Source organism: Camellia sinensis, chromosome 3 (genome assembly GCF_055761805.1).
Source record: "Camellia sinensis isolate YWXY chromosome 3, ASM5576180v1, whole genome shotgun sequence".
Classification (NCBI taxonomy): domain Eukaryota; kingdom Viridiplantae; phylum Streptophyta; class Magnoliopsida; order Ericales; family Theaceae; genus Camellia; species Camellia sinensis.
In genome coordinates this window covers 119,713,794-119,785,882 of record NC_138963.1, presented here as the reverse complement: position 1 = coordinate 119,785,882, position 72,089 = coordinate 119,713,794, and the positions used below count along the sequence as shown (strand labels likewise).

Genomic DNA, 72,089 nt, shown 5'->3' with positions numbered 1-72,089 from the left:
TGTCCTTAATTTTCAGGGAAACTGGGAAAGTCACTTGCCCTTAGCTGAATTCGCCTACAACAACAGCTACCATTCGAGTATTGGTATGGCGCCTTTTGAGGCATTGTATGGCAGAAAATGTAGATCTCCAATTTGCTGGGCAGAAGTTGGAGATGGGCCTTTGCTTGGGCCCGAGATTGTGTATGAAACAACTAAAAAAGTGAAACTGATACAGCAAAGATTGAAAACTGCACAAAGTAGACATAAAAGTTATGCAGATGTCAGAAGACGGGACAGAGAGTATGAAGTGGGTGATCACGTTTTTGTGAAAGTGACACCAATGAAAGGCCAGACTCGTTTTGGAGTCAAAGGCAAGTTAGCACCGAGATACGTCGGACCATATGAGATCATTGAGAAAATCAATCCGATGGCGTATCAAGTTGCGCTTCCTCCTGAAATGGAGCATATGCATAACGTCTTCCACATTTCCATGTTGAGAGACTACCTCCGGGATCCCTTCCATGTGATTGAGCCTACTCGGATAGTGTTGAGTGATGACTACACTTACGAGGAACGGCCTATACAGATTGTAAACCGACGGATCAAGAAACTGAGGAACAAAGAGATCCCGCTAGTAAAAGTTGACTGGCAGAACCACGGTGGCGTGTATGCCACTTGGGAAAGGGAAGATGACATGGCCAAAAGATATCCTGAACTGTTTCCACTGAATCCTGTTTTCTTCCAGAATGAAGGTAACTCGAGTTTAGAGGACTAAACTCTTTATAAGGAGGGGAGACTGTAACAACCCCCATACTGTTTACTGATTAATGACTGCTTGATTACCGATAATCACCGATTACTGTTAAACGAAACGGATAATGACTGATAACTGACTGATAATTGAACTAATTAAAAGTACTGAACTGACTGACTGAAATTGGAAACCGAATTGATTGAGTATACGTTAGTTAAATTGCATTTTATCTATTGACAGTATGATTATCTGTTCATGTTCATATGCTTAAACTGCTAATTGAAGGCCTTATCGGCGGCCGAATCCGAAACCGATTAGTGTTCTATGACCCTCATAATTTATGTGATTTTATAGTACAATTATCTGAAAATTGATTAGGTATGATTAAATTAGATTAAATAAGCTAATTAAAGAGTTGGACTTAATTACCGAATTGCCACCCTTAGTGGTCCACTCAAATGCACACACTTGAGCCTTGTATACACTTCAATCAGAGCATTTCATCAGCTCATTTCTTGAGCTTAACCGACCAAGAGAGGGAAAGGGAGAGGAATTGAGTTCTACCTTGTGAATTGCTTGGAAATTGAAGGAATTGGAACATAGGTTGCAAATTTAGCTTCCTCACCTTGTAACTAAAGCTCTAGGTAAGGAATTCAACCCCTCTTTGTTGTGTTTAAGCTCATTCATGTAAGATTCTTGAGCCTCTAGTGCTTCAAGTCTAGAATTGGTTCATTGTTGTTGATTTGGAACTCATTTCATGCATGCATGTTTGTAATGTAGATGTTTGAGTTGTTTTCATGGCAAAAGGTTACATGCATGTCCATCTTTTGGTCATACTCCATGAATTCATCATGTTCTTGAAGAAATGAGCCCATTTGAACAAGCTTTGAAGATTGAATTTGGTTTGAATCCATGCATGTTTGCATGTTTTTCATATTTTTGAAAATGGGTTTGAATGTGGTTTTAATTGACTCACCTTTGGGGCTTGAATTCATAAATTGAGCTTTGAAACTTGTTATACATTGAATTTAGTTATGTTTTCCAGAATTTGGGCCCAAGAGGTCGAGTTTGGAGTGGTAGGATGCTTGGTTTGAGCTTGGGAGGCAAATCTGGAAATTCCAGATTTGGCTTCCTCGCTCGAGCGAAGGGTTCCCCGCTCGAGCGAGCACCTTTGTCCAGGGCTCCGCTCGAGCGACCATCGAGCGACCATCGCGCGTAAAATCTCAGCATCCAGTATTTTTACTGTTTTGCAGACCGCTCGAGCGAAGGATTCCTCGCTCGAGCGAAGCCTTTGATTTTGGACTTACGCTCGAGCGAGGCTCCTATTTTCAGCAAAGTTTGCGAAATGTTTTCTAAGTGTATTTTTTTTGCATCCTCATCCCATCCTAGGCATTCTTAGGCCTAGTTTAAGACATTTAGATGAGGATATCGTTGTAGAACACACCAAGGCAAATTAGGGATTAAATTATGATATTCCCCAACTGTGTAGCTTAGTGTGTGTTCAATCTGTGAACTGTGTAGGGTTGGCAACTGGGGAGACACGCTCTAGAATACTGTAGCCCATAACTCTGTGAGTAACAATTGTGTAAAGATACGTTCAACTGATATCTTTTGAATACTGAACTGAACTGTTTACTGAACTGGTATTACTGAATGAATGTATGTCCTTTATTTCTGAACTGTACTGTGGCATCCTTAGTACCTACTGTTTACTGTTACTGTTACTGTTACAGAGATCTCTGTCGGTTCCCTCGTGGAACCACTACTGTTTACTGACTGATGGCCATCATTACTGTTCGGTCTTTTAAGACCTACTGTCACTGTTATGCTAATGGTACCACATATGACTGTTTACTGTACTGAACAACTGAAATACTGATTGAATTGAACTGTTTTCATTACTGTAAGGACATTCATTCTAAACCCCTTTACGCATTATGTTATTCACTGGGCTTTAGCTCACTGCTCATATATATATATGTAGGTGTACAGGCACCAGACCGGAGCTAGGAGCGCGGGTTAGACTCCAGTTTTGTCAAGCCAGCCTATGTGCCTCACTGCGAGGTTCCGAGTTGCCATGCTATGGCTTTGGGGTGTTTTGTTTGTTTTCCCCCGTCTGTCTCCATACTGTTTGGACTACTGTACTGTCATAAAGGGCTTAGGTCTCTGTACCGTGTGACTGTAAATTTTGTATAGACCGTACTGTTTTGTACAGACGGAATGTTTTCTGTGCTGTTATGTAGGGTTGAGTCCCTAGTTTGAATGGATGTAAATATTGTACATACTGTTCTGTACTGTTTGTGTATGTATGAGTGCATGAGAAATCTTTTTGGCATACAGACTGTCACAGCTCATTGGACATTGTTTAATTACTGTATTGGCTTCCACCAGGCCCTGTACTCTGTTTTACTGTATTACTGTTAAGCAGGCCTTCGGTAATCTCGGATTACTGGCCGGTTACGGTGCTAAACCCATAGGGCCAGGTTTGGGTCGTGACAGAGTGGTATCAGAGCGATATTTACCACGAGTTATACCGCACACACGTGTTCAAATGAGCTATAGGGTGTCCTAGAAAAGTGATTAGGGCATTTCATGAACTTGAAAAGTGTGTGGTTACGTTATGACTGAATATCTGCTAAGGTGTTAAACTGTTAAACAAATGACTGCTTATGTTTAAAATTGTTATAACTGCTTATAGTGAAATGGACAATGCAAATGAACCTGAGTCCTCATCTACTGAGGCAAGAATGGAAAGAATGATGGAACTGATAACTGCTAGACTTGAACAACAACAGAACCAACCACCCCCACCTCCTCCTCCTCCTCCGGTACAACCGGAGCCTAATGTGAATGTGAATGATGGGGATATTATTGCTCTCACCCATAAATTCAGCAAGATGAAACCGCCATCCTTTCAGGGAGGATTGGAACCGCTAAAGGCTGAAGCTTGGGTGCTTGAGACCGAAAAACTATTTGAAGTGTTTCCGTGCTCAGAAGCGAACAAAGTATTGTTAGCTACCTTCACCCTACAAGAAGAGGCTAGAAGGTGGTGGATGTTGATCCGTGACACAAATACTGTTATGACTTGGGCTCAGTTCAAGGAGTCCTTCTTTGAAAAGTACTTCCCACAATGTGTCAGGGATAGGAAAGTAACTGAGTTTGAACAACTGAAACAGGGCACCACGTCGGTTGCCGAATATGAAACGAAATTTACTGAACTTGCCCGTTATGCACCGCATATGGTGGATACTGAGTATAAGAAGGCCAGGAAATTTGAAGGCGGCCTTAATGTTGCAATTCTTGACCGAATAAATGTGTTGAAACTACCGACTTTTGTGGGTGTTCTCGACCGAGCATTGATGGCCGAGTCGAACATTGCGGCAGTGAAACAATCTGAAACACCAACAACTGAATGGCATGGTAAAAGGCAGGGTTTCAAATTCAAGAAAGGCAAGCATAACCCAGCCAACAAGAAACAGAATACGGGGTCGACAACTAGCCCCAGTCAAGGGAGTGGATTCATTCCACCCTGTCCTGAGTGTGGCAAGAAGCACAAGGGGGTCTGCTACAGAATATCTGGAGCCTGTTACAGGTGTGGCAAGGTGGGCCACATGGTTAAAGACTGCCCCTCTGCTCCACAAGCCAGTAGTAAAGCTGCACCAAGCGCAGCAGCATCAACTATAGCACCAAAGCCTAACCCTAAAGCTACCGGAAAAGAGCCTATGAGGCAAGGCCGAGTGTTCGCACTAGTACCGGGAGATGTGCAGAATACCGAGACCGTTGTGTCAGGTATTCTCTCTATCTGTACTCAAAATGCATATGTACTGATTGATTCGGGGTCTACACATTCTTATGTATCGCATGCTTTCTCACGGAAATTGAATAGACCCTTAGAACCCATGAACTATCTGCTAGCCGTATCATCACCCGTAGGAGGATCTATGACCTGTGCATATATGTATCCCGCATGTGAAATTATGGTTGGGGATATGCATCTGTTTATTGATTTACTGCCATTGAACATTGATCATTTTGACGTAATATTGGGGATGGATTGGTTACAAAAATATCATGCCACTATTGACTGTGTGACCAAGCAAGTTGTTTTTCGTCCACCTGGTCTGCCTGAATTTGTGTTTAATGGGAGTGGAGTAGTACCTCCTCCGTATTTGATTTCGTCAGTGAAAGCTGTTAAATTAATTAGAAAGGGGTGTAAAGGATATCTGTGTTCTGTACTGACTGTGTCTACTGATGATAGTGTTAAAACTGATGTGAATTGTATTCCTATAGTCAGAGAATTTCCAGATATTTTTCCAGATAATCTTCCAGGAGATTTGACTGACAGGGAGATTGAATTTATTGTTGATGTGATTCCCGGAACACAACCAGTTTCTAAAGCCCCTTACCGAATGGCTCCAACTGAACTGAAAGAACTGAAAGTGCAACTGCAAGAACTATTAGACAAAAAGTTCATCAGACCCAGTACCTCACCACGGGGTGCACCAGTTTTGTTTGTAAAGAAGAAAGATGGCTCGTTGAGGTTGTGTATAGACTACCGTGAACTGAACAAGGTAACTGTGAAAAATAAATACCCTTTGCCACGTATTGATGACTTATTTGATCAGTTACAGGGTGCACAAGTGTTTTCCAAGATTGATCTCAGATCAGGATACCATCAACTGAAGGTTAAACCGGAAGACATTGATAAAACTGCTTTTAGAACAAGGTATGGACACTACGAATTTTTGGTTATGCCTTTTGGAGTCACGAATGCCCCTGCTGCCTTTATGGACCTTATGAACAGAATTTTTAAACCATACCTTGATGACTTTATTGTTGTATTTATTGATGACATATTGATTTACTCCAAGAGTATAGAAGAACATGAACATCATCTGAGACTTGCCCTGCAAACCTTAAGAGAACAGAAACTGTATGCTAAACTGTCTAAATGTGAATTTTGGCTTAACCATGTTATGTTTTTGGGGCATGTTGTTAGCAAAAATGGAATTTCTGTTGATCCGCAAAAAATTGAAGCTGTAGTGAACTGGCCTAGACCAACAAATGTGACTGAAGTCCGAAGCTTTTTAGGATTGGCTGGATATTACAGAAGATTTGTCAAAGATTTCTCCAAAATTGCCCTACCATTGACTCAGTTAACTCAGAAGGGGACATCATTTGACTGGACTGACCAAAGAGAATCTGCTTTCCAGGAGCTGAAAACTCGATTAGTGACTGCACCAGTTCTTACCTTACCTTCAGGCACAGATGGCTATACTGTATTTAGTGATGCTTCTCATAAGGGTTTGGGATGTGTTTTAATGCAGAATGGGAAGGTTATTGCTTATGCTTCCCGACAACTGAGACCACATGAAAAGAACTACCCGACCCATGATCTGGAACTTGCTGCAGTAGTATTTGCACTGAAAATCTGGCGTCACTATCTGTACGGGGTGACATGTGAAGTATACACCGACCACAAGAGTTTAAAGTATTTCTTCACACAGAAAGAACTGAATATGAGACAGCGGAGATGGCTGGAACTGATTAAAGACTATGACCTACAGATATTGTACCATCCGGGAAAAGCCAATACCGTTGCCGATGCATTGAGCCAGAAATCGATTGGAAACTTAGCCTGTTTGCTTACAGGACAGAAAGAGTTGCTTTGTGACCTTGAAAAATCTGAAATCGAAATTGTTTTACGAGAACAAGGTGGAATCTTAGCTGCTATTTCTGCTCAACCGGCGCTGATTAAGGAGATTAAAGAGAAACAGCAACTGGATGACTTCTTGAAAAAGATCATCGAAGAAAGAGAATCTAAACCGAGACCGGGATTCAAATTTGAGAAGAATGTACTGAAATTTCGAGAAAGACTGTGTGTACCAAATGATACTGAACTAAAAAGAAGAGTTCTGCAAGAAGGCCACAATTCGAAATTGTCTATCCACCCGGGGAATACGAAAATGTACCAAGATCTGAAACAGAATTTCTGGTGGCCGGGAATGAAGAAAGAAATTGCTGACTTTGTATCCAAATGTCTTCATTGCCAACAGGTCAAAGCTGAACATCAACGACCTGCCGGGCTATTGCAACCCCTACCCATACCAGAGTGGAAATGGGAGCATATCACGATGGATTTTATCGTTGGATTGCCTCGCTCCAGAAAAGGTATGGATTCAATTTGGGTTATTGTTGATAGACTAACCAAATCTGCTCACTTCTTACCTGTCAAGACAATCTATAATGCGGACAAATTGGCCGTTATCTATATTGATGAGATTGTAAGACTGCATGGAGTGCCTGTGTCTATTGTTTCTGACAGGGATTCGAAGTTTACATCGAGGTTTTAGCAAAGCCTACAAACTGCACTGGGTACTGAACTGAGACTGAGTAGTGCCTATCATCCTCAGACAGATGGCCAATCAGAAAGGACCATCCAAACTCTGGAGGATTTATTGAGAATGTGTGTCCTTAATTTTCAGGGAAACTGGGAAAGTCACTTGCCCTTAGCTGAATTCGCCTACAACAACAGCTACCATTCGAGTATTGGTATGGCGCCTTTTGAGGCATTGTATGGCAGAAAATGTAGATCTCCAATTTGCTGGGCAGAAGTTGGAGATGGGCCTTTGCTTGGGCCCGAGATTGTGTATGAAACAACTAAAAAAGTGAAACTGATACAGCAAAGATTGAAAACTGCACAAAGTAGACATAAAAGTTATGCAGATGTCAGAAGACGGGACAGAGAGTATGAAGTGGGTGATCACGTTTTTGTGAAAGTGACACCAATGAAAGGCCAGACTCGTTTTGGAGTCAAAGGCAAGTTAGCACCGAGATACGTCGGACCATATGAGATCATTGAGAAAATCAATCCGATGGCGTATCAAGTTGCGCTTCCTCCTGAAATGGAGCATATGCATAACGTCTTCCACATTTCCATGTTGAGAGACTACCTCCGGGATCCCTTCCATGTGATTGAGCCTACTCGGATAGTGTTGAGTGATGACTACACTTACGAGGAACGGCCTATACAGATTGTAAACCGACGGATCAAGAAACTGAGGAACAAAGAGATCCCGCTAGTAAAAGTTGACTGGCAGAACCACGGTGGCGTGTATGCCACTTGGGAAAGGGAAGATGACATGGCCAAAAGATATCCTGAACTGTTTCCACTGAATCCTGTTTTCTTCCAGAATGAAGGTAACTCGAGTTTAGAGGACTAAACTCTTTATAAGGAGGGGAGACTGTAACAACCCCCATACTGTTTACTGATTAATGACTGCTTGATTACCGATAATCACCGATTACTGTTAAACGAAACGGATAATGACTGATAACTGACTGATAATTGAACTAATTAAAAGTACTGAACTGACTGACTGAAATTGGAAACCGAATTGATTGAGTATACGTTAGTTAAATTGCATTTTATCTATTGACAGTATGATTATCTGTTCATGTTCATATGCTTAAACTGCTAATTGAAGGCCTTATCGGCGGCCGAATCCGAAACCGATTAGTGTTCTATGACCCTCATAATTTATGTGATTTTATAGTACAATTATCTGAAAATTGATTAGGTATGATTAAATTAGATTAAATAAGCTAATTAAAGAGTTGGACTTAATTACCGAATTGCCACCCTTAGTGGTCCACTCAAATGCACACACTTGAGCCTTGTATACACTTCAATCAGAGCATTTCATCAGCTCATTTCTTGAGCTTAACCGACCAAGAGAGGGAAAGGGAGAGGAATTGAGTTCTACCTTGTGAATTGCTTGGAAATTGAAGGAATTGGAACATAGGTTGCAAATTTAGCTTCCTCACCTTGTAACTAAAGCTCTAGGTAAGGAATTCAACCCCTCTTTGTTGTGTTTAAGCTCATTCATGTAAGATTCTTGAGCCTCTAGTGCTTCAAGTCTAGAATTGGTTCATTGTTGTTGATTTGGAACTCATTTCATGCATGCATGTTTGTAATGTAGATGTTTGAGTTGTTTTCATGGCAAAAGGTTACATGCATGTCCATCTTTTGGTCATACTCCATGAATTCATCATGTTCTTGAAGAAATGAGCCCATTTGAACAAGCTTTGAAGATTGAATTTGGTTTGAATCCATGCATGTTTGCATGTTTTTCATATTTTTGAAAATGGGTTTGAATGTGGTTTTAATTGACTCACCTTTGGGGCTTGAATTCATAAATTGAGCTTTGAAACTTGTTATACATTGAATTTAGTTATGTTTTCCAGAATTTGGGCCCAAGAGGTCGAGTTTGGAGTGGTAGGATGCTTGGTTTGAGCTTGGGAGGCAAATCTGGAAATTCCAGATTTGGCTTCCTCGCTCGAGCGAAGGGTTCCCCGCTCGAGCGAGCACCTTTGTCCAGGGCTCCGCTCGAGCGACCATCGAGCGACCATCGCGCGTAAAATCTCAGCATCCAGTATTTTTACTGTTTTGCAGACCGCTCGAGCGAAGGATTCCTCGCTCGAGCGAAGCCTTTGATTTTGGACTTACGCTCGAGCGAGGCTCCTATTTTCAGCAAAGTTTGCGAAATGTTTTCTAAGTGTATTTTTTTTGCATCCTCATCCCATCCTAGGCATTCTTAGGCCTAGTTTAAGACATTTAGATGAGGATATCGTTGTAGAACACACCAAGGCAAATTAGGGATTAAATTATGATATTCCCCAACTGTGTAGCTTAGTGTGTGTTCAATCTGTGAACTGTGTAGGGTTGGCAACTGGGGAGACACGCTCTAGAATACTGTAGCCCATAACTCTGTGAGTAACAATTGTGTAAAGATATGTTCAACTGATATCTTTTGAATACTGAACTGAACTGTTTACTGAACTGGTATTACTGAATGAATGTATGTCCTTTATTTCTGAACTGTACTGTGGCATCCTTAGTACCTACTGTTTACTGTTACTGTTACTGTTACAGAGATCTCTGTCGGTTCCCTCGTGGAACCACTACTGTTTACTGACTGATGGCCATCATTACTGTTCGGTCTTTTAAGACCTACTGTCACTGTTATGCTAATGGTACCACATATGACTGTTTACTGTACTGAACAACTGAAATACTGATTGAATTGAACTGTTTTCATTACTGTAAGGACATTCATTCTAAACCCCTTTACGCATTATGCTATTCACTGGGCTTTAGCTCACTGCTCATATATATATATGTAGGTGTACAGGCACCAGACCGGAGCTAGGAGCGCGGGTTAGACTCCAGTTTTGTCAAGCCAGCCTATGTGCCTCACTGCGAGGTTCCGAGTTGCCATGCTATGGCTTTGGGGTGTTTTGTTTGTTTTCCCCCGTCTGTCTCCATACTGTTTGGACTACTGTACTGTCATAAAGGGCTTAGGTCTCTGTACCGTGTGACTGTAAATTTTGTATAGACCGTACTGTTTTGTACAGACGGAATGTTTTCTGTGCTGTTATGTAGGGTTGAGTCCCTAGTTTGAATGGATGTAAATATTGTACATACTGTTCTGTACTGTTTGTGTATGTATGAGTGCATGAGAAATCTTTTTGGCATACAGACTGTCACAGCTCATTGGACATTGTTTAATTACTGTATTGGCTTCCACCAGGCCCTGTACTCTGTTTTACTGTATTACTGTTAAGCAGGCCTTCGGTAATCTCGGATTACTGGCCGGTTACGGTGCTAAACCCATAGGGCCAGGTTTGGGTCGTGACAGAGTGGTATCAGAGCGATATTTACCACGAGTTATACCGCACACACGTGTTCAAATGAGCTATAGGGTGTCCTAGAAAAGTGATTAGGGCATTTCATGAACTTGAAAAGTGTGTGGTTACGTTATGACTGAATATCTGCTAAGGTGTTAAACTGTTAAACAAATGACTGCTTATGTTTAAAATTGTTATAACTGCTTATAGTGAAATGGACAATGCAAATGAACCTGAGTCCTCATCTACTGAGGCAAGAATGGAAAGAATGATGGAACTGATAACTGCTAGACTTGAACAACAACAGAACCAACCACCCCCACCTCCTCCTCCTCCTCCGGTACAACCGGAGCCTAATGTGAATGTGAATGATGGGGATATTATTGCTCTCACCCATAAATTCAGCAAGATGAAACCGCCATCCTTTCAGGGAGGATTGGAACCGCTAAAGGCTGAAGCTTGGGTGCTTGAGACCGAAAAACTATTTGAAGTGTTTCCGTGCTCAGAAGCGAACAAAGTATTGTTAGCTACCTTCACCCTACAAGAAGAGGCTAGAAGGTGGTGGATGTTGATCCGTGACACAAATACTGTTATGACTTGGGCTCAGTTCAAGGAGTCCTTCTTTGAAAAGTACTTCCCACAATGTGTCAGGGATAGGAAAGTAACTGAGTTTGAACAACTGAAACAGGGCACCACGTCGGTTGCCGAATATGAAACGAAATTTACTGAACTTGCCCGTTATGCACCGCATATGGTGGATAATGAGTATAAGAAGGCCAGGAAATTTGAAGGCGGCCTTAATGTTGCAATTCTTGACCGAATAAATGTGTTGAAACTACCGACTTTTGTGGGTGTTCTCGACCGAGCATTGATGGCCGAGTCGAACATTGCGGCAGTGAAACAATCTGAAACACCAACAACTGAATGGCATGGTAAAAGGCAGGGTTTCAAATTCAAGAAAGGCAAGCATAACCCAGCCAACAAGAAACAGAATACGGGGTCGACAACTAGCCCCAGTCAAGGGAGTGGATTCATTCCACCCTGTCCTGAGTGTGGCAAGAAGCACAAGGGGGTCTGCTACAGAATATCTGGAGCCTGTTACAGGTGTGGCAAGGTGGGCCACATGGTTAAAGACTGCCCCTCTGCTCCACAAGCCAGTAGTAAAGCTGCACCAAGCGCAGCAGCATCAACTATAGCACCAAAGCCTAACCCTAAAGCTACCGGAAAAGAGCCTATGAGGCAAGGCCGAGTGTTCGCACTAGTACCGGGAGATGTGCAGAATACCGAGACCGTTGTGTCAGGTATTCTCTCTATCTGTACTCAAAATGCATATGTACTGATTGATTCGGGGTCTACACATTCTTATGTATCGCATGCTTTCTCACGGAAATTGAATAGACCCTTAGAACCCATGAACTATCTGCTAGCCGTATCATCACCCGTAGGAGGATCTATGACCTGTGCATATATGTATCCCGCATGTGAAATTATGGTTGGGGATATGCATCTGTTTATTGATTTACTGCCATTGAACATTGATCATTTTGACGTAATATTGGGGATGGATTGGTTACAAAAATATCATGCCACTATTGACTGTGTGACCAAGCAAGTTGTTTTTCGTCCACCTGGTCTGCCTGAATTTGTGTTTAATGGGAGTGGAGTAGTACCTCCTCCGTATTTGATTTCGTCAGTGAAAGCTGTTAAATTAATTAGAAAGGGGTGTAAAGGATATCTGTGTTCTGTACTGACTGTGTCTACTGATGATAGTGTTAAAACTGATGTGAATTGTATTCCTATAGTCAGAGAATTTCCAGATGTTTTTCCAGATAATCTTCCAGGAGATTTGACTGACAGGGAGATTGAATTTATTGTTGATGTGATTCCCGGAACACAACCAGTTTCTAAAGCCCCTTACCGAATGGCTCCAACTGAACTGAAAGAACTGAAAGTGCAACTGCAAGAACTATTAGACAAAAAGTTCATCAGACCCAGTACCTCACCACGGGGTGCACCAGTTTTGTTTGTAAAGAAGAAAGATGGCTCGTTGAGGTTGTGTATAGACTACCGTGAACTGAACAAGGTAACTGTGAAAAATAAATACCCTTTGCCACGTATTGATGACTTATTTGATCAGTTACAGGGTGCACAAGTGTTTTCCAAGATTGATCTCAGATCAGGATACCATCAACTGAAGGTTAAACCGGAAGACATTGATAAAACTGCTTTTAGAACAAGGTATGGACACTACGAATTTTTGGTTATGCCTTTTGGAGTCACGAATGCCCCTGCTGCCTTTATGGACCTTATGAACAGAATTTTTAAACCATACCTTGATGACTTTATTGTTGTATTTATTGATGACATATTGATTTACTCCAAGAGTATAGAAGAACATGAACATCATCTGAGACTTGCCCTGCAAACCTTAAGAGAACAGAAACTGTATGCTAAACTGTCTAAATGTGAATTTTGGCTTAACCATGTTATGTTTTTGGGGCATGTTGTTAGCAAAAATGGAATTTCTGTTGATCCGCAAAAAATTGAAGCTGTAGTGAACTGGCCTAGACCAACAAATGTGACTGAAGTCCGAAGCTTTTTAGGATTGGCTGGATATTACAGAAGATTTGTCAAAGATTTCTCCAAAATTGCCCTACCATTGACTCAGTTAACTCAGAAGGGGACATCATTTGACTGGACTGACCAAAGAGAATCTGCTTTCCAGGAGCTGAAAACTCGATTAGTGACTGCACCAGTTCTTACCTTACCTTCAGGCACAGATGGCTATACTGTATTTAGTGATGCTTCTCATAAGGGTTTGGGATGTGTTTTAATGCAGAATGGGAAGGTTATTGCTTATGCTTCCCGACAACTGAGACCACATGAAAAGAACTACCCGACCCATGATCTGGAACTTGCTGCAGTAGTATTTGCACTGAAAATCTGGCGTCACTATCTGTACGGGGTGACATGTGAAGTATACACCGACCACAAGAGTTTAAAGTATTTCTTCACACAGAAAGAACTGAATATGAGACAGCGGAGATGGCTGGAACTGATTAAAGACTATGACCTACAGATATTGTACCATCCGGGAAAAGCCAATACCGTTGCCGATGCATTGAGCCAGAAATCGATTGGAAACTTAGCCTGTTTGCTTACAGGACAGAAAGAGTTGCTTTGTGACCTTGAAAAATCTGAAATCGAAATTGTTTTACGAGAACAAGGTGGAATCTTAGCTGCTATTTCTGCTCAACCGGCGCTGATTAAGGAGATTAAAGAGAAACAGCAACTGGATGACTTCTTGAAAAAGATCATCGAAGAAAGAGAATCTAAACCGAGACCGGGATTCAAATTTGAGAAGAATGTACTGAAATTTCGAGAAAGACTGTGTGTACCAAATGATACTGAACTAAAAAGAAGAGTTCTGCAAGAAGGCCACAATTCGAAATTGTCTATCCACCCGGGGAATACGAAAATGTACCAAGATCTGAAACAGAATTTCTGGTGGCCGGGAATGAAGAAAGAAATTGCTGACTTTGTATCCAAATGTCTTCATTGCCAACAGGTCAAAGCTGAACATCAACGACCTGCCGGGCTATTGCAACCCCTACCCATACCAGAGTGGAAATGGGAGCATATCACGATGGATTTTATCGTTGGATTGCCTCGCTCCAGAAAAGGTATGGATTCAATTTGGGTTATTGTTGATAGACTAACCAAATCTGCTCACTTCTTACCTGTCAAGACAATCTATAATGCGGACAAATTGGCCGTTATCTATATTGATGAGATTGTAAGACTGCATGGAGTGCCTGTGTCTATTGTTTCTGACAGGGATTCGAAGTTTACATCGAGGTTTTAGCAAAGCCTACAAACTGCACTGGGTACTGAACTGAGACTGAGTAGTGCCTATCATCCTCAGACAGATGGCCAATCAGAAAGGACCATCCAAACTCTGGAGGATTTATTGAGAATGTGTGTCCTTAATTTTCAGGGAAACTGGGAAAGTCACTTGCCCTTAGCTGAATTCGCCTACAACAACAGCTACCATTCGAGTATTGGTATGGCGCCTTTTGAGGCATTGTATGGCAGAAAATGTAGATCTCCAATTTGCTGGGCAGAAGTTGGAGATGGGCCTTTGCTTGGGCCCGAGATTGTGTATGAAACAACTAAAAAAGTGAAACTGATACAGCAAAGATTGAAAACTGCACAAAGTAGACATAAAAGTTATGCAGATGTCAGAAGACGGGACAGAGAGTATGAAGTGGGTGATCACGTTTTTGTGAAAGTGACACCAATGAAAGGCCAGACTCGTTTTGGAGTCAAAGGCAAGTTAGCACCGAGATACGTCGGACCATATGAGATCATTGAGAAAATCAATCCGATGGCGTATCAAGTTGCGCTTCCTCCTGAAATGGAGCATATGCATAACGTCTTCCACATTTCCATGTTGAGAGACTACCTCCGGGATCCCTTCCATGTGATTGAGCCTACTCGGATAGTGTTGAGTGATGACTACACTTACGAGGAACGGCCTATACAGATTGTAAACCGACGGATCAAGAAACTGAGGAACAAAGAGATCCCGCTAGTAAAAGTTGACTGGCAGAACCACGGTGGCGTGTATGCCACTTGGGAAAGGGAAGATGACATGGCCAAAAGATATCCTGAACTGTTTCCACTGAATCCTGTTTTCTTCCAGAATGAAGGTAACTCGAGTTTAGAGGACTAAACTCTTTATAAGGAGGGGAGACTGTAACAACCCCCATACTGTTTACTGATTAATGACTGCTTGATTACCGATAATCACCGATTACTGTTAAACGAAACGGATAATGACTGATAACTGACTGATAATTGAACTAATTAAAAGTACTGAACTGACTGACTGAAATTGGAAACCGAATTGATTGAGTATACGTTAGTTAAATTGCATTTTATCTATTGACAGTATGATTATCTGTTCATGTTCATATGCTTAAACTGCTAATTGAAGGCCTTATCGGCGGCCGAATCCGAAACCGATTAGTGTTCTATGACCCTCATAATTTATGTGATTTTATAGTACAATTATCTGAAAATTGATTAGGTATGATTAAATTAGATTAAATAAGCTAATTAAAGAGTTGGACTTAATTACCGAATTGCCACCCTTAGTGGTCCACTCAAATGCACACACTTGAGCCTTGTATACACTTCAATCAGAGCATTTCATCAGCTCATTTCTTGAGCTTAACCGACCAAGAGAGGGAAAGAGAGAGGAATTGAGTTCTACCTTGTGAATTGCTTGGAAATTGAAGGAATTGGAACATAGGTTGCAAATTTAGCTTCCTCACCTTGTAACTAAAGCTCTAGGTAAGGAATTCAACCCCTCTTTGTTGTGTTTAAGCTCATTCATGTAAGATTCTTGAGCCTCTAGTGCTTCAAGTCTAGAATTGGTTCATTGTTGTTGATTTGGAACTCATTTCATGCATGCATGTTTGTAATGTAGATGTTTGAGTTGTTTTCATGGCAAAAGGTTACATGCATGTCCATCTTTTGGTCATACTCCATGAATTCATCATGTTCTTGAAGAAATGAGCCCATTTGAACAAGCTTTGAAGATTGAATTTGGTTTGAATCCATGCATGTTTGCATGTTTTTCATATTTTTGAAAATGGGTTTGAATGTGGTTTTAATTGACTCACCTTTGGGGCTTGAATTCATAAATTGAGCTTTGAAACTTGTTATACATTGAATTTAGTTATGTTTTCCAGAATTTGGGCCCAAGAGGTCGAGTTTGGAGTGGTAGGATGCTTGGTTTGAGCTTGGGAGGCAAATCTGGAAATTCCAGATTTGGCTTCCTCGCTCGAGCGAAGGGTTCCCCGCTCGAGCGAGCACCTTTGTCCAGGGCTCCGCTCGAGCGACCATCGAGCGACCATCGCACGTAAAATCTCAGCATCCAGTATTTTTACTGTTTTGCAGACCGCTCGAGCGAAGGATTCCTCGCTCGAGCGAAGCCTTTGATTTTGGACTTACGCTCGAGCGGAGAAAGTCTCGCTCGAGCGAGGCTCCTATTTTCAGCAAAGTTTGCGAAATGTTTTCTAAGTGTATTTTTTTTGCATCCTCATCCCATCCTAGGCATTCTTAGGCCTAGTTTAAGACATTTAGATGAGGATATCGTTGTAGAACACACCAAGGCAAATTAGGGATTAAATTATGATATTCCCCAACTGTGTAGCTTAGTGTGTGTTCAATCTGTGAACTGTGTAGGGTTGGCAACTGGGGAGACACGCTCTAGCATACTGTAGCCCAGAACTCTGTGAGTAACAATTGTGTAAAGATATGTTCAACTGATATCTTTTGAATACTGAACTGAACTGTTTACTGAACTGGTATTACTGAATGAATGTATGTCCTTTATTTCTGAACTGTACTGTGGCATCCTTAGTACCTACTGTTTACTGTTACTGTTACTGTTACAGAGATCTCTGTCGGTTCCCTCGTGGAACCACTACTGTTTACTGACTGATGGCCATCATTACTGTTCGGTCTTTTAAGACCTACTGTCACTGTTATGCTAATGGATGTACCACATATGACTGTTTACTGTACTGAACAACTGAAATACTGATTGAATTGAACTGTTTTCATTACTGTAAGGACATTCATTCTAAACCCCTTTACGCATTATGTTATTCACTGGGCTTTAGCTCACTGCTCATATATATATATGTAGGTGTACAGGCACCAGACCGGAGCTAGGAGCGCGGGTTAGACTCCAGTTTTGTCAAGCCAGCCTATGTGCCTCACTGCGAGGTTCCGAGTTGCCATGCTATGGCTTTGGGGTGTTTTGTTTGTTTTCCCCCGTCTGTCTCCATACTGTTTGGACTACTGTACTGTCATAAAGGGCTTAGGTCCCTGTACCGTGTGACTGTAAATTTTGTATAGACCGTACTGTTTTGTACAGACGGAATGTTTTCTGTGTTGTTATGTAGGGTTGAGTCCCTAGTTTGAATGAATGTAAATATTGTACATACTGTTCTGTACTGTTTGTGTATGTATGAGTGCATGAGAAATCTTTTTGGCATACAGACTGTCACAGCTCATTGGACATTGTTTAATTACTGTATTGGCTTCCGCCAGGCCCTGTACTCTGTTTTACTGTATTACTGTTAAGCAGGCCTTCGGTAATCTCGGATTACTGGCCGGTTACGGTGCTAAACCCATAGGGCCGGGTTTGGGTCGTGACACTATGCTGGTTCTATTAGAGATGACTCACTACTTGTGAGCCAACAAAGTGTTAGGATTAGGAACATCCAAAACTCAATCATACACACGCACACAGAATATAGAATTTACGTGGTTCGACAGAATGCTTACGTCCATGGAGAAGAAATTAAGTTTTCACTAAAACAGAGCAATTAAAAACAAATGGATGAGGAGAAAAATTCTCTCTTAACTCACATCTCTCTCTCTCTCCAATTTTTTATACAAATGAGCTTCCCCCTTCCTCTCTATTTATACACAAAGTTGAGAGGTGTGAACACTTGGGCTGGCAGCTGTTTCTTCTTACGGCTGGTCGGTTGGCAGCCTCCATTCTTGACTTTTTGAAGCTTCCATTCCAGTTTCTTCCGGCACCTTGGTAGCCTCCAACCTTGAGTTCTAGGAACTTCCAAAATGGTATGGATTGGTGTGGATTCACAACAATTCTCCCTTTCTACACCAATGTGCCCAAACAACTTCTCACTTAAAGTCCATCCCGGTCAGATTCTTGCAAACCTCCAGTTTGTCTCTGGTGACAACCTTGGTCATCATGTCAGAAGGATTGAATCTTCACTAGCTTCATCAGTTGTTTCTCCATCACTTCTCGTATCCAATGATATCGGACATCAATGTATTTTTGTATGAGAATGGTACATGGAATTCTTGCTCAGATCAATTGTACTCTGACTACCTTGTACTTTTCCTACTGTAAACCCAATTCTTGGAGAAACTGCGTCAATCACAACATTTCCTTTCCAGCATTTGCAACAACAATGTGCTCTGCCTTTGTTGTGGATAAAGCAACATATTTTTACAGTTTGGATTGCTAGGAAACAGCTCTCCCTATAAAGGTGAACAGAAATCTTGATGTAGATTTCCTACAATCAAGATCACCCATCATATCGGAATCTGTAAAACCTTCCAAAATTGGTTCAGCTCCCCCAAAACATAAAAACATCTTTGAAGTTCCCTTTAAGTACTGAAGAATCCATTTGATAGCCTCCCAATGCTCCTTTCCTGGATTGGCGAGGAAGCAGCTTACAACGCCAACTGCGTGAGCTATATTTGGTCAGGTACACACCATTGCATACATCAAACTTCCTACTGTGGAAGAATAGGGGATTGCCTTAATTTCTCTCCTTTCAGAAATGATCGTGGGACATGAACGCTTTGTCACATTGAAATGGTTAGCCAGTGGTGTGCTGACTAGCGTAGCATTCTTCATGTTGAACCTTTCAATCACCCGTTCAATATATTTTTCTTGTGACAGCCATATCTTTTTGGCTTTCCTATCACGAACAATTTTCATGCCCAAAATCTGTTGTGCTGGGCCTAAATTTTTCATGTCAAAATATTGCGACAAGTCTTTTTTCAACTTATTGATCATAGCAATATCTTATACGGTGATCAGCATATCATTGACGTACAACGGTAAGATAATGAAGTTTTCATCCGAAAACCTTCAGAAGTATACACATTGGTCTGCTACCGTTCTTGTGTACTCATGATCCACCATGAATGAATCAAACTTCTTGTACCATTGTCTCGACGCCTGCTTCAAGACATAGAGACTCTTCTTCAGTTTGCGAACTAGATTTTTTTTTCCCTTTAACTTTAAAACCTTCTGACTGCTCCATGTAGATCTCTTCCTCCAAATCACCATGAAGAAAGCCAGTCTTGACATCCATCTATTCTACCTCCAGATTCAAACGAGCTGCTAATCCCAAAGCTACTCGAATGGAAGTCATCTTCACAACTAGGGAGAATATCTCATCAAAGTCAATTCCCTTCTTTTGCCCAAAACCCTTGACAACCAATCGAGCTTTATGTTGAAGCAGTTTCCCATTGCCATCTTTTTTCAACTTATACACCTATTTGTTCTTCAAAGTTTTCCCGCCACTTGGAAGTGAAACAAACTCGTAAGTGTGGTTCTTCTGCACAGAACTCATCTCCTCCATCATGGCTTGTATCCAACAGTCTTTCTCTAAATGACTCTTTGCTTTTGAAAAACTATCAGGCTCCTCTTCATCAAGTATCAGAATATACTGAGAAATGGGATATGTGGTTAATGACACAACAACTCTTCCTGATCTCCACAACAGAGGTCCAGCTGCTTCCAGTGGAGGGGGTTGCTCCCCCTACTCAACACCCTCTTCATCTGGTTCTTCATCTCTTTCCTCTTAATCCTCAATTTCTAGCATTGGATCTTGCAATTTTGGCACTTCTGGTTGCACCCTATCAAATCTAGCATGTTGTGATGGTTCGGGAGATGGAAATAAGTCTGGAGTGATAACAATTCTAGACTTTGTAGACTTCTCAAAATCATCTACAGTCTGGTTTTCCTGGAACACAACATCTCTGCTCCTGAACATCTTCTTCTTGACTGGGTCCCACAACTTGTACCCAAATGCTGCATTTGAATAGCCCACAAATATGCATAGAGTGAACTTGTCATCAAGCTTCTGCCAATTTTCGTTGGAGATGTGTGCAAATGCCTTGCACCCGAAGACTCGCAAATAAGAATATGATACATTTCTTCTGGACTAGACTTCCTTAGGTATTGCAAAATTGAGCGGGACTGAAAGCGGCAACAAGCTGTATAGGCGGCTTCAACCCAGAATAACTTTGATAACTTTGACAACTTTGCCATTCTGAGCATGCATCTGACTCTCTCCACAATAATGCGGTTCATCTTCTCTACCACACCATTGTGTTGTAGGGTGCCGGGAACTGTTGTCTCATGCAGGATATCTCTACCAACACAATATGCTTCAAAAATATTGGAAGTGTACTCGCCACCATTGTCTGTACGAAGACACTTTAACTTATTCTCGGTCTTTCTTTCCACCATTGCGTGGAACTCCTGAAAGTATTGGCATACCTTATCATTTGTCCTCAGGAAATACGCCCACAACTTCCTTGATACATCATCAATGAAAGTCAGAAAATACTTGCAGCCGCTAAGTGACTACACTTTTATGGGGCCACAAACATCTAAGTAGATCAAGCTGAGCAATTCTGATTTCCTCTTGCTCATTGAACTGAATATACTCGATGTTGCTTTCCATATAGGCAATGATCACACAGCTTAAGAGCACTACCCTTGGACAAGGTTATCCTGGATTACTTCGCCAACAGATGCAATCGTTTCTCACTCATGTGAGCCAGTCTTCTGAGCCATAAGTTCGATGACTCATTGTCTTCTACTGTATTAAAACTCCCTGGACAGATCTTTGTTTGGGTCTTGTACAGTGTGGATGACATTTCTCCTCTAGCAATTGTCAAAGTTCCTCCTGTTAGCTTCCGACGGCCATTACCAAATGTACTTGTATAGCCCTGTCGGTCTAGGGTACTTCCAAGGATAAGATTGAGGCACAAATCTAGAACATGCCTCACATCTTTGAAAAATAGCTTGTAGCCAACATTAGTCTGAATGCTAACGTCTCTAATGCTCACAATCTTTGAATAGCTAGAATTCTCATTCAAACAGTGCCAAAATCTCCAGCGTTGTACGAGTTAAACCTCTGTAGAAAGTGGCGTGATAGAATGTAGCTGTGTCTATCACCCACTTTGTGTAGCTGTGGTCAGCCATGTAAAGGCAATCCTCCTCTTCACTAATTGCAAGAAGTATTTCATCAGTTGTTGTGGTTGTCGTGTTCTCATCTCCTTTTGATTTACTACTTTGGCCTTTATCTTTCCGGCTTGGACAGTTTCTCTTTATTTGACCCTTCTGGCCACAGTGAAAGCAAGTGAAGCTGGAATTTCCTTAACCTTTGTTATCTCTAGATTTACTCATGTTGTTTCATTTGCCTCTGCTCTTGCTTCTTCCTCTGCCTCTTTCTCTGTCTCTATTTTCTGTGACAAGAGCATGGGACTAATTACCACCTATGTCTTTCTTCCTTGCCTCTTTATTTAGTATGTCATCGGTGACCATGCTCATGGTCAGCTTCCCTTCTGGTGCAAAGTTGCTAAGAGAAACCACCAACTTCTCCCAGCTGTCTGGTAAGGAACTGAGCAATAGTAGGGCTTGTATTTCGTTATCCAATGACATCCTGATGGTTGCAAGTTGATTCACCAGATTCTGGAATTCACTGTTGTGTTCGACGACTGATACACCATTCTTCAACTTCAAGTTTGCTAGCCTTCTTATCACCTGGGCTTTATCTCAAGCAGTCTTTGACAGGTACATGCCTTTTAACTTTATCTAGAGGGCATAGACATCTATCTTCTAGGCGACATGACAAAAAACACTGTGATCAATCCATTGTCTAATCTGACCAACAGTCTTTCGGTTCTTCTTTTTCAAGCCATCATCATTCTCATCTTTTTGCTTTGACTCCTCCAAGCTCAATAGGATCAAACAAATCTCGGCAGTATAGGATGTCTTCCATCTGTGGCTTCTAGATTGCATAATTAGAAGCATTTAATTTGATCATCGATCCTGAAGTTGACTTTGATTCCTTCATCAACAATTATCACTTCAGAAAATGATCTCCGTCAGAAAAATCGGACTTCATTATCGAGTCCAAACTAGAAAAGACTCTGAATCGCCAAATTAAAAATCTAAAAAATTTTAAAATTTAATTTAAAAAATCCGACCATATAAATGTGTCCGGAATATTTCAAATAGTTGGAAAACACTATTGGATCGCCAAAATCAGACTCCAAATGGCTCAGATCTAGCCAAAACACTATGGATTGTTTAGATTCACGGTTGCAACTTAACTGCGAAGCACTAGATCATGCCTCATCTTTCTAGTTGGGTCGGGTCGGGTCAATCCGAAAGACCTGGACAGTCGACATGGCAGCCATGTGGAACTGGCGGTGCTAACGTGGCTCTAATACGTGGTGTTGATGTAGTGACACGTGGTGCTGACGTGGCTGTAGCTTGACTTTTCGCACCCCCTTTCGGAAGTCAAATAAGCCCTATAGTATCGGACTCCCGCGGTTCTAAATCTAATCTCACAAGTGCAATGTGAAATAGATAATCACCAAAGAGCCCCAATCCGAAAAATCTTTTGGAAAATCGATTTTGAATCAAATTGCTAAAAATGGACTGTTTTGCCAAATACGGAGTTGTCACCTAAATATTTTTTGAAAAATTTAGGAAACCCATGACTCGTGCCAAAGGCCACGTGTCCGTCATCACCAAGATTGTCTCGGCTCAGGAACATAGGTACAAGAATGAAAGGTCATGAATTGAGCACCCCCACTTGCTCGATCAAAGATTGGCTTCTACTAATCATGTATAGACTAATTTGCAAGAATTAGAACGCTTTGATTCATATTTATTTGTAAAATTTGTTTCGAAATATGTACTACTTGAAAAAGTGATTGCATATAAACATTATTTCAATTATTTCAATTCAAGCAATTAGCCTTCATCCATAGGCATTCAAGCAATTATAGCACTTAAACAATTAGCCTCATGGCAAGCATGCTAAACATAGCAACAATCACATTCATGCAATATGCTAAAGCAAATAAAAGAGCTCACCTAGTACTCCAAGCCAAAAAGAAGATGATAGAGTTAGAAAAATGCATGATATTGACTTATGCAACATGGCTAATGCAACGCATGCAAAAATGCAACTAATAGGCTCGGCTACTAATATGGCATATGAATCAATTAAATAGCATGCAGTCTAAGCACGTATTCAAATAAGTATTTAAACTAACAATGCAGTTAGAATGATGAACTGAGCCTCAGTGCATGCAAAACAAGTGGATGCAAACATGGAGAATGCTAATCAAAACATGATGTTCTAATCTAACCATCGTAAGCAGTTAAATAAAAGGGTGAAAGACATGAGGTTGGAAGACATACACATTATTACAACATTGCACCCTCACACAGGAGAGTCTGAATGAACTAACTGGCTAACTAACTAGCTAAAGCTAAGCTAATTAATTAACTATTACAAACCTAAATGAATAATTTAGCTAAACTACTTCACTAATTATTATAAACTGAATTAATTAACTATTCTAGCTAACTAATTATTACAAGACAAATCAAAATGAACTAATTATTTATATGAATACAACATGAAAAGGGGGCTAAGCTAGCTATTCTAATTACTCCGCCTCGGGAAACGAGGAATGCTCATGCACGCATAGACTTTCCACCCGAAAAAGCCACTCTTTCTACTGCCAAATGCCTCTGTTGCATAGTAGAACACTTACACTGATTTCCACCTCAGAACCAACTTTGTTCTTCTTCAAAAGTACACTGCTGGATTTTGCACTGGTGGCCGGCAGAGGGCCTGCCGTCCACTGATGACTAAGTTATTCTTCTGCAACAGAGAGCAAACAGAGTAGCGACAGGGTATTTTGAATGGTTTGTTTGCACAATTTACCCCACCTTATCATTTGAACAGCTCAAAGGAGTAGCAAGTTTGATTCACAAACTACCAATGGATGCAATTTCATTGCATGATGGCTTATGAATCAAGTGTGCAAGTTTAATGAATGCAACAAAACAAGACTCTCAAAACCACCTCCATATCATGAAAGATCAAGGGAAGTAGTTGACAATAAATCTTGAACCGTTTTACAAGTTATTATCTTGTACCTTTTTTAGCCTCAATTTTATTACTTCATTTTAGATTACCATCCATTCTTTAATCAATTAAGTCTAAAAGGTGAAGTTAAGTCCTCTAATAAAAAGAAGGCTCAAACCAAGAGTTGCTTTGGGCATAAAAGAGACATCATACCGTTAGTAATAAACCCCCAAAGGGATTAAACCATTAAGCATGACACCACAATCTCATGCTTAAATAAACAAATAATTTGAAACCACTTTCAAAGCAAAGAAAAAGCCAAGAAATTAAGGAGGTTGCAGAGGTGATTAAAGGTGAGAACGAGTAAGAAAAACACTGAATAAATGCAATCAACTCAAGTAAGGTGGTGTCTAAGACCTAAAACACCAAACTTATGAGGACAATTACACTACAAACATGCAATATAAGGTTCAAATGCAATGAACACTTAAAAAAAGTCCTAAAACAGTGCTAAATAAGTCCTAAAACATGCTGAAATTAAGACAAAAATAGTTAGAATAATAAGCTAAAACATAGAGCTATGTATGCTAGTGAACAAGACACAAGAAGGGGAGGCTAACCCCTTTAATTTTGGACTTCAAAAAGTGTTTTTAGCCACTAAAATAACTCTAAAATTCAATATTTAAAAGCTCAAAAAAAAGTGACAACAAGATGGGAAACACAAAGGTAAAAGCCTTGGAGGCTAGGTAGAAGGAATAGTGAGCCACCCCTCCACCCTTATTGGCCTTAAACCACAAGTTTCAGCCCAAATTTCAGAGTTTAGATAGTCCAAAAATAGCCCGAAAATGGTACAACCATGTGCTGGAATGAAGACAAAAGTAGCTGAAATAATAACCTAAAACATGGAGCAATTTAAGCTAGTAAACAAGCCAAAGGAGGGGGGGCTAACCCCTCCATTTCTGGGACTTCATAACCACTTATTTACCCTCTGAAACCCTCTGAAAATCAATGGTAAAAAAGCTCAAAAAAGGTTGATGAAGAGATGAGAAACACAAGTGTAAAGGCTTAGAGAACAAGGTTCAAAGAATGGTGATTAACCCCTCTACCTTTAATAGCCTTAAATCACAAGCTTTAGCCCATAAAAACAGTTGAAAATATCAGCAAGAAAAAATAAAAAAGAAATAATGCAAAGGAGCTAGTAGTTATACCTCTTGAAGAGGGATAACACTTTTGTTTACAAACCAACAAATTCTCACTCTCAAGGGTTGAAATTTGGACTCAATAATCTTAGCAAAGAGAGCTCTAATATTGGTTTAGGAAGTGTTTAGGTAAGGTGTGTGTGTTGCAAAATAGAGATAGAGAGAGAATTTCAAGAATTGAAACTTTTGAAATTTTTTTCATCTGTAGTAGAGGTATTCTAACACAGTGTATGAATCTTAACAAAGTTATAAGGTGAATGCATATGCAATACTCATACCAAAACATTTTATATCTCTTTACGAAACCATGCAATGCCAAGTTTATATCACAATTCATAAAAACACGTTTTTCGCAATAGAAAACATGGCAATGGATACAAGTACTGAGAATCTCTAGGTACGTGTCTACAAGTAGGATATGCAAGCATTACCAATTACCATTTTTATCGGTACTAACCAGAAGGATCGACACTTATCCACAAGGGTTTCTAGACTTTCACCAAGGACACACAGGCCAACAATAATACCACAACCTCACCCATACCCAGATTCACCAAGGTATTCATCATTTTTTCTCAAAACAATATACGTTTTTAATGTGTTAAGTATGCAACAATGCTCAATGCCAATGGATAAGAAATTAATTTCAATTCTCCTTATTCTCATACAATTTCTACAATAATCATAACTATTATCCACCGATAGCCCCAAAATAGATATCTCTAAACAGATAGATAATTTCCAATAATGATAAACTTTCCAAAATTTCAAGATAGGAGTGATAATGCATATCCAACTCCTCTATCATCATCATCATTCCGATTTCACAAAACCCATACCATTTCCATTTCCTTTTCCTTTTTACAAATTCAAATATTCACATTTTAGGGCAAAATTCTCTTTCCTTTATAAATTGATTCCAATGATAAAAATCCACCATTTTATCACAACTCAACCACATTTACAAACCCACAACCATATTCAAGAACTCATTTGAAAACCCCTCTTTTAATTTTTAAACCAAAACCATAGATTTTGTTCAAAAATTCTCAAATCATAATATTGTTTAGAAAAGCAAATAACCAAGTTAAAAACCATACAAAAGTGTAGATAAATCCCTACCTCAAGACTAGAAGACAATAGAGAGAGTGAAGAAACCTCAACGAAGCCAAAAATTAACTTTGCTCTGATTAGAATGAAGCTCTAGGTGAGCTCTCCTTTTTTACCAAATGGACTAGGGTGTAGAGATCAATGGATGATAGTGTATTTGAGGTTTAAGGATGGTTTCTAGAGAGAGAGTAAGAAAATTTGGGATTTTGAAATGTTTAGAGAAAGAGAGATGAAAAAGTGACTTTTACGAACTAATATACGCGTAAACCACTCGAGTGACCAAAACACCGCTTGAGCGACCAAACACAATAAATGATACCACTTGAGTGAACAAAGTTACCGCTCGAGCGTACAATGACACCCTCCCAGAAGTTTTGCAAATAGGGGCTAACTGCTCGAGCTCAAAAAAGGCCGCTCGAGCCAAGACTGCTCGAGCATAAGAAACACCGCTCAAGCGAAAAACATTACCCTCCCAGTACTTTTGCAAACCTGTAACTATATTGAAAGTTCTCAAAGATCGCTGAGTGAACTAACCAAAATCTGGGCAAAGACTCCCTTGAAAAATGGACTCCCAACCTGTTCTAAATGCAAGAATGACATCTAAATAACCAAACTCAACCAAGAATAGGACATATAAGGGTATGAACAACCATTTAAGATTAAAAATCCTAGATCCAAAACGATAAACGGGTCGAGTCTAAACCAGAATCGCTATAGATGCCGAGGTTGGTGTTCAATCGGCGGTTAAGTTCTATAACACTCATAATTGTCAGTGGAAATTTTACGTTTGGCAAAGAACGAATCAACCCCTAAAAGCAAAGAATAGATTGAAGAAAGGGATGAAGGGGAAATCACACTCCGCCCTCGACAATCGCCAATAATAGAAAGACTATGGTGCTAGTGTCAGACCTCTTAAGGTTCACCACCGTGTCCACGAAGAGTTCTAGTTGAACATCGTCAGGGATCGCGTAATAGCGATGGAAAGTGCAACCTTACTCTCAGAAAGCAAAGCTTTTAAGTAGTTTGCCATGAATGTGTTGGAGGATGGGAGAATCGAAAGAAAAAGAATGAACCAAAGGTGGAGCAAGGTCGAAAATCATGAAAATACAAAAAATGAAATGAGAGAAAAGGCTCCGAAAACTTACAGGTTCTAATAAAAGATGCTCGAACAAATTAAGACTGAAGCAGTTACAATCAAGAGGTTAGAAGTGAAGCGTTGTAAGAATGGAGTCTTTTCGAAAATGAAGGGGCGGAAGCAACGATTTTCTGAAATCACAATTAATGAAGGGTCAGAAGAACGTGAAGAGGCGGGAAGCTTTATATATTCTCCATCGTGTCCCATCCATCATGTCAGAAATATCATAACGTGTCCATCACGCGCCCAAATTTCAAGGCCTATGGGGTGTAATCCAAGTTTAACATAATTAGCCGAATGCGTATCAAGAAAAAGCTGAGCACACAGGATACTTGGAATATTAACTAACCAGGTGCTCGAGGGGCAATTGTGACACCTTTATTGTTTAATTAATTTTAAAATAAAAATAAGTAATTAAAAAAAAGTAAAACAAAATACTAGGAAAACATTTAACTGACGTGTGCTAAAATGTAATCTAATTATGATGGCTTAATTATTTTAGAATTTAGGTCCAAGGATAAAAAAATAAATAAATAAAAATAACCATTTAAACTTATCCATTTGGAGGATAAGTTCATATCTCAGGGATAAGTTCCCTTCTTGAGCATCATAATGGCCATAGCTTAGAGAGGCAACGTGTCACCCTAGAACGTGCTGGGCAAGTATGGAGGCTTAGTATAAAAAGGGAGAGTTGCTGTGAATAGGAGAACAAGGAAAAAAAAACACAAAACAAACGTAACCACGGGGAGAGAGTCAACTCGCAGGGAACGGGAGCACAATTAGGAATTACTATTTAAGTGAGTTATATTATACCTTGAGTCACCATCATATGTTTTATGTATATTTTGAGTTACCATAATTTATTTTACATAATTTGTGTTTTATAAATTATATTAGCATTTTTAATTTATGAATCTTATTTTATATAATAAGAAAAACCCATGGATATAACGGTTATTAAAATGTGTTTTGAGTAATTATTTTATAAGTACCACCACGGAAGTCCCATGCTTTGGGAGACTTGAATAACCATTTGCCCTCTGATTAGTCACTTTGTGACCCTCTGTCTGTCATGGATCCACTGACACTTTGTTTTCTGGTTTATGATATGGAGCAAAGTGCTGTACGGAGCTAAGTGCTACACTATTGTGGGAGCCACCTCTAGAGTTCATACGAGCCACCTCTTAAGTCATATATTTGTTATGTTCTATACCGTGGTTATGATATCTTGTGTGGAGCAAAGTGTTGTACTGAGCTAACTGCTACACTATGTTGGGAGCCACCTCTAGAGTTCGTACGAGCCACCTCTCGAGTCCATACATCTGTTCTGTTCCGTTCTGTATCGTAGTTATGATTATTCTATTTATATGATTTCTGTATCATATGTCAAATGATTTTCGTATTATATATTCTGTATTTTAATATCAAGCTTTGTTTAGCCAATAATTATCCATGGTAATTTTATGTCCTTATGCTCTTAGTATAATATTTCCCACTCTGCCATATGCTTATAGTTGTTTACCACTTTTAGGTGACACGTCAGGGCCAACGTGTGGGGTAGGTACAAAGCACTTGTAGACATAGTTCTGCTCTAACAATTTAATTAAATAGAAACTCCAATGATTATTTTGGTACCCTCACTTAAATATTTTTTCCGCTGGCGTTTAGTAATTTGTTTAAGAATTGGCCAGAGGTAACTTCAATTACTGGCTATCACGATGCTTAACCCTTGGGTACGAAGAACGGGTCGTGACAAAAATTGTGGGAGCCGAGCATAAGAAAATGGTAATCGGCAAACAAGGCACATCCAACCCCATCCCTGATGGGCCATATTAGGCCAAAGCCCACTAGGCTCAAACAAGTCATTCCCGAGTAAATATGAATGGGCTAAAGAGTATGCCGACTTAAGGGTACCTAGGTCGTGTATCTAAGCCGAGTGTATTGTACAAGTTGCCATGACCCCTTTAAGTGGGCCCAAGCTGTTCTTTCCTCAAAACTATAGTAGGGAGATGGGTCCTGACATGATGATGATGACGGGTTAAGCTATAGGGGAAAATATCTGGAAGAATGGCTCTATAAAAGGAGAAAATGTGAAATAAAAAGGCATGTTCTAACAGACTTGCACTATAAGAAATTAAGACACTTTTTTTTCCGAAATGAATTAACTTGCTCATCAGTGTGCTAATCTCGACATCCCCGACTGAAGTTTTCTTCTGTTTCAAGTAGCAACTCAATGAACTTTCAAGGGCTTGTTTAGAGTGAAGGAGTATTCAAAAACCATCCCTCATAATAAATATTGTCAAAATATGTAACTTCATTTCTAAATCACAAATTATTATAACTCTTCTAAAATGTATATATATATATAATATTTATCAAAAAAATTCAGAAAAAATTACATATGGTAGACATCAATTGGGGTAAACTACCAATAGTTCTTAATAGTTGAATTTATTTCCTATCAAATCCTATTGAAAATAAGTCATCTTAAAATCGTCATGAAAAATAATTTTTTTCTGACTTTTTTTGCATGTCACTAATAATTAGTGGCGTTTTCCTGCGTTGAATTTTTCAAAATGTTACTTAAAGTTAAAAATTAGTGACTTTTTTGTGAATATTTTTTTAAACTGTCACTAAAACTTATAATTAATGACATTTTTTTTGACAAAATTTTGTATTTGATAAAAAATTTCGTTAATTATTATAAAAACTATTAAATGATAAATTTACTTATTAAGATCTACAGGCAACTCCATCCCCCATCAATTTCCTTTCATGTAATTTTCTTATGAGGTGACAAAGAGAGATTTGCAACTAAAAGTTAGTTGCCAAAAAAAACAAGAGAGTAAGTTAGTTGTGCCTTCTATTCTAGATGTGACTGGTTGAACCTGAATTGACTTTGTTCCCTTATCCAGTGGCACTTACTTGACATAGATAGGGACATGAGAGAAAATTTGTTCATAACCCACCCAATACATTAAAGGAAAATGTTTTAAAATTCTAATTATAGAGCTCTAATCACAGCTCTAATGAGTTGACAGTGGATTTCATTCACTGATGATGTGATACATGTATCTTGTGTTTTTTTTTTTTTTTTTTTGGCTTCTTGCTATGTCAGTGGAGCTCTAATTAGAGCTCTACCATTAGAGCTCTGAATCATGATTGTACATTAAATATTATAAACTTAAAGTACTAATTTAGGACTAAGATTCATTTATATTTAGATTTCGCATTGCACCAATTTAATCTTTACCACGCAAACACATTACTCATAAAAATTTGAAATAATTTTTCTAAAATAAGAGAATTTAAGCACCCAATATTATACAATTGTAGAATATGGTCACTATATATCATCTAAATGATGATCAAACATAATTGTTATATAAAATTTATAAAAAGAATAACATGACAATCATTTTTTTTTTTTTTGTGTGTGTGTGTGTGTGTAATAATGAACCATAATAGTAGGCACCTTAATTATCAATGAATGACTATAAATGAAATATATCATTTTACATACAATTTATATATATATATATGTTAGAGCAAATGGTCTTGAATTCTTCAAATGGTGGTCTTTGGGTCTTCAAAATTTGGCAATGATCTTGTCTATATAGAACAGAAAATTGGTGCTTCAAGTCGCGTTACTAAGTCACTTTCCTAAAGATAATATTTGTACCCACCAAAAAGTGTGCAGAGGGTTACAACAAATTTGCCTCCAAGATACAATGAAGCCTGATCTAAAGACCAAGTCTACCGGCGTCTGCACTGACGACAGTAGATAAAAATACTCGTGATATAATCAAGCAAACCAAGACAGTGATAATCAAATCTGCAAAACTTGATTATCAATAAGAAAAACAAAAGTTTGCTTAAGAAACTCTTGATCGAAAATTCAAAATCAAGAGGGACAGAGAGAGAAGGAGAGTTGCAGGAATGCTTTTCAGGATTTTGGATGGAAAGAAATGGCTGATGTCGATGATTCTGATCAAATGGTCATGTCCTTTGATCGCATCCGATCAGATCTAACCTATGGATCGATGATCTATGGTACAGATCATTCTAACACCGAATAGATGCCTTGACTAATCACACCTGATCACGATTAGGTGCCATCTCATCCGTACGATCGTGCGCATCTCCAATCAACGGCTATGATTAACCCGCTCCAGATCGAACACATAACCGTTTGATCGGTTGGTTGACTCATCACCAACGGACAACATGTCACTGCCACGAGAAGCTAACTATATTCCACGTCACCCATGCCTCGTCGGATCCACGTCATTACTCTAACCTGTTCGATGTAAATAGGAAAGCACCCTCATGGCGCCTTGCGCCAATACGTCCATGCTAAGTGCAAAGTGTGCCATCAAACGCCACACAGCCTACTGCCGACGCCACGCGCTCGTGTGTGCGGATAGTGCGAAGCACCATCCTTGCAGTGTGAGTGCATGCACACTAACTTTCACCTCACAATTCCATATTCAAAGGAATATTCCATGTAGCACTTTATTAAGTGCTGCATGTTTTCCTCTCTTTTCGATGTGGGACAAAGTCCCCAAGCTTAATTAATGCTTTCCAAAGAAAAGCAAGGAAGGTTTTGAAAACACCCAAAAAAATTAAACTATAAATTTTAAAAACCATTTTCAAAATTCCCCAACATTCCCCCACCATTTTCAAAATACCAGATGATGACTCTTGGTTCACTTGACAGCCTTATGCATAGGTGAAGATATCTTACAATTTGAATCATTCACTTAGTGAAGACACCTCAAAGTTAGTCAAGATGGCATAGTAGACTTGTCTTTGAACTAGCTATCTAATACGACTAACCGAACATGTCTCACACACCGTACAGGTTACCTCAAGTATTCAAACAAACCGACACGTGGATTGGCCTTGTGTCTATATCCTGTTTCATGAGCACTCTAGAGTCAAGCCTTTGGACTCATAGGAAGTGGCACCACCTCCTATACTTACATAGGTAAGCTTACTGAGAGTACCCCTATAATATACAGTACCCTAACACCTCAGTTGTAAGCTTATTAAGAGTTTTCTAGCTCATCCTCTTCTTTTCACATTACAGGTACCAAGCACTTCAACCTTGGGATGAAAATGAAATAAAACTAAGTGCTTGCAATCACGACATATGGTGTACTTGGGCTCATTGAACTCAAGACTTGATGTTTCTTCAAGTGTTGAGTCGAGTTTCCACCAGGAGTGATTATGTTAAGTGGGCTTAAGACCCATCCCCTTTGATGTTTTCTACACTAAATCCCTTGCAAGTCCCTTTGTTAAAGGGTCAGTCAAGTTTTCATTTGACTTTACATAACTAATGGTAATCACACCTTCTATGATTAACTTTCTAACACAGCTATGTCTCAGTCCTACATGCCTGGACTTTCCATTATAGACATGGCTATAGGCCCGTGATAGAGTTACTTCACTCTCACAATGCAAAGATATTGGTGGCATAGGTTTTGGCTCTATCTTAATCTCTTACAAGACATTCCTTAGCCATTCTGTCTCTTTGCTACAAGAAGCCAACGCTACAAACTCTGACGCCATGGTTGAGTCTGTTATGCATGTTTGCTGCTTAGAATCCCAGGAGATAGCTCCTCCTCCAAGAGTAAAAATCCAACCACTCGTGGATGAGTGATCTTCACGATCAGTTATCCAACTAGCATCCATGAATCCTTCCAGCACTGTTGGATAGCCATTATAGACTATTCCATAGTCTATTGTTTTCCTCAAGTACCCAAGTACTCAGTCAATAGCATGCCAATGCACACTACTAGGATTACTAGTGTATCTACCAAGTTTTTCCACTGCAAAAGCAATATCAGGTCTAGTGCAAGTCATGGCATACATCAGGCTACCTATTACTCTTGAGGATTCTAACTGATCAACAGCTCTTCCAGTATTAGGATACAATTTTAAATTTGAATCAAAAGCTGTAGACATGCGTGTACAATTATATTGATTAAATTTCTTAAGAATTTTCTCAATATAGTGCAACTGGGTTAAAATCAAATTATTGTCCTCTCGTTTGATCTTAATACCCAGAATTACATCAGCCAAGCCTATGTCTTTCATACTAAAGCTAGACGACAAGAAACTTTTAGTACTTTCAATGACATCATTGTCAGTACCAAAAATAAGCATGTCATCTATACATGGACATATGATTACACCTCTATTTCTGGTAAACTTACTGTACACACACTTATCAAATTCATGTATCCTAAAACCATCTGACACTATTACTTTGTCAAATTTCTCATGCCACTGTTTTGGAACATGTTTCAGTCCATATAGTGACTTCACGAATTTACACACTTTGTGCTCTTGACCCTATACAACAAATCCTTCCAATTGTTGCATGTAGATTTCCTTATCTAACTCTCCATTTAGGAAAGCAGTCTTAACATCTATTTGATGGATTTCAAGCTTATAGATTGAGGCTAAGGCAATCAACACTCGAATGGTGGCGATTCTAGCCACCGAAGCATTTGTATCAAAATAATCAATACCCACTTTTTGAGTAAAACCCTTACCAACTAATCTTGCTTTGAACTTGTCAATTGTGCCATCAACTTTCATTTTTCTTTTGAAAATCCATTTACAACCAATGGGTTTGGATCCAGGTGGCAAATCAGCAAGTATCCAAGTATTGTTACCCATGATAGAATCCATCTCATCGTTTATTGCTTCTTTCCAGAAAGCAACATCTTGAGACTTCATAGCTTCCTCAAAGGTTAATGGATCTGAATCCATATTCAAAGAAATCATTGTTTTCTTAGAATAAGCTTTTCTAGTTCCTTCTATAAGGTAAACAATGAAATCAAGGCCAAATGGCTTATCAGTCCTAGCCCTCTTACTCCTCCTTAGCTCAATAGGCTCAATAGGTTCATGTCGTTCACTTTCTTCTATAGACATCAAAGGAGTTGATTTATTTTCTTGATTAGAATCCAACCTTGGAATGGTTGTGAAACAATTCTCATAAAATACCGCATCACGTGATTCAATGATGGTATTTATTTCCATTGAACCATTGGGCTCTACTACCAGAAACTTACATGCTTTGCTATGTATAGCATAGCCAAGGAATATGCATTCAATTCCTTTTTCACCTAATTTCTTCCTTTTAGGTTCAAGCAATCTGACTATTGCTCTACAACCCCATGTTTTCAAGTAACCAAGATTAGGTTTCTTGTTTTTTCAAAGTTCATAAGGAGTAACATTTCTTCCCTTAAGAGAAATTCTATTGAGTATGTGAAAGGCAGTGAGCAAGGCTTCACCCCAAAAACCATAACTTTAATTGGAATAAGAAAATATAGTATTAATCATTTATGTTAATGTCTTATTCTTTCTTTCAGCTATTCATTTGTTGTGGTGTGTAGGGTGCAGACTTCTCATGAATAATACCAACATTTTCACAATATTTTGGAAAATGGTATTCACCGCCTCTATCAGACCTAAGTATCTTTTTTTTGACATTACACTAATTTTCTATTTCTGTCTTAAAAATCTTGAATTTATCAAGCACCTCATCTTTTGAATGCAAAAGACCGATATGATAGTACTTAGAAAAATCATCAATAAATATTACAAAATATTTCTTACCACCTCTAGTGGGGGTACTATGCATGTCACATACATCACTATGCACAAATTCAAGCAGAGATGTGGTATTATCTACTTTAGGAAATAGAATACGAGTAATTTTAGATTGCACACAAAATTTACATTTTTCAAACATATCAATATCATACTTAGGAATTAAATCTAAATTAACCATATCATGCATTTTCCTAGTATTAACATCACCTAAATGAGTATGCCATAAAGAAAGACAATCAATAATATACGCAGAAACAGATGTATTATTGATAACGTTAAGTTTGAACATTCCTTGATACATGTAGTCCTTCCCAACAAAAATTCCACCCTTAGACAGGACAAATTTGTCCGACTCAAATACTAACTTGAAACCATGCTTATTAAGCAGACTTTCAGATACAAGGTTTTTCCTGACATCAGGTACATGATAAATATCATTAAGACTTAGGACTTTTCTAGATGTAAACTCTATATCCACCGTCCCTTTGCCTTTGATAGCAGTAGTTGAAGAGTTGCCCATGTAGAGAACTATTCCATCACTCACTTGTTCATAAGTAGTGAAACGGCTCTTGTCGTTGCAGACGTGCCTTGTTGCTCCTGAGTCCATCCACCAGTCACTAGCATCTTCAAGCATGTTCACCTCGGATGCAACAGCCACGAACTTGTTCTTGGCATTTAATGCTTCTGGTTTCTTCTTGTATGACCGGCATTCATTTCTGATGTGCCCAGCTTACCACAGTGCCAGCAAAGAGCCTTTCAGCTTCTTAGCATTTTTCTCGGGTTGGGGTATGCTTCTTTTTGTTGAACCTCTTATCATCATCCACCATGTGGATCTTGGACGTCTAAGCCAATTGGTTATCTTTACTTTCAAGTAACCTTGACTCTTCCTGAACTCGGAGGTGTTGAGCCAATTCCTCTAAAGTAAGATCTTCCTTTTTGTGCTTTAGAGTTTTCTTAAAATCCTTCCAAGAAGATGATAGTTTCTCTATTATAGATGAAACTACAATAGATTCATCCATGTTCATATTCTTTTGTCGAAATTGACTCAGATTACGTTGAATCTCATGGAATTGTTCCATAATGGGCTTTGTATCAATCATTGTAAAATGCATAAAATTACTAACAAGAAATTTCTTACTGGTGGCATCCTCGGTGAGGTACTTTGATTGTAATAAGTCCCAGAGTTGCTTTTCTGTTTCCAGATGTTGATACACATCAAATAGAGAGTCTAACAGCGCATTCAAAATGTGTCCTCGGCAAATGTAGTCGTCATTCTCCCATTTGGTTATGGTACGAGTTTTCTCTACATTCTTGTCTTCTTGCTCCGTCGGATAGGGGGTAGTTAGCACATATTGAGAGTGGAGAGCAAAAAGTGCATCTTCTTTTGCCAGCATCGAAAATTTCCTCCATCAAAACAGCCAAGCTTCATGAAATCTTGTGTCATTTTCTGAATAGACATTGCCATATCGTAATATTGTCTTTAGATTGTTAGAACAAATGGTCTTGAATTCTTCAGATAATGGTCTTCAGGTCTTCTTAATTTGGCAATGATCTTGTCTATATAGAATAGAAAATTGGTGCTTCAAGTCACGTTACTAAGTCGCTTTCCTAAAGACAATATTTGTACCCACCAAAAGGTGTGCAGAGGGTTATAACAAATTTGCCTCCAGGATACAATGAAGCCTGATCTAAAGATCAAGTCTACCGGCGTCTGCACTAACGATAGTAGATCAAAATACTCTTGATATAATCAAGCAAGCCAAGACACTAATAATCAAATCTGCAGAACTTGATTATCAATAAGAAAAACAGAAATTTGCTTAAGAAACTTTTGATCGAAAATTCAAAATCGAGAGAGAGAGAGAGAGAATTGCAAGAATGCTTTTTAGGATTTTGGATGAAATGAAATGGTTGATTTCGTAGCCTATTTGTTGGCCTTGATGGTTCAGATCGAATGGTCATGTCCCTTGATCGCATCCGATCAAATCTGACTATTGGATCGATGATCTATGATGCTGATCATTCTAACATCGAATAGATGCCTTCACTAATCACACCTGATCACGATCGAGTGCCATCTCATCCGTACGATAGCGTGCATCTCCAATCAACGGCTATGATCAACCTGCTCCAGATCGGACACACAACTGTTTGATCGGTTGGTTGACTCATCGCCAACGGACGACAAAGTGCGCCATCAAACATGTAACAACCCTCGTCACTGTTTACTGATTAACCACTGATTTCCGTTAACTGAACTGATTATAACTGATAAGTGAACTGAATAAACTACTGAACTGACCGACTGAAATTGAAACTGAATTGACTGAGTATACCTGTTTAATTGTAATTCTATCTGTTTGGTTATTTGTTCGTGCTTTTATGTTTAAATTGCAAATTGAAGGCCTTATCGGCGGCCGAATCCGAAATTGATTGATGATTTGTGATCCTTAGAATTAATGTGATTTTATGGTATATTTATCTGAAAACTGATTCGGTATGATTGAATTAGGTTAATTATTGAGAAGTTACATAGTTTGACTTAACTACAACTTTGCCATTTGAGTGGGCCACTACACCAAACCTTGTCTAAGGCTTAGTCTTGCATTACAAACATTTGCTCAGCCATTATTCTTGAGTGTATAGCCGACTAGAGAGGGAGAATAGGGAGTTAGAGTGAATTCATCTTGAATTGCTTGGAATCTTGAAGAAATTGTGAGGGATTTACCTTCTTGAGCCTCCATACCTCTAATTCAAGACTTAAGTAAGGAATTTCAGCCTCCCCTTGTTGTATTTAAGCTTGTTCATGTGTGGTTCTTGAGCCTTTAGTGATTTAAGTCAAGTTTTGGTCTCATGATGTTGAATTGGAGCCTAGTTCATGCATGCATGCCTTTACTTTGAAGTTTTGAAGTTGTCCTTCATGAAATTATACATGCATGCTCATATTTTTACAATAGACCATGTTTTCACCTTGTCTTTGAAAGAATTGGCTCATTAGAGCATGAAATTGAAGCTTGAAATGGTTTAAATTCATGCATGTTTGCATGTTCTTCATATTCATGGAAATTGGTTTGAATTGGATTTATTTGAAACACCATTGGGCTTTGATTTTACAAATTGAGTTTTGAATCATGTTAAAGTATGAGTTTTGATGTGTTTTCTGGAAAATTGGCCCAAGAGAATCGAAATTTATGGTTTAAAACTTGGTTTTGAGCTTGAGGTTCAAATATGAAATTTTCAAAATTTGGACTCACGCTCGAGCGGGGTGACTGGCGCTCGAGCGTGGAAATCGTGCTCCCAGCATTTTGTTCTGTTTTGAAGTCCGCTCAAGCGGAATAATTGACGCTCGAGCGGGGCATTGTGTCTCATGCTCGAGCGGGTGTCGAGCGCCCAATCGAGCGTGATTTTCGCCTATCCAGCACTTTTGACTGTTTTGCAGAACGCTCGAGCGGGTAAGTATACGCTCGAGCGGAAACTTTTGTCTGCATGTCCGCTCGAGCGGATTAACCTACGCTCGAGCGTGACCCCTATTTTCTGAAAAGTCTGGAAATGCTTTTTCAAGTGCATCTTTGCATCCTCGTCTCATCTTAGGCATTCTTAGGCCTAGTTTAAGGCATCTTAATGAGGATATAGATATAGAACACACCGAGGCAATTAGGGATTAAGTTATTATCCTTCCCACCTGTATAGCTTAGTGTGTGTTCAATCTGTAACTGTGTAGGGTTGGCGACTGGAGACGCGCTCTAGCTTACTGTAGCCCAGAACTCTGTGAGTAACAACTGTGTAAAGATATGTTCAAAATGATTATCTTCTGAACAATTGAACCGTACTGCTTTCTGAACTGATACTGTTAATTGAATGAATGTATGTCTTATATTCTGAACTGTATTGTGGCATCCTTAGCAACTACTGTTTACTGTTACTGCTACAGAGATCTCTGTCGATTCCCTCGTTGGAACCACTACTGTTACTGACTGATGGCCATCATTTACTGCTCGGTCTTTTTAAGACCTACTATTTACTGTACTGTTATGCTAATGGATGTACCACATATGACTGTATCGACTGAACGACTGAAATACTGATTTAATGAACTGTTTTCATTACTATAAAGACATTCATTCTTAACCTCTTTACGCATTGTATTATTCACTGGGTTTTAGCTCACTGTTCATATATATATGTAGGTGTGCAGGCACCAGACCGCAGCTAAAAGCGTCGGGGTAAACTCCAGTTTTGTCAAGCCAACCGTTGTGCCTCACTGCGAGGTTCCGAGCTTGTCAAGCTACGGCTTAGGGGTGTTTTTAAATTCCCCGTCTGTCTCTGTATCTGTCCTGTTCGACTGTATAGATTGTTACTGTACTGTTTGATAGGGATTAGGTCCCTGAACTAAATGATCGCATATATGTACATACTGTTTTATCTGACTGTATGTATTTGAATGAAAAGTCTTTTTGGCATACAGACTGTCACAGCTCATTGGACATTGTTTATTTACTGTATTGGCTTCTGCCAGCCCCTGTACTCTGTATTATTGTATTACTATTAAGCAGGCCTTCGGTAATCTCGGATTACTGGCCGGTTACGGTGCTAAACCCATAGGGGCGGGTTTGGGTCGTGACAAAACGCCACACAGCCCACTGCCCATGCCACGCACGCGCGTGTGTGTACACCATCCTTGCGGTGTAAGTGCATGCACACTAGCTTTCACCTCACAATTCCATATTCAAAGGAATATTTCATGTAGCACTTTATTAAGTGCTCTATATTTTCCTCTCTTTCCGATGTGGGACAAAGTCCCCAAGATTAATTAATGCTTTCCAAAGAAAAACAAGGAAGGTTTTGAAAACACCCAAAAAATTATACTATAAATTTTAAAAACCATTTTGAAAATTCCCTAATAATATATATATATATATTATATGTATGGTATTTAGGATAGTTAACTAATACAATTTTTTTGTTTTTTTGGGTGTTTCAATGCATTTGTTAATTAGTTTTATTTTATAAGTGTGGTTTCTCTCAAATTTTCATCCTAATTTGAGAGAATGTTTGGATTTGATAGGTTTATTTTTTGACTGATTTCGATGATCCCTATTGTTCACTTTTTAAGACTCGTTTAATAAATATTTATGCAAAACATCAAGATAATTGAATATCAGTAACTATATGTTTGAATTATATTTATTTTAAAAACTAGACAATAAATATAATCTCAAGAATAGTCATTCATTTTTGTAATACAATTTTGATTAAACATATAATTATCGATATTTGATCATCTTGATTTTTTGCATGAATATTCTATTGAACGAGTTTTAAAAAGTGAATGGTTGGATCACCGAAATCGGTTCCAAAATGGACTTACCAAGTTCAAATGGGCTGTCAATTTGATATGACCAACTTGAAATAAGTCAAACACTTAATTTATATACATATTTAAGTGCTCTCAACTCTTACATAATACATTTTTTAACATACATTTTGATTACATTATTAGAGCACCCACTCATTCTTTAAGTTAACGAACATTTAACACGCAAAATTTAAACTTGACTTTTACTATAATTTATATATATATATATAATATACTCTTAGCATATAAATTTGGATAGTCTATTCCAAATACTCTTAAATAAATTTGGCGAGTCTTAACGAACCATTAGAAATTTGCCTAGTCGTTAACTTTACGATCTCCAAATATTAGTTTTCATCTATCCACATACAAGGTAACTCGGGCCCAATTGAGCTAGACTATGAGGGCGATACCTTGAATTATCATAAAATATAATAAATAAAAATCATTTTATCCCATAATGGTTTGAGCCTCAAGTACTTTACTCCTTTATAGTTCAAACGTAGTTAGAAAGTTGTATGCGATTTTGGACCAAAGTGAAACTTTTAACATTGTTAAAATGACTATAATATCCTCAAATTTTATGCTTTTTTATTTTATTTTATTTTTATCTACTCTCAAATACACATAATTTATAATTTATGAAATTAATTCAATTAAACTAGAATAAATTATAAATTATTAATTACTTGTTATAATTCTAAAATTTTTAATCTAACTATTTTTTAGATCACAATTAATTTTAAATCCTTAATTATTTATTGTAATTATTAAAATTTTAAGAGTGAAGTACCAATAAATCTCAAATAGTGATCTTATGAACTGTTTGGTCTTACATTTTTTTATAGACCCAAAGGCCACATTCTAGTGTGAATTACATAAAGAACCAAGCATAAACGCTCACGTGTTATGTGTTGAGGGACAAATATGTGTTTTCTTAAAATGTTAAAATTACTAAACATAACATTTCAAAAAACTCCTTAGCATAATTTTTCAAACATAACACTCCAATGTAACACTTCAAAAACGTAAAACTCCAATGTAACACACTAAAAAACTCCTTACTATGCTTTTCTCAAACATAACACTCCAATGTAACACACTAAAAAAACTTCTTAGTATACTTTTCTCAAACATAACATTCCAATGTGTATTTTTTCTAAACGTAACCGTAAAACTCTTTTGTGTACTTTTTCCAAAATGTAACACTCTAATGTAATATACTAAAAAACATCTTGTTGTATTTTTCTCAAACGTAACAACATAACATTTCAAAAAAATTCCTTAGTGTATTTTTCCTAAACGTTACACTCAAATCAATGTAACACATAAAAACTCTTTTTTTCAGAAGTAGCACTCTAATGTAACACCAAAAACCACACTACCAGAAATGTAGAATTCCATACTCGACAACCAACACTTCAGCTACCAATCTCCTCAAAAAGAATTTTTCACACCTCATCTTTCCATTCTCATCCCAAAATGAATTAGAAAATTGAAAAAATATATCACAAAATGGTATTCGCTTAAACTCAAATGATATCAAACCAAATAAATACAATTTTTCAAAATAAAAAGGACTAATTGGTTCAAAAGAAAATTCTTAAGACTAAATGGATCAACATTTCCCCATATGGGATTTATGGGTAAATTTTCCAAATTTTAATCTAATTATGTTTTAGAATACAATTAATCCTTAATTCTTAATTATTTATTAAAATTCTTAACATCTTAATCTAATTTTAATTGAGTTGTGTTTTAGATCAATTCTTGATTATTATTTATTTTCTATTATAATTAAATTAAATTTTAAATCAGTCCTTTATATTTTATATTTTAGACCAATCATTAATTATATTTTAATTTAATTTTAATTAGCATCTTAATCTAATTTTAGATTTGGAAAATATGAGGGATAAAATTGTGTTTTTGTCCTGTTCCTTTCACTTTATATTTTCAGAAAGCTAGACCCTTTCAAATAAATAGCGTGTGTGATATACTTTTCGTTAACTTGAATGTAAAAATTAACGATAGTACTTTAATTCAAAATTGTAAGAAGACTTTCTAACTATATTTAAAATGTATTGGGATAAAGTGCTTCCTCCAAAAAAAAAAAAAAAAAAAAAAGCTCAGGGAAACCTCGACCTGGCCCATTCCAACCCAATTGACATGCCATAAAATCCCAACAATACTGGAACTCAGAAAAGTACCTTGAAAAGTATATTTATGAAGATAAATGCTAGTGAAAAATCTAGAAATCCCCTAGATGTTGATTTGTGATTATGTATCAATTTTAAGCAGAATATAACAATCCCAATCAAACAATCAAGACAAAGAGACACAACGATTTTACGTGGAAAAAACCACAGTTGGACACCTCCAACTGTGATAAAAAACCACGGGCAACAGCCACAAGAACAATCCACTAAGAAGATTTAAAGGAATTACACAGGTATACTCTCAATTACCTAGCGAATCCACAACGCCTAATTGAACCAACCTCTATGTGTCTCTTCCAACCCCGTCTTCACCTCGGAATTGTCTTTACGATGAGCCACCCCGGAATCCACCAAAGCTTCAGGCTCGAATTCTTCAGAATCCACCGAAGAACAACTCTCTCTTTTGTAGAACAAAACAAAACCTTTGATGTACTCTCTTTAAACCATGAGTTGAATACTCAATAAAACATCAAAGAAAACTCACAAAGTATCCCCAGATATAAACCCTAGAAACCAAAAAGAAGATCTGGAGTCGTAATCCTAAAATCTGACCCAACACGCGAATTTATAGAATCTGTCCCGCGATCTCCGCTCGAGCGGGCTTCAGCAAAATATGCGCGAGATATCACAGAGGTCCGCTCGAGCGCCAGAAATCCCGCTCGAGCGCGAAATCACACAGCTCAGTACTTTTACAGGCGACCAAAACTGCTGGAACCAGGAATTCTCCGCTCGAGCGCGGGTATGTCCGCTCGAACGGACAGGCAATTTTGAATGCATTTTTGCATTTTGCTTCGGGGGCGCTGCCCCTCGACCCCGCCGTGGCGCTGCCCCGGACCCGCCAAGGGGCGCTGCCCCCTGGATCCCCGTCATAATCAGCGAAGTGGCAATCTTGAATGCTTTATCATCACAAACTTCTCTGAAAAGCACAATTCGGGTTGGATTCGCATCTAAACACTCATAGCCTCACTGAAATAAAAAGTGCGAATAAAATTACAACTCAAAGGAGTTTTGTCAAACGGGATTGCCAAGAAATAAAACCTAACAGCTAGGTATGTAAGAAAATTATCAAAGTTTTTACCCAACATTCATATGAGTGTGGGTCTATACTTATGAGTCTCACGCTCATGTGAGTGTTTGATAAAAAAATTTAATAATTTTTTCAAAATCATTAGCATTTTTCATTTATGAATTACAATCATTTTAAATGCGGTCAACATTCTCTCAACTTTAAATTTACACCATTCACCTCATTTTAAGATAAAATTCATAACGCAGATCATGCTACTATACACTATCCAACAAGAGGTGCGTACCATATGCAACTTATGACATTTGATGTGTTGATATCACAAATGTCATAACTAAATCACTTCATGACTAAAAAAATATATAAGGAGTCATAACTAAACAATATTTAAGGTATAACAAAAAAAAAATGTTATGATCCAAAGAATAACTACAATAGATCATAATCAAGTCATAACTAAGAGTCATAATTAAACACAACTCGAGACATATAATAACCAAAGACCTCCTTGGTCATAAAAATTATAAGAAATCATAACTAAATACAAATATCGTAACTGAAAGGTAATACATGTTTTAAAATGGAGTGTATTATAGAATTTTTCATAACACAATGGAAAATACTATATGTTTCAAATTTTTTACCAAATGAATGACCAAATGTTTTATATGGGTGTGGGGTCCATAAAAGTGTGGACCCACACTTATGTTACACATTTGGTCATTTATTTGGTAGAAAATTCGGTACCCCTAATATTACCCTAACACAATTTGATGCATTTTTCATAAAATCCACGTGCCCCATGAAATATGAAGTAACTCACCGATCAAATGGGAATTGACTCATGTAGAATTCAACCAAACACTTGCACAGCTAATTTTCTTCACAAGTCAAAATGCTCAAAAGCTCCACATTCCACACTACCACCACCACCACCACCACTACTTCTACTAACAAACATTTGTTGAAGTTGGTGTTGGACTTACAATCCAGACCAGACCAGAGGGAGCGTTGGATGGATATATGTGTGTGTGTGTGTGTGTGTAGACCTTTGTTTAACTTTGTGACCCCCCAAATTATCAAACTTGATATGATATGGAAACATCAAAGCAAACAATCAACATTCCACTCTGTTTTCGCATTCTTCTTCTGTTGTTGCTCTCTCACATTGCAGCCTCCAGCACCATCGTCACATCTTTACCGGGTTTTAATGGCACTCTTCCCTTCTCACTTGAGACCGGGTCAGTGAGTTTGTTGTTTCCTTCAATTCTTTCTCCCTGTTTGGTTGCTGAGAATGAAATTGAAAGATTTACTGAATTGTATTATGCAATGCAGATATGTGGGTGTGGGTGACATGGATGATGTGAAGCTGTTTTACTATTTTGTGGAGTCTCAAAGGAACCCTGCTCAAGATCCTCTAATGCTTTGGCTTACCGGCGGCCCTGGCTGTTCTTGCCTCTCTGCTTTCTTCTACGAAAATGGTTCGTTCCTTACCATTTTTACTTACCTAACCAATACGTATATTATTAGAGAAAATTTTAATGTAACAGTGATACAATGTAATTATTAACACGTAAAATCATCGTCTAATAATAAATTACTATATGGGCATACTATAGTGAACCACATCGTGCTGATTATAGGGTAGTTATTGAATTGTGTTGAATGATAGTTACATTACATTTAATTTGTAGAATTCATGAATCCTGTATAGCTATACCGCGATGATAACATGTTATCAACGTTAAAGTAATATCTTTTTCCTTCCTTTGAAAACTGCCAAATGACTTGGAAGATCTATCATCAATTAGTATTGATTTTCAGATCATTGTCAATTAGTAATGTGTTGGGGTTCTTTGTCTTGAAAATCCTTGTCCCTCTCTAATGTATCTCTCAGTCAAGTAATATTATTTTTTTAACTTTGAAAAAATTATATTGTGTGATGCAAAGATACATAAACATGGTCATTTCCTTCTTTTTTTTTTAATTACAAATGACATGACATGCACACATTGCTTTGAAACTGAAACATCACTCTACAAAGGAAACTAGAGACCAAACTTAAATAAATAGATAAAGATAAGAAAAAAACAGCTTTCAGGTACATCAATTTATCTCATGCATTCATTCCTTTAGTCCAAAAAAAAAGACCAAACCAAGCCTAAAGTCCCATCAAATGGGGTCGGCTACAGGATTCATTGTCATAAGGGATCTGAGCGGCTTTTTTACGTATTGGCTATCGGATACCTAACACACAACCCTCCTCCTTAACCCGGCCTTGGGACCGGCGGAGTTGTTAACAACCCCGGCGGAGTTGCTACTAGTGGGGACCCCAAAAATCCATTGGAACATCAGTTCTTAATATTGGTTTTTATTCTTTATGGTTTTGCAGGTAATGAATTGGGAAGGCAGCCACATATGAACCTTAAAGTAAATGAACCTAACCTTGAACTTGAATTTTCTTTCAATTTAGCCAACTTCAAACTGAACATTGTCTTATGCTCAACATTTGGAATTGGGAATGTTCCTTCCTATGTCAAAAAAATCATTATATTTTCAAGGTTCCTAAATTATAGTCCGCTGTGATGTTCTTAAAAATGCTGTCAGGGATATATTCTTGGAAATCCAGTGACAGATTCATATGTCGATGATAATTCAAGAATTCCATTTGCTTACAGGCTAACACTTATTTCTGAGGACCTGTATCGGGTGAGTTCACGTTTCATCTTATTTTCTTTCCTCATAAGTTTGTTAGGTTTTTGTAATTAGCAATTTCGTTTGACAAAATTCCTTTTAGTTGTAATTTTATTCGCTCTTTTGTTTTAGTGAGGCCATGAGTGTTTAGATGCGAATCCACCCCGAATTATGCTTATGTAGAGGAGTTTGTACTAACATTTCGTATCTTGAGCATTCCTTATTTTCCACTTCACTGACCATGCCCCTGACGGGTCCAGGGGCTAAGCGAGGTCGAGGGATAGCACGCTCAAGTAGTCATTTGTGCGCTTGAGCGGTAAAGTGGTATATTCAGTATCTCTGTCTGTGTTTTGAACTTCTAGGAGACACGTTTTATCACTCGAGCGATAGATGTTGCGCTCAAGTGGTTGGCCTATATGTTTGCACTGCCTCACACCGCTCGAGCGGTAAAGTGGTGGCTCAAGCGGTCTTCATGACTCTGTTTAGTATAAAGTGCATTGTTTGCTAGTTTTAGGGTTTAACTCGTCCAGATTCTCAAAGAGGAGTAAAATACAGAGTGTTCTATATTGGAAGGTGTTTTATGTTAGTTTTCTTGATGTATAGAAGGTGATCGTTTGATCAATGAACTATATATTGACAAACATCAAGGGTTATTTTGTTATTTCATTCACTAAAAGAGAGAGAAGTGTTTTTCGGTGGATTTTGGGAAACTTGGGCCTGAAGCTTTGGTAGATTCCGGAGTGGTTCATCATCGTGGATTTGACATCGACGTTGTGGATTCAATATTGAGTAAAGCAATTCCATGGTGAAGGCGGTTGCGGAAGAGACACATTGAGATCGGTTCAATTCGAGCGTGGATTCACTAAGTAATTGAGAGTTCTCGTGTGTAATTCTTTTTGTTTTCGTAGTGGATTGTTTTGTGGCTTTAGCCCGTGATTTTTTTTTATCACAATTGGAGGAGTCCAATTGTGGCTTTTTCCACATTAAATCGTTGTACTGATTTCTTGTTGATTGTTTGATTAGGATTACTATTTATTGTTTAAAAATGAATCATAATCACAAATCAATAGCTCCGGGGTTTTTAGATTTCAAAGTTCTTCCTCAAGTCTTCATGGAACCATAGTACATAGATTCGTAGACACAAGAAGTTGAAAAATATTAGGTATGTTTGGTTAATTTAATAGATTTGTGCATTTTCACATGCTAAATCTTTAGAGGTCTTGTTTCAAAAAGGCCTTTTAGCAACAATGAGCATTTTGGTAAAGGGTCTAAGGAAATTTCTTCCAAGCATTTTGGTAATGTTTTTTATTTTTTATTTTTTTCCCACATCCATTTTCAAGAAAACCTTTGGACACTTCTGTTAATGGATCTTTTAATTTTTGTTTTCAGTTTTGTTCAATAGTTTTAGACTTCATACAATCATGAAACTTATCATTTTCTCTATTTGCCTTTGTGCATTTCGCTTAACTAATTGTCCCTGGTTTTCAAGCCATCAAGAACCATATGATCAAATATTACATTAAAAAGCTCATATCTTTCAATTGAATGGTATCATTCTAAAAGATCTGCAATCTTTTTTGAATTTTCAAGGCAGCAAAAGCAAGTTGCAATGGTGATTATGTGAATATAGATAATGAAGATTGTAAATTAAATATGGAAGCCATTGATGAGGTTAGAGGGACTATCATTTTATTTATTTATTTTTCTTCTCAGTCTTTAGTTTGAAGATACTGAGAACAAGGATTATATTTTTAATATACAGTTGATCCTAGACATAAATTTGGTACAAGTTTTGGAACCTTATTGTGAGAACACACCCCCGAGACCACATGAGGGAAAATGGCGTCAAAGATCTCTCAAAGAGCACCCTAAAGATCCCCTCCGCTTACAACCTATTGGTCCTGCATATTTTTGCCGGGTAAACCTACCTTGTAACACAAAAATTCTTGTTTAATTTTTCTTTTGGTATGCAATTTCATTTCTTATTTAGTCAAATAAAATAATAAAAAGCCCAACTAGTCTTCTTCTTTTATAGGATTACCTTTATGTTCTCTCCGAGATATGGGCAAATAACGAGACTGTCCAAGAAGTTCTCAATGTTCGATCGGTATGTAGAACTAATGAAACATCAAATTTCACATACTGGAGAAAATTTTGATCAGTAAAATTTTTATGACACTAAATATTGAACAGGGGACAGTAGAAGTTTGGCAGAGATGCAATGGCAGCTTAGCTTATACAAAAGATGTAACAAGTACTATCGCTTATCATTAGAATCTAACTACAGCTTCCCTCCGAGCTTTGATATATAGGTCAAATCTTTTTTCTTTCTCTCTCTCTCTTTTTTTTTTTCTTTTTTTTTTTGTTGTGTGTGTGTGTAACTTCTTGGTTAATTTCCATTATTTTGCAAAATCTCGAAGGTTTTATAGAGTTACCGCCTATCAAGAAATAATATTTAGGGTTTCAAATACAAAGCCAAAGGTGGCCAGTATAAGTAAAATTTGATCTTAATTATCTTTCTCTTGATTTAAAATGATCTCTTTTGCTAACAATTTATTGAGTCCTAGTACTCATTGAATGAACTTTTTTTTGGTTTTTCAAATTCTATGCAGTGGTGATCATGATATGTCAGTTCCACACATCGGTACACAACAATGGATTAATACTCTAAATTTGACTCTCAGTAACGTTTGGCGAGCATGGTTTGTCGATGCTCAAGTTGCAGGGTGGGTTTTCTCAATCTGCTCATTTTTTACTTTTTATTTTTTATATCTACCTCTTTCTTCTTCTCTTTCATGTGGGCATACATGTACAATTTGACATATATATATATATATATATATATTGTACATTGAAATGTTTCACAATCTTAACCTTATTTTTTCATGTAGATATGTGAGGAGGTTTACAAAAGACAATTATGCTTTGACGTATGCAACTGTGAAGGCAAGTTACCAAAACCTTTCCCTTTGTTTCTTCTCTCCATTATCTACAGCTTGAAAATAATGACTTCAAATGTATTTTATGTTAGATTTCAATAGAAACCCCAAATCCCAAGCTTCTTGTGGAATAATCGAAATGAGAAAACAAAAGCAAGAAGAAGGAAAAAAAATCAATCACACAAACAAGAAAAGACACAAATAGTTCAACAAGATTGTCTACGCTCACGGCTCACACCAGTTTCACTACGTCAGAAAAACAAAAGAGAGAGTACAACAGCTGCTGCTACAGAACACAACATTGTATAATGCTAGGGTTTACGTCAACAATTACCAAAAACCCAACAAAGATCTCATGTCAGACCAAAAGAACAAAGCAATAATAATAGTAAACGCGAACCTAATGCCATTAATATTGATAATTTAAGTAGTAGAGAGCCCTATAGCAGTTGTTGTCTTACGCCTCCAATCTTTTCTTACTCTTGTCTCCACACTGATGGGAAAGAAGAGGCTAGAGTCTGGAGTCAGGACTTCAATCACATTTATGAAGTCCAAATTCTATAGTTGTCTATTCATAAATATATAGAATTTGAAGTAGGCTTTTAAATTGATTTTTATAGTGCATGTAATACGAAAAAAATATGTGCTTTTAGAGACGGGCTTGACTGACACCACTCAAATTTTAGTTGGTAGTACTATACATATGATCTATGTAGGCTCATCTAAAAATAAATAAATAAATAAAATCTAACATTTTATGTATATTGTACAGGGGGCGGGTAATCTAGCTCCAGAATACAAGCAAAAGGAATGTTACACCATGATCGATAGGTGGTTTGCTTATTATCCTCTGTAATTGACAACTAATTTCCTCTGCTTGCTATCTATGGATGAGAGTATGTGTGTAAGTATCACTAGAAATTTGGCTCCTCTTTATTTCTAGTGTTAAAACTACTATCTGATAATGCCGTGTATTCTGGAGCTTAAGACACAAGCCAAAACAACAACAATAAATGTGTCTCAGTTCACAATTTTTTTTGAAGTAAGTGTATTCATGAATTCGGATATGGATTTGGATTTTTGGATTTATCATGTTGGACATGAGACTTGGATTTGAAATCGGTAAGTTGTGACACTTACATCTACAAATTGATACATTGAATGAGTTAGTACTTTTCAGTTAATAAATGGTTCTTGAAGGTTCTTACAGATGGTAATTTCCATTAATTTCATAAGGATTCCACATAATTTTTTTTTTTTAAAATTTTAATTTGGCATGTTTCTAAATACATGTGTTATGATTTATAATTATTGGCTATTATTTCATATTACTAGTTCCCCCCAATCTTGGTCTCATTCAAGTTAGTCCACATTGTACTTTATTGAAGATAAAATGGGACATATATATTAAGAGAAATAAAGAAAAACTTTGCTCATCTCCTACCATACTAGCTTTAAAAACCCTTCTGAAGAGGGAGTATTTCCAACCTTGTTTAACGACCATTTTGTTTTGACATCAAATACCATTTGCCACTTCATCCAATGTATTTTCCTACTTTTACCATTTCCATTCCACCGTAACATGGCTGCCATCGTGGGCAAATCTTTGTGCAACCCTTTACGCTGTGTTTGGTCAGAGATTTAGGAAGTGATTTGAAAAGGGAAATGAAATAAGTGTGTGAAACTTAGTGAAATATAAGTATGTTTTATTTACATTTCACTTACCTTTTTCATTTTTTTTTTCAAATCCTTACTCAAGTACCCCAACCAAACACAACCAAACACAGCATTAAGCAAATTCAAGGGGTGGATTGCCTAAGGGACAAGAAAGTGGTAGCTAGTGGCCAAAGTTGCACAAGGAATAGGAGGAGAGAGGAGAAAGAAGGGAAGAATAGGGCATTTTGGTACATTCAATAGATTCTACTCTCTTAGGATTAAAAAAAAAATAGATTCTACTCTCTTGTAGTTTATTTATTTTTATCCTTTCCAACCTTGCTCTAATTAAAATTTTGGACAAATACGACAAGGTGCATATAGTTTTCTCCTATGTCTTTTTGACCCCTAAAGTTTTAATTAGTTTTAATTCAACCTTCATTTTTGAAATAATATCAGTTTAGTCCAACTAAAAGCAACCATGAGTTTTTTTTACTAAAAGCACACAAGCAACATATTTCATTCTTTTAGTGGCAAAATTGTAAGTTTGCTCATGCCGTATACAACTAAAATGAGTTCACTCATTCAGAAAAATAAACCATATGACTCAGTGAGCCATGTATGTACGTGTATGTATATATATAAAAAGAGAGAGAGCAATAAAGAGAGACAGACAAAAAGGGGGAGCTAGGAAGGAAGAATGTCTATAGTTGACGAGAGATAATGGGCACAACTGTGATAGAAAATGCAACAATGGGGTGATGTTTAAGGCTGAGGAAAGAAGTGGCATGGCAAACCTAGAGAGAGAGAGAGGGGTGGCGTCGCAAATCTAGGAATAAGAAAGGAAAGTATTCTGACTCTCCTTCTAGTTCAAGATGTGATTTTGATTATTTTTCATTTTGGTCCAAGACATCATACCTAATTCAGATTCTTGATCCTCATACCTTTTTCTTTTGATTTTGATGGTTGTGAATAATGTTGTTGGTGGTTGTGGGTGTTTGGTGGTGGTGTGGTGTTTGGTGGCAAATGGTGGAGGTATATAATGGGTGGAGGAGGTGAATGCTAGTGATAGTGGAGTCAGGTGGCGAGTGAAGGAGATGATCAGTGGTGGCAATAGAATGGGACGGGGGGGCAAGTAGAGGAGGTGCACGGTGGTTGGTGGTGGCTAGTAAATGTTGCAAGGAGTGGAAATGAGATCAAAGGGAAAGAGATTTGAAATGTCTATTCTAACCTTGAAAATGGTCATATGTGGACATGGTTATTTTCTATTAAAAACTTAATATCAACAACTCGTTCCACCTTTAGAATCAGTTAGACCTGTGCCACTTGCACTATCAACACCACCACTTGCACCAAAGCAACCACCTACATAGTACATAAAATATTTACATTTGTATATGAAGGAATCAACCTAAAGGACGAGAAACATGTTAACCAAAATGAAACATCATATTCATTCAGACATTTTTACAAACACTTGTAGTGTATTATGTAACCCAGATTTTAAATCAAATACTTGTACATTTGTTGCCAAAATCAAAGTAAAAGAAGAAGATAAAATGCAATAATGCATTATAGTGGTTATTATGGACAGTGTTGGCTGTCGGTTCATAGTGGTGGATGATAGTGAGAACCATTATGAGATCTCACGACATATAAGGAGATTTTCTCTTCAACTAAGCCCACATCTTCTCCATTGTTGTGGTGGTTTCCGATAGCGTGGTCATAGACAACACAATAGTGCAACTGGAGAAACTGGGGAAAGAAAATGTTACTTTGAAGAGAGTAAGACCATCCAATCGTGTATTAAACTTATCATCAAATTTGAATTTGATAAAAAATAGTTTTTTTTTCAACTCTAACGGTTTAATCAAATCGATATCAAATCGAGAATATTAAATATATTTTTCTAAATAGAGGACATCTGAGAGCTTTCAGTATTTCACAGTTTGGTGTTGATTTTGTAGAACCAGACAACGAGCCGGACATCCGCCAATCATCCATTTAGTTGAAAAATTCTCACAACAAAGCATACTCTCAGAATTGATGGATTACACTGGCCAGTTGACCGGCCGGACTTCCGCCTGGTTGTCCTCCTAGTGTGTTGATGACAGCCAAAAATGCTCTACTGAAATACTAAATATCAGATAAAAATTTCACTTAAATTTTTATTCAAATTTAATAAAATAAACGATACACCGTTGAATATCTACTGTGTCTATATGAGTTCGGATCCTCTGTCATGGTTCCCTGTCATTGTTCCTGCGGTGCCCCAAAACGACGTCGTTTTGGGGCAAAATTTACAACAAAAAAAAAGAAAAAAAAAGAAGGAGAAGATAGAGAGAAGAATAAATTGAAAGGTCATACGATCTCACCCCCTCTCCGACGATCTCGCCATCCCAAACTCTTTTCCACCCCCTCCCTCTATACATCCATCGGCGCACCACCACCTCGCCGCCGCAATCCACCTCCGCCCACCCTTATCTGCAATCCACCTCCACGAACTCAACCTTCCCTCAACAGATTCAGATCCATACCTAGATGGCCGAACTCAACCTTCTCTCAACAGACTCAGATTGAAACCCAAATGGTTTTGAATATGGTTTTGAATATAGGTTTGCAAGAACCCAACCCATTTGCAAGAACCCATCAAATACATAGTCTCAAATCATTCAATCTCTATAGACTCAAATCGTAGGAGCCTAACCTATCACTACCTCTCCACCCACCAAATCTAAACCAATATTCAAAACCCAAAAACAGAGACCTATTTGCACACTTCTGATAGCCCTTAGAATGGATAATATTTCAGAAAGAGTCCAACAAATAAGGTTATATTCATTATGTATTTGATAAGTGAAGTATTGGAATATAATTATAATTAACAAAAAAAGGTTTGAGGGTTGAAGATTTGAAGTTTGAAAAAGAATTTTGGGAGTCAATAATGGTTAAAATCTAAGGTTATATTGATTATGTATTTGATGAGTGAAGTATTGGAATATAATTAAAATTAACAAAAAAAAAGGTTTGAGGGTTGAAGATTTGAAGTTTGAAAGAGAATTCTGTGAGTCAATAATGGTTGAAATCTATGAAAATGGGGTGGGAAAGAGTGAGGGTTTTGGTTTCAAAGTGAGATTTGTACACACAGTGATGCTTTCTAAGATTTTGAAAAGAAAATAGTGTTTGTGCCCTCTTCCTTCCTAGCGACTGCCACCGCAACCAACCTCCTCAATCAGAAGAGAAAGAAGAATAATAAGGAAGAGGATGAGTGAGTTTGCGACAGTGGTGCTGTGGGGGTTAGAGAGTGGCCGAATAATAGGGGTCGCAGTGGTGTGAGTTGCCGAGAGTGTGCCAGAGAAGTTTCGTCTCCTCTCTCTGTGTTTTTTTTTTTTTTTTGTAAATTTTGACCCAAAACGATGTCGTTTTGAGGCACAGCAGGAACCATGGCAGGTAACCATGGCAGAGGATCCGAACTTGCGTCTATATATCTTTTGTATAAACTCAAATTTTGAATATCCAATTCAAAGTTGATAGGGATCTTGGGAATATGGAGTTGCAATCTTCTGAGAGAGTTTTGTGTAAGAAATATATTGATTTGTGTCAGGTTGAGGAGAGTCTGGCTAAACAAAAATCTAGAATTCAATGGCTGAGTTTGGGTGACAGGAACAGTAGCTTTTTCTTTAGGACTGTCAGAAATAACATCAACAGAGGTAGAATTAGTAGTATTACTATGGATAATGGGGTTAGGGTGACTAAACCCCTTGATATTCATGAAGCTTTTGTGTCTCACTTCTCCAATTTACTTGGTTCTCCAATTGCTGGTACGTATGATGGGTTTGGTAGAGTTAATGATCTAATCAATAAGAGGCTTTCAAGTGCCCAGGTAACTACTTTGGGGCAAGATGTGACTGTTGAGGAGATTACTAGTGCGCTTCGGTCCCTTAATCCTAATAAAGCTCCTGGCCCTGATGGTTACTCTGCGGGGGCTTTTCCATAGTGCTTGGGATATTGTTGGTAATGAGGTCATCCAAGCTATTAAATCTTTTTTTGACTCGGGGGAACTGCTTAAAGAGATCAACTGCACCACTGTTGCCTTAGTGCCTAAGATCTCCAACCCTAGCAAGGTGGGGGACTACAGGCCTATTTCTTGCTGCAACACTATCTATAAGTGTATTGCCAAAATCATTGCTAATAGGATCAAGTTTGTGCTTCCTGATATTATTGACCCTGTGCAATCTGCTTTTGTCCATGGCCGGAGAATTGCTGATAATATTTTCCTTTCCCAAGAGCTTATGAGAGGGTACCATAAAAAGTTTTCCTCTCCAAAATGTTCCATGAAGGTTGATCTCATGAAAGAATATGATAATGTGAGATGGGATTTTTTGTTTGATGTGCTTAGAGCTATGTCTTTCCCAACTCGTCTTATCAATTGGATAAAAGCTTGTGTTACCTCCGTTTCCTTCTCCATTTGTATCAATGGTAGTTTGCATGGTTATTTTCAAGGTGCTAGGGCGTTGAGACAAGGGGACCCTTTGTCCCCTTACCTTTTTGTCATTGTTATGGAAGTCTTGGCTAGAATTTTAAATGAGAAGTCCCTTGATCCTCAATTCAAATTTCACTGGAGATGTGCGAAAAATAAAATTGTCAACCTTTGTTTTGCAGATGATCTCATGATTTTTTGTAAAGGGCATATTCAATCTATTACTCTCATTAAGCAAGGCCTTACCGAATTTTAGTCTCTCTCTGGTTTAGCTCCCAACCCTAATAAAAGCCAAGTGTTCTTCTCTAGCTGTGATCTTCACTTGAGGGGGAATATTCTGGAGGTTACTCAATTCCAGGAGGGTAAGCTGCCTATTAGATATTTGGGTGTCCCTTTGATTACCACTAGGCTTAAAACGGTTGATTGTGCTAGTTTGATTACTAGGATTACCAATAGGATTAAGTCTTGGACTAACAAAGTTCTGTCCTACGCAGGTAGGGCTCAGTTGATAAGCTCTATCCTATTTTCTATGCAAGTTTACTGGTCCTCTCTCTTTATTATCCCCAAAAAGGTAATTAAGGAGATTGAGGCTTTATGTAGATCTTTTTTGTGGTCTGGTCTTGCTCTTAAAAGGTCTGGGGCTAAGGTTGCTTGGGATAGAGTGTGTGCCCCTAGAGGTGAAGGGGGTCTTGGGTTTAAATCTATGGAGATTTGGAATAAAGCTGTTGTGTCTAAACATGTTTGGTTTTTAGTCTCTGGGGGTGAGCAATCCATGTGGTGCCAATGGGTGAAATCCTACCTTTTAAAAGGTCATAGTTTTTGGAATGTCAAAGTTCCTAGTGATCCTTCTTGGGTTTGGAGGAAACTTCTGTCTCTTAGAGTCCTTACATACCCTCTGATCAAATGTTTGATAGGTTCTGGTGAGCAAACTTTCCTCTGGTTTGACAATTGACATCCATTAGGTCTTCTTGAGGCTAAGTATGGGGATAGGTTCATTTCTGACACTGCTCTTGGCTGCCAATCTAAAGTGAGGTCCATTGTTTCTTATACTGGGTGGAAGTGGCCTAATGAGTCCTCTTGGGATGTGCAAGAAATCATTTCTAACACCCCTTTTGATTTGACTCCTTCTCTGTTGAGGGTGGACAAAGTTATTTGGGTTCCTACTTGTGATGGCAATTTTAGTATTAGGTCTGCTTGGCAGCAATAGAGAACTAAGTGGCCTAAGAACCATTGGGTTGGGCTACTCTGGGGTCCTCATTCTATCCCTAGAGCTAGCTTTATTGTGTGGATGGCTATTTTGGGTAGACTCAATACTGGTGATAGACTTGCCATTTTTGGTATCAACCCTGTCCCCATTTGTTCTCTGTATGGTTATAGTGGGGAGGACCATGACCATTTATTTTTCCATTGCCCATTTTCCTCTAGAGTTTGGGTTGCTAGCCTCAGAAAATGCAATGTGAACTGGACTTGTAATAGTTGGGTTGACTGGGTGGATGTGGTGGCAAGAGATTGTCAGGGTAAATCTCTAGCTACCATTCTTAAAAAGCTTGGCTTCTGCTGCACTGTTTATCAAATTTGGTTGGAGAGAAATAATAGGGTGTTTAACAGAGAAAGGAAACCTGAAGAGGTTGTCATAAAAAACATTATCAGCATGATCCGGTTCAGATGTTTGGCTTTGAAGAACATTAAGAATTCACCAACTGATGCTTGGTTTTAGCAAGAATGGAGGATTCCAACTAGCATTATAAATTTGAGTGGATGGTAGCTTCTTGAGGGTTGAGTGTTGGGAAGAAACCATATGAGGGTTGAGTGTTGTTTTTGAGAGTTGAGTGCTAGTGAGTATATACATGAGGGTCAAGTGATGTGAGCCATATGGTGAGGTTTACTGTTTAAATGTTGTTATCTAACATGTTGTTGTGCATGTTGCAAAGCTGGTTCCTTTATAGGGATGATGGGTTGAGAGAGGGTGAACCCTTATATATTGAGTGAGTGCTATAAGCTGTGGATTAAGTGAGCTAGTTTCAAAAAATTTCTAACTTTACTGCAGGTACTTATGGCTGGTTCTTGTTACAGGGATTTTTTCATTATGGGTCTAGTGAAGGAAGACCTTAATTGTTTGTTGAATTGGAGGATTTTCTCACTATTATTACTCTGTTGGTTTCCTTTGGTTGGATCTATGTGGGAGATCCTAATAGGTCATGCTGAAACTTGGAAGTATAAAGATATGGGGAACGCAATCTTGAACCAGGCTGCAATCTGCGCTAGTTCAATGAATAGAGTGTGCTTGACAGTTGTCTTTTTATTTTGATGGTGCTACACATTTGGATAGGAAGTATGGAGCTAAATTCCAACTGGTTTTATGCTCATATTCTAAGGTTTCTACCTATTCCCTTGCGGGTTATGCTTGGGGTCTTATTTTATTTTCTTAAGTTTTTGGTTTATGTATATTGGAGTATGTAGCTGCTATGGAAAACATAACATTGATTGGCTTCTTTTGTGTGTGCTTCTGAGCTTGGTTATGGAGGCAGCTAGCATGTTAGTTTTTGCTTACAGATTGTTGCTAATAGATTTGTTACTAGTATGGCAGCCAGTATGCTAATAGATTTTTGGCTGCTTTGATAGGCTTGTTTTGTTTGTGCTAGCTAGTTATATATTAGCATATATGTTTTAGTTGGTATATTTTGTATAGCTTTGTTAGGGCCTGGGGTATTCCCCTTCTAAGTTTTCTTATTTTATTTTATGACTTATTCACCAAAAAAAAAAAAAACTCAAATTTTTGAATTTCGTGCTCATTTAAGAGATCAAAAAGTGGAAAGAGGAAAGTCTTCTGTTGAACCTGTTTAACGTCTGTTAACAGGCCAGCAGTCTCCGTTTGGTTAACCCATTTTGGTTGACGTGGTGTGATTCGCTGACATCATGCTAAGATGGCTAATTTTGATGAGTTCGGATCCTTTCCTTGAGAACCCTCATCCATATCCTACTTGCAATGGCTGAGATCAGCCGTTGCACATCCAACGGCTGAGATAAAAAAAAAAAAAAAAGAATTGAAATTTTGGTCCATTCCCACCCAAACAAAACACAGCTTTGTGGTTATATAGATATAGAGGTTATGCGCACTCTCACACAACACTCACCCCTTCTCCTCCGTCGAACCCACCCTCACCGGCGGCAACCCACTCTCGATGCCTTCACAGATCCGACGACGATAACCCACTATCAAATCAATGCAGATTTTGTCTGCTTCGCTGCTACGTTCTTCTCCTCCACCTCACCGAACCGTTCGCACCAGTAGACCCTCTCTACAACACTCCCCAAATCGAACCCATTGGGAGGCCCTCATTCTATCTACCCTCACTTCGCAAACCAGAGGTTAGTCTTCTTCATTGCCTCTGTCTCTGTAATTTATTATTTGAGCTTCAATTGAACTTAGTCTGATAAGTTTGTCTCTATCGTCAATTGAATTTGTTAATTGACAAGATTATTTGAGCTCAAACATACATACAATACCTCCCATTTATCTCTGTGTAACAAAAAATTAACAACCTCATTATTTGCTTTGCCCTCATTTTTTGTTAATCACAAATTAGATCATATCTGGATATAGTAACTGATCAGATCTGTCCTTCACCAAGAAGACAGACAAGTTTTATGTTCCACATAAATGGGCCTTCACTGATGAAAAATATTACCTCTTAAGTACAAACTTGGCCAATTGGTTGTTTCTTTTGGCAATGTCACAATAAGGCGATACACTTCCCTCAAGTTATTAGTCTTAACAGCTTCCCAGATGCAGGCAACTTGAGAAGGAATACTAGATAGATTTGCTGCTTTATTGAGTAGCAGTTTCTCCAGATACTGGATTTGCACAATCAAAGTTAGGCCTCATTTCCAACATTAGAGCCTATTTAGACTATATAGTGAAAGATTCTAAACACTGGTGGGAAAATAGATTTTAATATAATACTCGATCAAATGATTGGGACTGACAAAAGAAAACTACATATATGATAGAGTTCCAAGATATACATGTAGAAGTAGAACTAAGAGCTTATGATGAGAGTAATTTGGCATACCAACAATTACATAAACTTCATAAAAAGTGAAATAACATGGAAATATGTTAGCCATGAATGCTATTCATAATAATGAGGTTGTTAATTTTTTGTTAACAACCTCATTATCTGTCTCTATCTGTGTAATGGATTATTGATTATGTTTGATTGAGCTTCAAACATGTCCTCTTCCCAAAAATGTGTGTTTGGAATTTTTTAAAACTGAACTTAGTCTCTATGTTTTTATGTCTGGAATTTTTTTTCAAACTGAAATTATGTTTTTTTGTGTCTAAAATAAAGATTTAATTTATGTAGCTAAGATTTTATTTATATAGGTTTTCAGTTGCATTTTGATATGGATATGGAACCTGAGAATGATTGTGCTTGGAAGCCAAAACAGGGAATAACATTTGATTCTGAACAATGTGCGTATGATTTTTATAATACATATGGAGGAAGAATGGGGTTTAGCGTAAGAAGGGATTATTGAGGAACAATGTGCGTATGATTTTTATAAAATAGTGCTCCATATTAACACAGAATGAATGAAAACAATGATGTTCATTGAGAGGGTAATTTTTGTGAAAATTGGGCCGAGCTATGAGATGGACTTTATGGCCCAAAGTACGAAAGACTGGGTAAAAAGGGCCGAGAAGTTACTCCGGCCCAAGAGAGATGAAGTTACTTCGGCTCAAGAATTATAAAGCTACTTCGGTCCGGGTAATTTGGAGCTAGGCCGGTCTCATAGTTAGTCCGGTCAGGATGTATTCTGAATAGAGCGGTCTAGCGGTACCTTTGAGTTAGACCGGTCTTGGAGTTATACCGGTCACGATTTGTTAAGTTCGGTCCAACCATGCCATGTGCTGTGCATAAGAAGCCGACGTAAGAGAGGTGAAAGGGAGAACCGAACTAAGTATAGTACGGCTTATTCTGCAGCTATACATAGCCGTGGGTACTTCGGTCAAATGGTAGTTCGGCCATGGTAAAAACCATCCCACTTGGTTTAAGCAGTGGGGGGGTGTAAAAGGATAAGCATTATCCTTTAGGAGTATGAATCCTAGGAGGACTCTGCATGGAGAAATAAAAGTCCTACTGGGATTGTGCTACTCGAAACCTATAAAAGCTCACAAACATCACCTTGGAAGAGGTAACACAACACACAATTTTGCTTTCTGAATACATTGAGTTTTGTCTATTTGTCAAGTTTGCTGACTTAGGCATCGGAGAGGTTTCCGGCACACACCCGCCGGCTAGCTCACATTTGTGTTTTCAGGTGACAAAGCGACGTCGTACGGAGAAGCGTGGACTTAGTCAACAGGATTATACGAGGAGAATTATTTCTTTCCCGTACAATTGGCGCCGTCTGTGGAAAAAACAGACAGAACAAAACCTCTTGATTAAAGCTTCTCCCATTTACGATCACATTGAAGAATTGCCGCAGTCCGCCGTCGACGGGCTAACTCCAGAAGGGGGCGCAATGCGTGAAGGATTACCCTCTGTCCCTCCCATGGCGGACTTGGAACCCCAACGACATAACACCAGGAGGGATGCTAGGGGGAGGCGGACTAACAGCCCCCGTTACTCTCACTCGCAAAGTCTTGATAGGCAAAGACGGAGGATTGATACTCAAGCTCTGGAAGATCGCGTGAAGGAACAAGACGAATTGATAAGAAAGATGGCGGCGGACATGGAGGCCTTGAAACGCCAGATGAAGAAAAAAGAAGTGGCGACAGGAGAGGGGCGCAAAAACAAGACGCCCCCTCGCTACTCAGAAAATCGTAGTAGGAATACCACACCCTCGCAAGGAGAGAGCAAAAGCCTCAGGACAGGCGACACTCAATCCTGGTCTTCCAGAACTCGTCACTCCAGGTCTGAGAGGACGAGATCTGAAAGGTCATACACTGAAAGAAGCACGTATTGGCCCTTGCATTCGCACCAAACCAGATCAAGACTGACAGAATTACCCAGATCATCCGACTTACGAACCGTGCTCGAAGAGAAAGCACGATGCAAGGAGGATGCCAGGGCGCGGGATCCGCATAGAGTTTCTGCCCTACAGCGGTTGGCTCCTCGGACGCATGGAAGCGTCGAGGTTGGAATGCCAATACCGCGCCCTGCCTACGAACCAACGGACAAGGCATTAGTAAGGCTACAGACTTCACCATTTGTTCCGGCGATTGAAAACGCACCCCTACCATCAGGCTTCCTTCAGCCAAAATTCACTACATATGAAGGGAAGACGGATCCCTACTCACACTTGAGCCACTTTCGCCAAGTCATGGCTGTATACAGGCGAAACGAGGCCTTAATGTGCATACTCTTCCCATCAAGTCTTGGCGACCTAGGCTTGACATGGTTCGAAAAACTACCAGAAGGCAGCATAGCCTCTTGGGCACAATTGGCAGAAGCCTTCGTGACAAGGTTCCGCACAAACACTAAAACCCCGGTGGAGATCGATCAGCTACCCTCCATCGACATGGGAGACAAAGAGACCCTAAGATCCTACAACAGTCGCTACTGGGAGACATTCAATCAGATTGGGGATTGCCCCACCAATCTTTCCATCGCACAGTATAAAAGAGGCCTTCCAGTTGGGAACAGACTAAGGGACTCGATCACCATGACGCCACCCCTCACTATGGAAGCCCTGATGGAAAGAATGCATCAGCACATCAGGGTAGAAGAGGATGGCGCACGTGCCAAAGCAAAATCTAGTGCGACCGCAGTACCAGAAAAGAAGACCTCAGCAAAGGTCAATGCGGTAGGTCGTCAGAGCAAAAACGGGCGTGGCAGATGAGATAACGGAGAAGACCCGGATAAAAGATGGTTGAGAATCCGCACTGCCATAACCACGGTGTTCAAAAAACCGATATATCAGATTCTGAGCGAAATAAGATATGAGCCTTTCGTCAAGTGGCCAGCCAAGCTAGGAGAAGCTCAGAAGGACTATGACGAAAGATCGCAGTGCACCTTCCACAAAGAAAAGGGACACCGCACGGAGAATTGCACACCATTGAGACAACACCTAGAAGAGTTGGTGGCAGCAGGCCACTTGGACAAGTACATTGAAGGAGGGACGCAACCAGCCCCCCAGGATCACAATAACCCCAACGGAATGCCAATCGACGCCCCACCTCAAGGCATTATCAATGTAATACATGGAGTCTTTGAACCTGAGCGTGTATGCGAGCTCAGGGGATCAATCAAAAAGGCTGAGCACTTTAGAGAGGTGTTAAGTGCCCAACCTGCCATCAAGAAGGGAAAGACAGAAGCAACAAACGTCATGTCTTTTTCAGATAAAGACTTGGATCGAGTATACTGTCCTCACAATGATGCTCTGGTCGTCACTCTCCGAGTCAAGGATTTTGACGTCAAGCGGATTCTGATTGATCAGGGTAGTTCATGTGAGATCATGTACTACGAAACATTTAAACAACTGAAGCTACAAGACAAAGACTTGGCGCCTGCAGTATCTCCCCTAATTGGATTTAACTCCATGCCAGAATGGCCCGTCGGCAAAATAATTCTTCCAGTCAGAGCAGGAAGCGTAACAAAACAAGTGGAGTTCTGGGTATTAAAGATCCCCTCCACTTACAACATCATCTTGGGCAGAACATGGCTGCACGCCATGCATTCGGTGGCGTCATCCTACCACCAGGTAATGCGGTTCCCCAACAACACCGGTATAATTGAAGAAGTCTATGGAGATCAGATCATGTCAAAGCAATGTTTCGCCACGGTGAATGGCAGCCGCGCAGCCAAAGAATATGTTCATTCAGTGGAAGAACCTGAAAACAATGAACTATTCGCAGATGTCGGCAAAGAGGCTGATCAGAAAGCGGTGGAGGACTTGGTGGAGGTAAAAATAGATGAAAAGAACCCGGATAAGTTTTTCTTGCTCGGCTCGTCGTTGTCCAGCACTGAGAGATTAGAGGTCTTGGAATTCTTAACCTCTAACATCGAAGTGTTCGCCTGGACACCCTACGACATGCCAGGCATTGATCCAAACTTCATCAGTCACCAACTCAATGTCCACCCATCCGCCAGACCAGTCATTCAGCGCCCACGCAGATCGGAACTTCACCATGCCGAAATAGTGGCAGAGGAAGTAGGAAACCTGCTGGAGACAGGAGCAATTAGAGAAGTGCACTACCCAAGATGGATCTCCAACACGGTCGTAGTGCCAAAGAAGAATGGCAAATGGCGTGTCTGCGTCGACTACAAAACAATCAACAAGGCATGCCCAAAAGACAGCTTTCCTCTACCACGGATAGATCAACTGGTGGACTTAACGGCGGGGCACAACCGACTTAGCTTTCTGGATGCATACAGAGGCTACCACCAAATCGCCATGCATGAGCCAGACCAGGAGGTCACATCTTTTACAACTCCAAGAGGACTATACTGTTACAAGGTCATGCCCTTTGGCCTGAAGAACGCAGGGGCAACATTCCAACGGATGGTCACCAAGATGTTTGAACCATTGTTAGGCAGAACAATAGAGGCATACATCGACGACATGGTGGTCAAAAGCAAGGATGAGAATGACCATCTTAAGGACCTAGGCGAGATGTTTGAGATCCCGAAGAAGCACAAGTTGCGCCTCAATGCGTCCAAGTGTGCATTCGGAGTAGGATCTGGCAAATTCCTGGGCTTCCTCGTGACCAACCGAGGTATAGAGGCAGACCCCTCTCAAATCAAGGCAATCCAAGATCTGGAGAGACCAAACTCAGTAAAAGAAGTGCAGCATCTCACCGGCATGGCAGCTGCACTCAACCGATTTATCAGCCGGTCGTCAGACAGACTACAACCATTTTTTCATGCCTTAAAGGCCAAGTTTGAGTGGGATGAAGAATGCGACCAACCTCTGGAAAGCCTGAAGGAGTATATGTCTTCCCCTCCACTGCTTGTTACCCCAGTACCTGGTGAAGAACTCTTCTTGTACCTGGTAGTCTCTCAGCACGCAGTTAGCGCAGTGTTGGTTCGTGCAGAAGGAATCCAACACTTGCCCATCAATTATGTCAGCAAGACATTGCTGGGAGCCGAAACAAGGTATTTGCCACTGGAAAAACTGGCATTAGCCTTGATGATGGCCTCCAGGAAATTGGCACACTACTTTCACGCCCACACCATAGTCGTCCTCACAGCTTTCCCACTAAAAGCTTTGTTTGAGAGGGCGAACTTTTCTGGGCGAATCCTGAAGTGGGCAGTAGAGTTGGGACAATTCGACATTAAGTTCCAATCCAGGACCGCAACAAAAGCCCAATCTTTGGCAGACTTCGTCGCAGAGTTTACTCCTAGAAGTCATCATATCTGCCCAGTCGACCTAACTGACACCACCGAATTAGGGATGGAAGTTGACGCTGGAATAACGCAACCCCTAGTAAAAGGTACTCAATTAGACTCCAAGGCAAACCAAACTAAAGACAACAAGGAAGAAACAAACTAAGGCTCACCAACAGTACAATCAGATGGCGAGGGGCAGACAGCAAGCATGGACCTTGAAGAAAACACCATTCTTGACCCCACGACATCATCTGACCCCTCCACGTGCTGGAAGTTGTTCGTTGGAGAGATGTGGAAGCTCTTTGTGGATGGAGCATACAACCGGCATGGTGCAGGGCTTGGCATAGTCCTCATCTCCCCAGACGGCCTGGTTGTAGAACAAGCAATCAACCTTGGCTTCCCAGCATCAAACAACGAAGCGGAGTATGAAGTGCTTCTCGCAGGACTCAAATCAGCATACTACATGAAGGCCACCGAACTAATGGTCTACAGCGACTCGCAGCTGGTGGTAAATCAAATTTCTGGCGACTATGAAGCAAAGGATGATAGGATGGCCAAGTACCAAGAGTTGGTCAGAACAGAATCAAGAAATTTGAAGTAGTAAGGATAGAGCAAATCGGCAGGGAGGAAAACAGCAGAGCAGACGAACTAGCAGGCTTCGCCTCAATGGCAAATTCCTCCATACCTCATCCACTACTAATCGACTACCTACCTAGACCAAGCATAGAAGACCCCGAAGCAGAAGAGGTATGTTGCATAGAACTAGGCCCCTCTTTGATGGATCCCATCATCCTGTTCTTAAAAGACGGCATCTTACCAGAAGAGAAAAAAGAAGCCAACAGAATAAGAGCAAAATCGCAGTGATTTTGGCTCTCCCCATCCTTGGCATTATACAAGAAGTCATTCTCAGGACCCTACCTAAAGTGTGTACATCCTAGCAAAGTAGAAGCATTCTTGTACGAGATACACGAAGGGGTGTGCGGAAGCCATCAAGGAGGAAGATCGCTAGCTTACAGGGCCATTTCACAAGGATACTAGTGGCCATACATGCAGGCAGACTCAGAAAAATATGTGAAGAAGTGTGAGAAATGCCAAAAATTCGCGCACCAAATACATCAACCAGCAAGAGAACTCCTACCATTAACTAGCCCATGGCCTTTCACAATGTGGGGCTTGGACATAGTAGGACCACTTTCAACTGCACCCGGCAACAGGAAGTTCTTTATCGCAGCAACAGACTACTTCACAAAATGGGTGGAAGCAGAAGCATTGGCATCTATCAAAGAAAAAGATGTAAAGAAGTTCGTTTGGCAGAATATCATCACTCGGTTTGGCATACCAAAAGCCTTAATTTCAGACAATGGCACTCAGTTCGACGGCAGAATCTTTAGAGGCTTTTGTGAAGAATACAAGATAGAGTTCTACAATTCTACACCGGCATATCCTCAAGCAGATGGCCAAGCAGAAGCATCAAATAAAGTTGTCTTGGATGGACTGAAGAAAAGGTTAGAAAAGGTAAAAGGCAAGTCGGCGGACGAACTTCCTCATGTTTTATGGGCTTACCGCACCACACCTCGACGATCAACAGGAGAGACACCATTCTCCTTAGCTTACGGAATGGAAGTAGTAATCCCACTGGAAGTTGGCCTCCCCACAATTCGAAGCAAAAATTTTGATCCAGACTTAAATGGAGAAGCCATAACATTGGAACTCGACCTTGCAGAAGAAAAAAGAGAAAGAGCACTGGTTCACATTGCTTCATACCAACGAGAGTTAATTAGAAAATACAACAAAAAGGTGCATCCAAGACAATTCAAGATCGGCGATTGGGTACTGCGCAAAGTAATGGGAAACACCTTGATACCAGGAGATGGCAAGTTAGGGCCAAACTGGGAAGGTCCTTACAAAGTGGTCGAATTAGCAGGCAAAGGGGCATACCACCTAGAAGACAAGGACGGCAAAGCAATCCCTAGGCCATGGAACACGGCCAATCTCAAGTTGTTTTATTTTTAGCTTTTTTCTCTTTCAAACATATGTAATTTTTTCTTTCCTCAATAAGACAATCAATTCTTTTCAGCATGCATTGTTCTCTGTAAAAGTTAGCTTTAGTAAAGTTAGGAATATTGCAAACCTTTTATTCTAAGTTAGCTGGAAAAAACTAACTTAGAGGTTGGCTGGAATAAACCAACACCCTTCCTAAGCCCAGGATAAGGATCCAGGCTGCAGGACGTTTGGTCGGAATAACCAAACAATGTTCTAAGTTAGCTGGAAAAAACTAACTTAGAGGTTGGCTGGAATAAACCAACTCCTGTTACTCTTCAGCCGAAGTATGGGTATGGCTGAAAAGTGGTTGGCTGGATTAAACCAACTCTTTGTACTCTTCAGCCGAAGTATGGATATGGCTGAAGAGTGGTTGGCTGGATTAAACCAACTCTTAGTACTCTTCAGCCGAAGTATGGGGATGGCTGAAGAGTGGTTGGCTGGATTAAACTAACTCTTTGAACTTTTCAGCCAAAGTATGGGTATGGCTGAAGAGTGGTTGGCTGGATTAAACCAACTCTTAGTACTCTTCAGCCGAAGTATGGGGATGGCTGAAGAGTGGTTGGCTGGATTAAAACAACTCTTTGAACTTTTCAGCCGAAGTATGGGTATGGCTGAAGAGTGGTTAGCTGGATTAAAACCAACTCTTTGTACTCTTCAGCCGAAGTATGGGTATGGATGAAGAGTGGTTGGCAGGATTAAACCAACTATTAGTACTCTTCAGCCGAAGTATGGGGATGGCTGAAGAGTGGTTGGCTGGATTAAACCAACTCTTTGAACTTTTCAGCCGAAGTATGGGTATGGCTGAAAAGTGGTTGGCTGGATTAAAACCAACCATGAGTACTCCTCAACCGAAGTAATTATGTCGGCTAAGGAGTGGTTGGCTGGTAAGCATAAGTTAATTCGAACAAGCAAAAACCAAGATAAACGTTGGACATGAAAAGATCAAATGCAAGCATACAAATCAAAACCGGAATAAGAGTTCAAGCAAAATTTTCATTCATTGAAAAACAATTACAAAGGGGCATAGCCCGGTTACAAAGACAAAAGGTAACAAAAAAGATAAACAGTACAAAATCAAGAGAAAAGGTCTTTAATTTCGGCATCAAAAGCTGCATCGGCATCAACATGAAGACCGGCATCAGGCGGGAGCTCATTCTCGGTCGCCATGGTGGTTTCGATCGGAACCACGGTTTCACCTGGTTGTTCAAGAGTCAGGTCTTCCACCGTGGGTTCCAGCCGAACTGATTGGTCTACATTGGCAACCGGAGTGTCCTTAGAGGCAGAGTCTTCATCAGAGTCTGAGCCTTCAAGAAACTACTGTTGCATGGCATTAGCATACTCCACAAGGGAGTTCGGTATGAAGTAGGCTGGAGGGTTGAAAACCTCGGTCTGTGGATCATGACCGAGCTTCTCAACGGTTGCCCTCCAGCCGCACTTAAAGAACAGTTCCTTGGCGGCTTCACACTGCTTGACATATACATCCTCTGCCTTCTTGAAGCCTTTCTTTTCGGCTCCTTCTGCGCTCTCTTTCAGTTGGGTTATCTCGGTATCTTTCTTCTTTTTAAGCTTCACCAGCTCGCGCAGGTGCTTGTCCTTTAGAGCAATAGTAGCCTTCTGTTTTTCTGCTTCGGCCGAACTAACCAGTCCGGTCAGTCTGTCGTTCTCAGCTTGTAGCTCGACCATTTGCTTTCTAACCTCTTCTAGCTCGGCCGACTTCAGTTCGGCTTCTGCCACGGCTTGCCTTGTTGTTTTCCTGAGCTCTAGCACTTTCCTATGAGTAATGTGGTTTTTCTGAATGGCCTGACAAAACAAAGATTTCCCTTTAGCCGAAGTAAAAGTTGAAAAAATTAGACAGAAAAACGGCTGAAGTTATTTACCAGAATCATGGATTTCGTTGAAGACCGGATGGCCTTCAGTTCGGTGTTCAATTGCTTTTGGTGGTGCTTCATATCTTTGGGGAGGCACACACTCTTGGCCAGGTTGAAGGCCAACTGGTGATCCTTCTCAGCAACAACCAAGTCTGAGTCTTGGATATCTCGGTTGTTGAAGGAAAGTTTTCGCACCCAGCTAGTGGTAGTTCGGTCGGAAGACTCCGGTTGGGGGCTCGGTGGCAGGCTTGGTGGAAGAGCAGGTTCTTCTTCATCAACCAAACTTCGTTCGATTTCGGCAGTCCGGGCGCGCTTGGTTCAGCGGGAAGAGGACGGCTGTTGAGAAGGGAGGGCCACAACAGCAGGCTGCGATTGGCTTGGTGGCATTACTTCGGGCCTGGTTGTCTCGGTTAAAAGTGCCCTGACTCTGTTCTTTTTTGCCATCTCCTCTTCAACTGTTAGTGGGATCAGTCTAATCTCGGGTAAGGATGGGTCCGGTTCTGGGGCCTCTTCAAGAAGAAAGTTAGTTACTCTGGCTTTCCGGCGACCACTGTATCGGTAGGTCGGCTCGAATTTCAGCAATTTGGCCCAACTACGTTCAGGATACCATAGTGCGGCGCGCAAAGTGGCTAGGTTTGGGTAGCTGTATAAAGAGTGAAGGTGGGCAGAATCTGCGAAAAAAGACAACTGTTAGTCCGGCTGAAAAATTAAAAAATCGAAATAGAAAAAAATGCAAGGAAGAAGACCGAAGTAAATTTACCGGGCTCCCCTTTTTTCCAATTTATAGGTCGGCCAGGAATCTGGGCTTGATGATCCTCAAAATTCCCAGAGACCTAGAAAAAATCGTCGTCGTTTAAGTCTTTGTCCGGTGTATATTTTATTATCTTCTCTCGGCGGCGACGTATTCTAAGATAATAAACCCACCCATCTTCTTTTGAGCCAATGGAATATTGGTGGAAGATTTCGGCCAGGCCAAGGTTTAGTCCGGCTTGACGGTTCAGTTCGGCTATTCCCATTATGATGCGGTAGGAGTTGGTGGATAGTTGGGTTGGGCATAGTCTAGTTTGCCTAAGAAATTCACATATCAAGGGCTGGACTGGAAATCGTAGTTCGGTCTCGATTATAGATAAGAGGGTGAAGGGAACAAAGCCTTCATTATCCCAGGGAATGATGTCTTTTTCGGCTAAGATCAAATGGACATCATCGGGTATATTGTAGTCCTTCCTGAATTCGGCTAAGCCGCCCGGAGTATTTACTAGATACCTATACTTACCCATTTGTTGTATAATTTACGAATAAGTTATATCGGTGCAAAAATTGTGCTCAGTAGCTCGGTTGAGCGCACGCAAGAGTGCCTGGGCAACCTAAGTCTGCAAAGTAGAAAACAGAGGGGTTAAGCACAGATCATTGGACCGTGCTACAAATTAAAAGCAAGGTAAAAGAGCCCTACTTCGGTTTTGGGGACAGGTTCTATCTCGGTTCGGCAAAAATACTTGGTAGCTCGGTTTGAGCAGGGTTTTCATTAGCCAGACCTTGGCAAGCATCTCGGCATACTTACTTTGGAAACAATTTTGCTAGACCGGTTCATCGTCTAGGGGCAGCTTTCTAAGTTCGGTCAAAGAAACTAAGAAAGCTGGTTTAGCCCCAGAGGCTTAAATCGGTTGAACTATGAGTTTTGCTTACTTCGGTTGAGCCTCTAGGGGCAGCTTTCTGAATTTGGTTCAGAAACTAGGAAAGCTGGTTTAGCCCCAAAGGCTTAGCTCGGTTGAAGACCAAGGTTCCTAGTTTAATGAGTTCAAACTTCGTTCGGTAAGCTTATCTCGGCTAGAGTGATTCAGGAGTTGGTAACCTACTGAAACTACTGTTATTTCTACAAGTTCTAGTTCGGTTATTGTCTAAAGTGATCTACCTATATAGGACAAACAGCTTCCTAGTTCGGTTGGGACATGAATCTGGATCAAAATCGAGTTTTCTCTAGGATATATAGCATATACTCGTAGGTTCTATTGATTTTCCCATGGAAGTTCAGAAGCAAAAACAAAAATGAACAAGCATGTTTCGCAAAAATGTAGAAAGCAGAAAAAAGAAAAACAAAACGGGTTTTCTGAAGCTTACCAAAGAAAGATGAATCAGGGGAACAATAGCACCAGTGAAGAACACGAGCTCAAGAAACCCAGAGGTTGGAGAAACAGAGGCACGAAGAGAGAAGAAGATGAACAGAGAAGGTGAATGATTCAAAGATGAAAGGGTTGTTTTGTGAAAAAGATGAAAGACAAAAAGGGTGGGACAGTTCGAATTTTTCGTAGTACGAGGGCGGCGTGACAGCTGCCCATAGCCTATCAGAGCCTGCCACGTGTCATTGGAAAGTGAAGCGTTACAGTCACTGTGATTGAAGAGACGTGTTGACCGAACGAGCAGAGCCCAGAGTGAAATAAGCTCGGCCGGAAGGCTAAAGAGCTTTTTAGCTCGGCTGGAGAGGTTAACGGGTTTTTTTTTAGCTCGGCTGGAGAGGCTAAAGGTGTTTTTTAGCCCGGCTGGAAAGGCTTAAAAACATTAGCTCGGCTGGCAACCAAGTAATCCCAATCATGCTGTGCAGATGGAATTAAGGGGCAATTGAGAGGGTAATTTTTGTGAAAATTGGGCCGAGCTATGAGATGGACTTTATGGCCCAAAGTACGAAGGACTGGGTAAAAAGGGCCGAGAAGTTACTCCGGCCCAAGAGAAATGAAGTTACTTCGGCTCAAGAATTATAAAACTACTTCGGTCCGGGCAATTTGGAGCTAGGCCGGTCTCAGAGTTAGTCCGGTCAGGATGTATTATGAATAGAGCGGTCTAGCGATACCTTTGAGTTAGACCGGTCTTGGAGTTATACCGGTCGCGATTTGTTAAGTTCGGTCCAACCATGCCATGTGCTGTGCATAAGAAGCCGACGTAAGAGAGGTGAAAGGGAGAACCGAACTAAGTATAGTACGGCTTGTTCTGCAACTATACATAGCCGTGGGTACTTCGGTCAAATGGTAGTTCGGCCATGGTAAAAACCATCCCACTTGGTTTAAGCAGTGGGGGGGGGTGTAAAAGGATAAGCATTATCCTTTAGGAGTATGAATCCTAGGAGGACTCTGCATGGAGAAATAAAAGTCCTACTGGGATTGTACTACTCGAAACCTATAAAAGCTCACAAACATCACCTTGGAAGAGGTAACACAACACACAATTTTGCTTTCT

At 39.5% G+C, this 72,089-nt stretch overlaps 2 protein-coding genes and 1 long non-coding RNA gene across 3 annotated transcripts; 2 read left to right on the top strand and 1 right to left on the bottom strand.

The window, feature by feature from the left end:
• Positions 1-34,845: 34,845 nt before the first annotated feature.
• On the bottom strand, positions 34,846-36,641 carry LOC145821798 (uncharacterized). Its single transcript, XM_082918370.1, has 3 exons — positions 36,124-36,641; positions 35,496-35,963; positions 34,846-34,939 (listed from the first exon to the last, which is right to left on the bottom strand). Exons 1-3 carry the CDS (start codon positions 36,639-36,641, stop codon positions 34,846-34,848), a joined length of 1,080 nt encoding a protein of 359 aa, XP_082774496.1.
• An 8,310-nt stretch (positions 36,642-44,951) lies between these two features.
• LOC145822749 (uncharacterized) lies at positions 44,952-46,165 on the top strand. Its single transcript, XR_014364443.1, has 2 exons — positions 44,952-45,090; positions 45,185-46,165. It is a non-coding gene; the product is annotated as an uncharacterized LOC145822749 (long non-coding RNA).
• Positions 46,166-46,178: 13 nt separating this feature from the next.
• LOC114285413 (serine carboxypeptidase-like 18) lies at positions 46,179-49,679 on the top strand. Its single transcript, XM_082920603.1, is given in 8 exon segments — positions 46,179-46,279; positions 46,457-46,558; positions 48,134-48,214; positions 48,306-48,461; positions 48,579-48,650; positions 48,737-48,855; positions 49,156-49,269; positions 49,435-49,679. Coding segments are annotated over 8 exon segments (765 nt in total). The 5' UTR covers positions 46,179-46,267; the 3' UTR covers positions 49,544-49,679.
• The last annotated feature ends 22,410 nt before the right edge of the window (positions 49,680-72,089 follow it).

Excerpts from the sequence above, each read along its gene's own strand:
- LOC145821798 (XM_082918370.1), bottom strand. The coding sequence starts at position 36,641 with ATGCTGGCAAAAGAAGATGCACTTTTTGCTCTCCACTCTCAATATGTG. Across the intron at positions 35,964-36,123 it reads CGAGTTCAGGAAGAGTCAAG|AAATGAATGCCGGTCATACA; the intron begins GTTACTTGAAAG and ends TGGGCACATCAG. Across the intron at positions 34,940-35,495 it reads AATAATACATCTGTTTCTGC|TTATGGTTTTTGGGGTGAAG; the intron begins GTATATTATTGA and ends TTCCAATTAAAG.